The sequence below is a fragment of the Rattus rattus genome, chromosome 3 (genome assembly GCF_011064425.1).
Source record: "Rattus rattus isolate New Zealand chromosome 3, Rrattus_CSIRO_v1, whole genome shotgun sequence".
Taxonomy (NCBI): Eukaryota; Metazoa; Chordata; class Mammalia; order Rodentia; family Muridae; genus Rattus; species Rattus rattus.
In genome coordinates this window covers 222316564-222388652 of record NC_046156.1, presented here as the reverse complement: position 1 = coordinate 222388652, position 72089 = coordinate 222316564, and the positions used below count along the sequence as shown (strand labels likewise).

General features: G+C 36.5%; 1 pseudogene; it reads left to right on the top strand.

Moving 5' to 3' along the window:
- Nucleotides 1-35961: 35961 nt before the first annotated feature.
- On the top strand, nt 35962-37876 carry LOC116895720 (annotated as a pseudogene).
- The last annotated feature ends 34213 nt before the right edge of the window (nt 37877-72089 follow it).

Below are 72089 nucleotides of genomic sequence, written 5' to 3'. Positions count from 1 at the left end.
TGAGAAGGGCTTGACCTTTTCAAAGAACTTGTCCCCGGTAGACTGTTGCCTCAGTGTCTAAGGAGAAAATCTTGCAGTTTAATGATTCACCTTATGTCCTTGGGCACGTCCCAGTACTCCCCCTCCCTAAGCTTCAGTTCCTGCTTCAATTCCTGCTTCAGAGCTTTAAATGCTGTACATTCATCTCAATAAACAGACCTTGACATCAGAACCTTGCTTGGTCTCCTTCTTTTCTTCCCCCCTTGACCCTCAGGTAGCGCCTCTTCGGGACCCTGAATAACTGGACCTGCTGGATGGGTCAGTATAAAAGCCAGCATCTACACTTAATAACATAACTTTAGTTTTCTTATATTCACAATAAAAATAGTTTTCTCTTTATAAACAATACTCATTTGTATGACAAATATTAAAAAACAAACATGCATACAAATGGTTTCACAATTTAGGTAGCACATATCGCCTGATACTTCTCAGTTTACTCCCTGCCCCAGTGGTGCCAAGTTCAGAGATCAGAGGTCTGCAACAATTCCTACATCTACACCGTGGTTTCTGCTGACTCAAATGGTACACTGACTCAGGTTTCTGCAAAAGGATTATACTGATTTTTTTTTAAATACACTTTTCTTTTTTATAATTGAATCATATGAATAGATAGTTGTAGATTTCACTCTTTCGTGAAAGCAAATTCATTTAAAAAATATGTTATTCTGTGTCAAGTCCACAACATCAATTCTTACTAAAATAATGCAGCAAATAGTTCTTTCAAAATGCATGCTAATGACTCTAACATCCATTTCTTAGAGAAAAGATCTTCCTTTGGTCAGCCTGGGTCCACATAAGTTAAGATGAGTGTGAATTCAGGTATTGCTTTTCTATTCCCAAATCCCTCCTCATTTGGCTTCATAAGATAAAGTTTACTTAAATATCTTTCATATTGAAATCTCAACTATTTGTGTAGAACACTGTGTTGTCTACCTTCCTCCAGTGTCCCTTGTTTTCATTTCCTTCCTTCTGATGTTGTGTTTGGTGATAAGAATGATTATAAAGCCTTAAAACTCATTATCAATGAATATTTATTTATGCTAACATTGCTTCTGAATTATATGAACTCCTTTGAAAACAAGTGTAGTTCATAACATTCCTTCCTAGGTATGAAGGGTTTTATTATTGACTGTAAACCAATAGATGTAGATTGTTGTAAGATATTATAACTGTAATAAGAAATTATAATTAGAGAGATTTCAGGAGAATGATTTTTCTTCCTAGAAGAAACTCTCTCTCTCTCTCTCTCTCTCTCTCTCTCTCTCTCTCTCTCTCTCTCTCTCTGTGTGTGTGTGTGTGTGTGTGTGTGTGTGTGTGTGTGTGGTTGTTACTTCAAAATAGACATGGGTATTTTCCTAAAAAATCTCACATTCTTATCACTTTTGTTTTCTACAAAAAAATATTAAAAATTTGTTGAATTGATTTTTAGAGTAGAGTGTTCTAAAGACTTTTTTCTGAGTGTAAAACTGTCTAAAATATATGAATATAAAGTAAAACTATTCTTAAATCAGTCAATATATTTATATTTGCTTTATAGAGGTGGAAAATCAGACCCTTTTGCTTATGAGACACATTCCAAAAGCTTTAAATTGGTTGCTAAACTTATTAGTATTATGATTCATGCCTTATTTGCATACATTTTTTACTTCTGGAATCAGTCAAAAGTCTATATAGCAGGCTAATATTTTCAACATACAATTATGTTTTCTCACCTTGTAATGATAAACACATGTGTACATAAGATATTTGAGAAGCTATTTATTGTTTTAATCATTCACAATTAAATTATGAACATTTTAGAATGTGCCCGGATAAATAAAATATTTGAAATCTCAGAGTATATTTTCACAGTAGGGAAATAATCTCAGCTTCTTGGAACACTGCTTCCCTGCTACTGGGATGAATTTCTCACGAGGGAGTTTGACTTCTCATTGCCCACTGGGATTCTGTGATGCTTTAAACTTAATAACCATTAGTGTTTGTTCCAAGATGGTATGGTGTAGAGTTACACATCTTTAAATTGACACACTTCACAGTAGCACAGCATTCTGAGAATCAGTGTGCTACCAAATCCATATGCTTTAAATCACTATGTTTAAGTAATAGACATGTTCCTTTCGAACAGCCAAAGCTTGTCAGAAACTATGGGCACATGATAATTTACCTCCAGGAGACTGCTTAAGTAAACAATCAAGGCAGGCTAGAGAAAGGACACAGATCTTAATAGTCTGCAGAATACTGAGGACAAGGGCTCCCTCCCAGTTCTCTTTCTGGGCTGTACCACTGTTGATTGGTGAGTTTTCACAGAGGATGAAAGCTCTAAGGCTTTGAGATGAGCACTTCATTTGAATTTCAACTCTCAATCAGCTGGAGTAAAGCTGTGGAAGCATTCACAAAGATAAGTTCTGAAGTTCCAGAGAGATATGCAATTTGCAGATTTTATCGCAGGAAACAGTCAGCCAAACTGAGAAAAAAAAGTGTAATCTTCAATCATTTAAATATTTCACGAAGCAAAAAGATTAAATTAATCTGAGGAGTAACAGTTTGGAATGAGAGCACCACAATTTACGCTATCATTGAACATTAAAAAGTGTTCATTAGGAACAATTCTGTTTCTGGTTACTTAATGCATGGAGATGTATACATTTTGCTTCTTAATTGTGATTTTGGTTTTTAGGTCAGACATTATATTAGAGTGGAATGGCTAAATATCAGCGTTTCTACTCATTAACATATTTAACAGATCTGCGTGTTTCTAGTAGACTTTCGCATGCCAATTTAAGTATAGTGTGTAATTTATTGATTCAGCTTTTAATTTGAAACACGGAGTTTAATTTTGTTCACAAATGTATACTTTGTCTCACTGTATATTTACGTATATGTACTATATAGTAAATAAACCTCAGACCCAAGGATAAATATGACTGAAGTCTGAGTCTTACTTGTATCAAACCCTTTTTATGATGTGATAGATAATAAACAGGGAGTCAGACAGACAGATATAGACAGATAGATGACAAACTAATGATACCTGCATGATTACTAGATAGAGATATGGAGAAACAACAGTTATGCAGGTGAGACTCACTCTGCTTCATCCTCTACTGTCTACATCAAAACAAACAATAAAGGAAGAAAATGGAGGGGGGCAGTGGAAAGGAAGGAAAGAACTGGGGGAGGCAGTTGGAAGGTGAAGGCAGAGTTGGCTATGAACATACTTTGTTGTGTACACTAATAATTGTCAATGAATAACAATTGTTACTGTTTACAAAGGTGACTCACTGTTGCCATAAGAAGAAGTATCGCAACATCACAGTGATAAGCAGTATAAAATATACAGGAGAAAAGTTTTGGAAACGATAATCCTACAAACCAAATGTCATGTTTTAGTATAGTTTCCAGATAACATGCCCATGTTTGGGGTAAAGCTTATTAATATATATCATACAATGAGAGAAGTTACTTATGTTTTAACAATTGAGGTGCTGAATTCACTATGGATTAAAACATGACTTCCAAGTCTTTCTGTTGTTGTTTGGTTTGGTTTTTGGTTCCAAGGAAATATGCTACTTCATGTCACTATAAAACCTTACACATTAATGTCCTTGTGATGGTAGAAATAAGACAAGCAATGACCTGTATTCAGTGACAATTAAAAATATATAAGGCCATTATCATTCATTGCCTTTGTTTTATCAAATATATAACGATCTTATGTAATAACAAAATTGTTACTATTTAATTTCTGGGGGAATGAAAAAAAGAAGAGATTTGATAAATTACTTACCTAAGTCAAAACTCAACCGAGGAACTGATTAAAATAATGAAGACAGAAAAATTTATTTAAAGCTGAAGTAAACTTTACATTTGTGATAAAACTTACACGAAACAATATAAAATAATTTATTATTAATTAAAATGAAAATATTATGATAGAATGAAGCATGGAATAGTAAAAAATGCATATTAATGTCTGTATGGAGAAATGGAGAAAATAGAATAAAGACAGTATTTCAATCATTTTTATAGAAAAAAGTATATTTTCAATCAACTATGTAAGATAACTGATCAGTTTCTATGCAAATAAGAAGATGAGCATATAAAACGTAAATAGGTAGGCAAACAGATATTAGAGTAGAAATGCACTAGTCTTCTTCAAAAGAACTATGCTATATGACAATAAAATTAGAAGTAGCAGTGCTGGCCAGACGGCTCAGTGGTTAAGACTACAAACTGCTCGTGCAGTAGGCCTGAGTACAGTTTCCGGCATCCATGGTGACTTGCTCCCAGTTGTTAGTAATTATAGCTTTAAAAGATTCTGTAGCCCTAGAGGGCACCTAAACTCAGATGCACAAAGTCCCCAGAAGACATAACACACATAGATACAATTACCAAAGCAAATCATCAAATTGCTTGTACATTTAAAGAGAGAATATAGTAAAAAAAAAAAAAAATAGATGACCTTAAATCTATTTCAACACAAGATGCAGACTCCTAACAAATAATCTTAAAGATGGTCGACCTGGCCACCTAATTTTCTCAAACAGAGAAAAATATAGCCAATTAGAAAAGAGGAGAATATGACTTATCATTTGAACAATGATGTAAACTGACTGTAAAACAGGAGGCCAACAGATAAATAACAAATACATGAATAAATGACTAACCGTCCAAATTAATCGTAATTAAAGTAACACTAAATATCACTCATAAAATCAAAGTATCAAGGCTATGCATACTTAATATCTCAGAATTTGAAGGGCATAAAACAGTGGGTGAGAACTAGGTATAGTCCTACTGGGCAACACTATTTAAAATAATCGGGCACCTGTTCCTGCTTGCTAAGTTGCATTTGGTGCAACTGCAGTCCATAGAGTCTCTTTATAGTGCATGTAGAGATGCTCATAAATTGTGTACTTTAATAATAATGTTTTAATAAAATATACAGACATGTAAAGGGTCCAATTATCATTAAGTAAATAGTAAATTTGTCCAATATCTTGTTAAAGGTTACTACAGTGCTTTTGTGTTGTTGAAAACCAGACCCTACAAATTTGGAAATGAAAAACAAATACATGTAGGGAAATTTTTTATCCTGAAATAAATGACCTTCTTTTTTTTAATATATATTTATTTTATGTATATGAGTACACTGTAAATTCAGACACACCAGAAGAGGGCATAGATGCCATTGCAGATGGTTATGAGCCACCATGTAGTTGCTGGGGATTAAACTCAGGACCTCTGGAAGAGCAGTCAGTGCTCTTAACCACTAAGCCATCTCTCCAGCCCCATAAATGACCTTCTTAAGGTAAAGATGTTATCAGAATGCATACTGTAGGTCCCAATGTGTCCACCATTGTTATGTTTCAGTCTGCAATGTATGAAAAGATAATCCAGTCACAAGGTGAACAAACGATATCTCAGCAAGATTCTGGAGATTCATAAGTTGCTGGACTTAAACACTAAATCTGAAAAAAATATCACTATGGTTTCATTCCAACTTGTGGAGATTAGACAAAATAAAAATGAAAAGGTAACCCACCAACTAACTAATAACAAGCTAGTAGATGAAGGAATATGGATGGCCACGCAGTCCTGGTTTATCACTCTGAAGTCCGTGGCGCTCAGTACGCTCCAGACTGAAGAACTAGCTGATTGATAACCTTCTGCCCTTCATTTCATAATGTTAGAGTTGCATTCCATTTTCACAAGGAGAGAACAAGTGATTTTGTATTCACCAAAGATAAGCTAGCATCTGGGAAACAAACATTTTCCGTACTAGCAGAATCAGAGTATTTATCTCTTTTTCAGATAGACAGAGGTCTACAATGTTCAAGTTTCTCTTATTTCTGATATGCGCTTCCCAGAAATGACTTGGTTTGTAGGCTTTGAGATTGCCTAATCTTACTGCAGAGAACTAAATTCATGAGAGTACTAAAAGAAGTAATCATTTTAAAAATAAGTTATGTTTACTTCCTCTATAAAAGGCAAATATTTTGACAGGCTTATCCATTCTTAAGAGTGCTTTTTAGTAGTTGGTGTATCTTTAAGAAAAACAAACATCTGTGTACCTAAACATAGAATCATCTTTATGCCAGCAGCGTAAAGGTTAGAGATGCAGTGCTGCTAAGGAGAAGCAGAAATGGCCGCATAACGGGCCACAGACATATCAAGTCTAGAAGGGAAACTAAGTGCTAATTCACCTCATGGAAAAATGCTTGTTGTGTGGGCACAAGTAGTATGTGCTCTATTTTTTCAGTATTATATGAAACTCAAGAGTTAACAAGGGATATGCTTCATTTTGTTTCTCTTAATTATAGTATATCTCAGAATAAAAAAAATTGTTCTATCAAAAAGATACAATAAGCAAACTATTAAGACATTTTAACTAAAATAATTCAGTTATTGATAAACCTAAAAGTGCTCTCTTTTTCCACCTTTTTTCCCTCCCTCTCCCTCTCTCTTTGCCTCTGTCTCTCTCTCCAAATTCCTCTCTGTCTTTCTCTTTCTGCCTATCTCTGTCTATCCCTCTCTGTCTGTGTGTTTTCATATGTGTGTGTCTGTGTGTGTATGTGTGTGTATGTGTGTATGTGTGTGCATGTACGTGTGTGTGTGTGTATGTGCATGTGTGTGTGTGTGTGTGTGTGTGTGCGCGCCCATGAGAATATACTCAGAGGCTGAAGGCAACATTAGATATCTTCCTCAAGCCATATTTTTGAGGCAGGGACTCTCATTGGTATCTAGAGTTAGTTATGTCAGCTAGACTGGCTTGTCAGGTAGTTCCAAGTATCCAGCTCTTTACCTACCTCTTGTCCTGAGATTATAGATGTGTACAAACACGCATGGCTTTTACATTTGCATTAAAGATGCAGCTGATGTCTTCATACATGCGTGGTTTCATTGTTAGCATTAGGTGTCAAGTTTTCCCAAGCGTACACTGGCACAGCCTAAGAAAGAGGAAGTCTCAGATGTGGCACAGCCTTCATTAGATTTCCCTGGGATTGTGTCTGAAAAATATTTTTAAATTGAGAATAGTGTAGGGGGGTTCATCCCACTGTGCATACACCATGACTGGATTGAGGAGCTTAGGAAGCATTAAGCTGTAGGTAAGCAAGCCAGCTAAGCAACCCGGGAATTAGTGTTGAGTTCCTGGCCTACCTTCCTTCTGCGATGAGCTATATGTTGTAAGATAAAACATACTGACACCTAAATTTGTTTTAGTATCAACCGAACACAAACTGCGACATGCAGCAAGTGCTTTCCTCTGAGCTGTTTCCTCAGGTCATTCCTAAGACTAAAAGAAAGAAAAAAGATCTTAAAAAAATATTTTCAGTTTTCCTTGAAAATAGATATTATGCATCTCAAAAAGATTCACATATTCAATATATGCTTACATAAATAAAACTCATAGTTCTTATTGTATGAAACAAGAATTTACCCTCAAATATCAAAATGTGAAACACATATTGGCTAAAGCAGGAAGATGTAGTATATTCCAGCAGCAGAGACTGATATTACCTAGAAGTTTTTAACCAACTGAAATAGAGCCATTAATCAACTGCTGTATTCCTAATCATTCATTGTTCTTGTCATTTCTCTGCAGAAGTGATCATGACATCTGGTTTTATATGGTTAATGAGTGTGAAATGATATTGAATTTCTCATTCCCTAGGGCTCTATGTCCTTTTCCTACTCCCATTGTAGAAATAAGTGCATAAAATCAGAAGCTATTTGCGACTCATACACTAAAAGCAAATATTCACAGTACAGCTTTCTTACTGTTGCCTTTAATGGAATGTTCTCTAAGCTTAGAATAATAATGATGAACTTACTCAAGTTGCGACTACCCAAAAGATACCGACATAAATTCCATGACTATAAACCTATGAAATATCTGTGTTTGCCCATTTTCTGTGCTACTATGATGCTATAGGATATAATTTTACTACATCTTCACAAAATAATTTCTCATTACCCAGTTACAAAAAGAATGGAAATTTTAAAAACCAAACTTTTCTTTCCCTGTTTGGAATGCATCAAACAATAAACTGACCACCACCACTTTTAACAACAACAACAACAACAACAACAATAATAATAATAACAAATATCAGTTTATTAACAGACACTCAATGGTGAAGTCTGTTATTGGGCCATGCCTATACATATGCTTCAGAGGACCTTCCACCATTGCAAGACTGAAGACTACACAATTGTTTTTGTCTTCTATAGTAGTTCTTCCTGTTTACCATGTTCATGGCTACATTAACTAAGTATCACATTGCTCAAATTTAAAATTAGTTGTCAATGTCATATTCAGATACTTTTATAGTTATTCCCATTCCTTCGAAATGTGCTATTTGTACTTAAATACAGTGAGCCAATCCTTATTTTATTGTTCCCTACCCATGCCTGGCTTTTTACCAACCTTCTGACTTGTTAAGTGATATATCTACTACTCTTTTATGCCAATAAGTTCAATGGACACTACTACAATCAACATCAAAGTGGAAACAGAGGGAGGTCCTGATATCATATATCATTTACAATAATACTCTCATTGCATCAGGTTTTCATCTCCACTTTGCATTTCTGTGTTATTATTTTCAACATTCATCATTTTGAAATTTTTCTATAGTTACTTCTTGCCCATATCTTCTGAGTGCCTAGATGATGCCAATGGTTTGCAAAATCATTTTAGATGACTCTTTTCCCCTTATAACTCAATTCTTCCTACTTAGATGAGTCCTAAGAAAACACTGATTTCTAATATTCTGATATCTGTACATTAGTTTCACCATTAAACAGAGAATGGAATTCTTCCCTTTTAAGCATATTTTATTCTTTATTTTACCTCACTTAAGTGTCTCATTCTCTCTGTTGTAATGTCTTAATTATGTCATCTCTACCACAGATCACAACCTTTCTATGCCAGTAGGAAATCTTGCTATTTGATAGCAGCGTCCACCTCAGGCGCCTCTCCTGTCACTCTTGGGTATGTGCCCTCAGTACACCAATGCTGTGTCTGTGATTACTGTTTTAGAGACAGCTCTAGTAACCTTCTTGTTGTTTACACAGGATCACCACTGCTTCTCTCAGGGTAATCAATTCTTGTATTTATTATATACAAGTCTGTGTATAAGATTTCCATCAACTCCTTTTTCTTAATTAGAAACCCTTTTCTAATAGAATGCCAAAGTGCTATTTTGGACCACAAAATCTCAAATGGTCAAGACTACTTCACATTAACACATATTATTTTTCCCTCATGAATGCCTCATCCTCCAATGTTTTCCCACATGATATATATTACTGCACAAATATAACCATAAAGTCAGTGACCTTAAGTTACCATCTTAAAATATCAAAATCTAGGCTATACTCAGCTGTTCAGTTCTTTCCACATTGAAGGTAGTAGGTATGCTAGGAGGCAAATGATTAGTGTTCGAATGTGGTTCAGTCCAGAGGCCACATCTGTAGTTTGGGAAACAGCTGCCTCTGTTGGATCATGGTCCCTTTCTTCTAATAACCATTAGAAGATTTACCTCTAGTGCAATACCAGCATCAGCACCAAAGTACTCAGGGAGATCAGACATGGAAAGCTAGCTTTGAAAGTACTGGGACACTGAAGATTGTACTTCCACCATTTTTAATGGTCAAGACCATCAGAATGTCCCTGGATACAGGGTGTGAAAATGTAAACTTTACTTCTTGGTAGGAAAAAATGCCAATGAATTTGTCCATAGTTATGATCAGCCACTAGCTCTAGGGGATTCCCTTTCTGCCTTACATTTTTAGAAGGATCATCTGTTCTAGATTCCTAGAAGGCAATATTATCTTCACATGCCTGTGAATGTTGGTCTATTTAATATTGTTATTTAGTTTTAAAATGTATTTTCTGCAGTTTGGCATACAGTCACTTGAGAACAGCAAATAGGAAGAAAGTGAGTCTCTTTGTTTTATTAACCTGGTGAGGAACACAACTGATAATCTATAAGCAGACCTTCTGTAGACATACTTCAAAAAGGTATATTTTCTCGTAATTAATATAAATTAAGATTTATTAAAATGGTTTATATAATAATAGGCAGTGAGTGCATCTTTTAGAAAAACCCAGATAAGAAGTAGAAAATTCACTTATTAGAAGCCTGGTTCAAGTTACTTTGGATATGGGGAGGGGAGGTAAGTCACAAAAGGGAACAGGATGTTTTAATGGAAGGTGGATTACATAGAACAGGTCTGTGCCTTCACACAAGCTGGTCTCCTCACAGAGGAGGTGTTAGCTTGGCTCTGAGGGCTATATTTTGAGCAAGACAGAGAACAACATGAGACTATGACAGTGCACCATCTGAAGCACTTGAGGGAACTTGGAATGCTCAGCTTCTCAAAGCCTGGGGGACAGATATAATTGATATCTTCAAGAGCTGAGCAGCTGTCACAGTTAAGATTATGTCCTCTGTTTTCCTAAAGAAGTCTGATTAATCACATGTCAAAGATGAATTTCACAATTAAAATGACACTTAGATTACTCTAAGGAGCAAAAAGATTTAGAATCTTTCTGCTGGCATTTCCTACAGTGCAGAATGTTTCTCCTTCATCTTACGTCAGGGTGTATATTTGGAGATTTCTTGTAATTTTGGGGGCAGCAATTATGTTTACTCTTGGTAATAATAAGGGGGCCAATTAAACCCACCTCTTTGTGTCAAAGTAATCATTTATTCACCATGTTTTAGCTATGCTTGAAGCACCTGTACACTGTCAGTGCTCACACATAGAGTAATGAGGAAAGCCACAGTGTGTCCATTTGCATTGGTGTCTTGATACAGAAAGCACCACACCGTGAAACTGAGAATATAATTCAGCAAATTCATTAACAATGAGTAATGGAGCATTGTTGTTCTTACAGAGGATTCAGATTCAATTTCCAGTACCGAGCTGATGGTTCACAATCATAAGGTTCCCCACAGGTATGTACAATGATTCACATACAAGCTTGAAGGGAAAAAAAAATCTTATACATAAAACACAGTAAGAATCTTTAAAAAGTATCAAACCAGTGCAATATGTTACATAATTTGTCACCCTGATTTGAAACACATTCTTTTTTTATATTTTTTAAAGTGATATTTAGCACACGTGGTGGTTAATATTTTCAACTTGACAGTACCTACAATCTCCCAGAAGAGAAGCAGAGGGGCATGCATGCCTGTAATGGATTAGATATTTTTAACTTGAAAGGTGGCACTGTTTACCTCAACTGTTGCTGGCACCATTGTGTATGCATGCAGGGTGGGATGAATAATAAAGAGACAATAGACTGAGGACCAACATTTCTTTCTGTTTCATGACTACAGATATAATATGACTATTAGACTCATGCTACAGGTTTATGGCTTCTACGCGGACAGACTGCCGGTGTAGAATGTTAGGCTTAGATTTTTTTTTTTTAGAAACCAACTTTTATTAAGTGTTCACAATGCTTTGACCCCCTGCTAGCCCATTGCCCAAGGTAGGGAAAGAAAGACGGTAAACAAGTCAAGGGGATGTGGACCTGTTTAGAAGTAGTTCCCTGGGACAATTCCATCCTTGGCCCTTGAGTCTTATTTATACTTTCTCTAAACATCACATGTCCTCCCATAAGTCTTGCATCAGCAAAATGCCATTTAGGTCTGTCTTACTAAAACACCTGGTGAGTGTGCATCACATGACATCCAGAAACTTCTACTTCACTGTCTCCCCTGAAACAGTAAGCCTTGATAAACCTTCCCTTCCTTAAGTTTTTTTGTAATGTATCTTACATGATCAAATAATACAAACCTGCCAAATTTTAATTAATCCATTATTTGCAAGACGACATATATTTCCTGAATGCTCATATTCAAGTTTACAATGGAGTTATTTTTTTTTAACTTTTAAATTATGTTCTGCCAGCATTATAGTTTGTGTGATATTTCCTTACACTGAAAGAAACTTAAGAGTTTGTTAATTTGGCCACAGGGAAACTAATGTTGTGGGGATTGGAATTGGTTGTATGTGAGAAATGAACTTTGCTTCAAAGTGAACTTCTAAGAAAGTTCGACTTTATTTTTTAAAAAAATCTAACACTGTAAGGCTATTTGTGAATATCAAAATGAATCATGTGAATGATTTTCAGTCCCACATGATTAAAGTTTAGCAAACCTGATGACTGTATCTGTCCTGTGGTATGTAGTGCACCACAGCTGTTGACTGCAAGAATAGTTAAGACATTATGTCCCAGCTCACATGACAAAGTTGGGAGCATAGTCACCGTTAGGCATCTTTTTAGAGCACTACTGATTGTTCCTTTTAGAAGCTTTTTGAAGATCATAACATAATTTCTTGGAATGACAGAACACTTATTGGTAATAGAAATAAGTGTATTTGTAAAGCATGAAATAAAATGTTCTGTAGAGAGTAGACTTTAATAGGAAGTGGAAATCAAAATGATTGAACACGTTGTGGGTTTTATTTACCTTTCTAACAAAGAGATGCTACCAATACAATAATTAGCACAGCATTATCTCCTATGATGCAACCATGCTGTGTATTTTTTTGTGAGTTCTTTCTATTAGCATTTGAGAAAATCAACATGCTTAAATGTCATTTTTAATAACCAAACAAAGGAAAAATAACAATAGTATTTAAGATCTCTCCAGTTTGCAAGTGTCAGTTTGCTACACAAATGACTAAGTAATTTGCTCTTCTATTTCACAGTCCACGATCCGAAATGTTGCAATCATTTTAGTCATTATTTACTCCATTTGCATTCACGAAACAGCCTCAAATTTTGCTTACCTGGGTAAAGAAATAATTGTTGCTTAATTTAACTAACCCAATATTCTGCATGAATTAAGAAATATTCTTTAATATTTTTATTAACTATATTTCTTATTCTCTTTATTGCCATATAAGTTAATTAGAACAAATAAATTGTTCCATCTGAATTTAGTCTATTTGTGTTTTTTTTTATTGTTTATTTATTCTTAGGAGATGTGAGAGTTCTTTGAGGTCCATTGCTTCTTTCTCTGCTACAAGTTGTGCATCTGCCAAGTATTTCATGTTTTAATGTTCACTAGAGATTGTACCAATGCTATTTTATTGAAGGAGGCAAAGTGGCAAGATTGGTCGAACTCCTCTGTGTTTACACACCCATTGTTAATGTACCAAATTATATTTACCACTGATAAATTATTTATTTTATAAAATGGACACCAGAAGTCCCCTTTGTATTAGAATAAATGCTTTCTTAATTCCTTTGGTTCACTTTTCTTCCTTTGTCCTTAAACTAAAAAAAGATTAAATCACATTATCAAAATATTTTATTTTCTTAACTATGACTTTTATGTTCTATTTATGTAACTATTCCTAAGCTTTGAAAACAATAGCACTAATATTATTAATGTGACCATCTTCATTATCAACATTTTGCACTGGTACACATGGTTCAGTGCCTGGTCCCCAGATGGTGGCCTTCTTCTGGCAGACCGGGGAACCTTTTCAATGTAGGGTCTGTGTGGCAGAAACAGTCACTAGTGAAGGATTTGAAAAATTGCACCCAGCTATGTTTGTGGTATGGACTCAGCTCACTAATCCACTATATACTGTAAGTGCCTAATACTCATTCTATCGTGACAGATCTACACACTCTTCCATGTTATCAAAGATGAAATTCCCAGGAAACCATAAATAAAATGAAACTTTCATCCCATAACATGATTTATTTAATAAAATCACTGAATACTTTTGATATATCTTTTCATTCTTTTGAACCACATATGCCTAATCTGGTAAAGTTACTTGGTAAAACTAATATGTTCTATCATCACTAAAATCATCATGTGACTAAATGATAAAGATATTAGTTTGGTTCCATTTCAAGTTTCCCAGTTTAAGAAAATCATCACTGATTTTGCTCTAGAATTACTGAAAAAGTCACGCACCTAAATTCTAATATGGCTGCAAAGATATATAGTCAGAGCAGTGAGACTTTGTTTCATTTCCTATAATATATTTTTATACTCTGTGGATAAAAATTTCACTTTTTTACTAATATTTTCCTCATAAACCAAAAACACTATTATATATGCAATGCATATATAAATATATATATATATATTTGTATTTTACCCCCACTCTGTGTCTCAAGTGTAATACTATAGTTACATTAGTGTATGAGTTAAAATATTTTAAGATTAATCTGTGATCATGTACAAAAATGTTCCTTAATCATTTTAAAGATATATAGCAGTCCAGTTTGCCTGTCATGAACATTTAGTTTATTTTAGGTAAAGAAAAAAATACATTGTATATGTTATATGTTATAAATACATGTAGAGAGAAACATAATTATTTAACTTAAACATTTATATTATATGTTATATTATTATAAAGTATATATTATAAACAATATATATTTATGTTTCAATATATTTTCTAGAAAAATTTTAGGAAACTTTCAAGCCGAAATTGTTATGTAAAGGGACTTAGTCTGTAGTTTCTAAGTAATTCTTAGAAACAATATGACTAAGTGAATATGTGCCTTATAACCACATATAGACTATTTCTCATCTTTTAATATCCTATTGTTTTTTGAAAAGGGAACATTCACTTCATCATGCTTAGAGGTGACCAATAATTCTGTTGAAAATGTTGTACACAAGGCTACTATTCCTGTCACAATTTTAAATAACATTATTGACATTAGGTGCTCAATACTTATGTGACTTTGATGTTAATAATGATTTTTAACCAGAATTAATTATTTGGCCATTGTTTTCCTGGTAAACATTTCTCTATTGATAGTTCTTCATGAGATATGGATTAGCAATCTGCTTGTCTTCAGAGGGTCTGCAAATATAAGGAAACTTTAATGAACTGAGGCCTCTTGCATGATAGAGTTCTGTCACCTTGATGGTCATGTCAGTATATTTTGCTGAGGCCTGATATACAATGCCTTTGGCTTTTAATCACATGTGTAAGGATCAGAATCAAGGAGTGCCCTTCTTCACAACTGAGCGTTTTATAGAGCTTCCAGAATGGTCAGAACCCCTCTTGCAATGTTAATAACACAAGTGCTGTCATCACTGTAAGGTAACCACATTACACTTCGCCCGTCTGGGTCAGGACCTATTTCTTTGAGACCCATTTCAGAACACTAGAGTCACTGGAGGGTTAAAGACTGTGGATGACAGCAGTTAACTAACACGAAGCACCTGTCAGATGTCCAGCTGGCTCACGTGTAACTGAACATAAGGCTGACTGGCTCTCTGCCCAGAGATGCTAACGTGTCCTGAAGGGTGCCATATTGACAATTATGGATATGTAAAATTGTTCACACATATGAGGTGAAGAGCTGACTTATTTTGAGCACATGTCTTTATGCGATTTATTGGATGGCATATGGGGTCATGTTGAAGCCGAGACCCAGGGGGCAAGATTGCTGTAGCAACCAACTGGTTCTAAATCGTAGTTGCTGTTCAAATACATTGAAAATTATCCTTCTACGTTTTGATCATGGTTTAAGCTCTTACACTGAAAGGTTAGGAGAAATGTAAATTATTGTCTCTATAATAAATAATGAAAATATAGACCAGAGCTGGGAGAGAGATTATATATAATAAAACAATCACATGTGTTTGATAGTGATACACTGTAAAATAATATAAAAGTTATTGATATTCTTCTGGTAAATTCTACAAGGGTATTCCTAACAAAGTACTTAACTCTTCTCTAGATTTTATTTTGAAGATAAAATGTGCTGAGTTCATTTTAAATCTTTTATTCAGAATCAGGTTTTTGTTATGTGCGTCTGTGATAAAGATTCTTGTCTTATTAATTAGAATACCACATAATAGGTTTGATTATTGTTATTTTATTTTCTGAAATATCTTATAATCCCCACATTGTATCAGAAACTTTTCTTACTTAATTACTTCTTAGATTAGATTTTTGAGGTATGCAAGTTAATTCTAAATTAAGTAGTAAATATGTCTAGGGTACACTTTCTATGTAACTAAAGAAGTGTGCTTATTCTAGATCTAGACAAACCTATGCATTCAGTCATTGTTTAAAAGAAAACAATTTTTTGTGGTGTGGTTGAAATTATGCACAACACTTTCTTGTTTAAATTGGTAAAAATGAAAAAAAAATGACAACCACACTTTAGTATTATGTAAAAGGAAATCCATGTTGTAGACAGTTTGTTGGTTTTGTTGTTGTTGTTGTTGCTGTTTTTCAATTTTATTTAATCTTTTTTTTTTTTTTTTACACTTGGGATTTTATCCCCCTCCAAGTCCACCGTCTGACTGTTCCCCATCCAATACTTTTTTGCTGAGCCCTGTCTCAAAGAGGATGTCCCTACCCCCTCATTCCCTACCCCACCAGACATCTAAACTTCCTGGGGCCTCCAGTCTCTTAAGGGTTAGGTACGCCTTCTCTGACTGAACCCACACCTCGCAGTCTTCTGCTGTATATGTGTTGGACACCTCATATCCGCTGGTGTTTGCTGCCTGGTTGGTGGCCCAGTGTCTGAGAGATCTTGGGGGTTCAGGTTAATTGAGACTGATGATCTTCCTACAGTATTGCCCTCCTCCTCAGCTTCTTCCAGTTTTTCCTAATTCAACCACAGGCAGGGGTCAGCAGCTTCTGCCCATTTGGTTGGTTGCAAATTTCTTCATCTGACGCTTTCAGCTGCTTGATGGGTGTTTTGGAGGACAGTCATGATGGGCTCCTATTTGTGAGTGTTCCATTCTCAGTAATAATGTCAGGCCTTGGGGCCTCCTCTTGAGTTGGAGCCCACTTTGGGCCTGTTGCTGGACCTCCTTCTCCTCAGGCTCCTCTCCACTTCAATCCCTGCAGTTCTTTCAGACAGGAACAATTATGGGTCAGAGTATTGACTGTGGGATAGCAACCCTATCCCTCATTTAACACCCTAACTTTCTGCTGGAGGTGGTCTCTACAAGGCCTCTTTCCCCACTGTAGGGAATTTCATAAGGTCTCTCCCTTTGAGTCCTGAGAGTCTCTCACCTCTCAGGTTTCTGGTATATTCTGGAGGGTTCCCTAACTTTCTACCTCCCAAGGTTGACTGTTTCCATTTTCTGCTGGCCCTCAGGGCTTCAGTCCTTTTCAAACACCCAATACCAGATCATGTTCCCCTGTTCCCATCCCCTACCTGCTTTCCCACCCAGTTTCCCCACTACCCCCTTTCTGATTGCTTTCTTCTCCCTCCCAATTGGTATCCTAACTTGGGCCATTCAGCTTGTTGACCTTTCTGAGTTCTGTGGACTATATCTTGGGTACTCTGTACCTTGTTTGTTTGTTTGTTTGTTTTTGCTAATGTCCACTTATTAGTGAGTACCTACAATGTATGTCCTTTGGGTCTCAGTTAACTCATTCAGGATGATATTTTTCTAGTTCCATCCAATCCATTTGCCTGCAAAACTCAGGATGTCCTTGTTCTTAAGAACTGAGTAGTATTCCATCATACAATTGAATCCCAGTTTTTTGTTTCCATTCTTCTGGTGTGGGACAGCTGGGTTGTTTTCAGCTTCTAGCTTTCCAAATAAGGCTGCTATGAACATAGTGGAACATGTAACCCCTGTGGCTTGGTGGGGCACCTTTTGGGTATATGCCCAAGAGTGGGATTGCTATGTCTTCAGATAGATCTATTTCCTATTTTCTGAAAAACCTCCAAATTGATTTCCAGAGTGGTTGTACCAGTTTGCAATCCCAACAGCAATGGAGGAGTGTTCCTCTTTCTCCACATCCTTGCCAACATGTGCTGTCACCTGAGGTTTTGATCTTAGCAATTCTGATTGGTGTAAGGTGGACTTTCAGAGCTGTTTTGATTTGCATTTCTCTGATCATTAAGGACGTTGAACATTCCTTTAGGTGCTTCACTGCTATTTAAGATTTTTCTGTTGTGAATTCTCTGGTTAGTTCTATTTTATTTATTTATTTTTGATTGGGTTGTTTGGTTTTTTTGGTGGTTAACTTCTTGAGTTCTTTATGTATTTTGTATATCAGCATTCTACCAGATGTGGGGTTGTGAAAACTTTTTTCCTAATCTTTGGGTTGCTTAATTGTCTTATTGACTATGTCCTTTGCCTTACAGAAGTATTCCAGTTTCCTGAGGTTCCATTTATCAATTCTTGATCTTAGAGCATGAGCCATTGTAGACATTTTCAAATAATTTGTGATGATGTAGGTGATTTATTTGTTCTGTAGATTAACATGTATAGAAACATTATCTTTTTATTCCTCACTTGCCTGTTGAAACACAGTTACCTAAACTCGTTTTATGCTAGGTTGGACATATGCCTTAAATATGCTTTACATTTAATGATGGTCAATATTTGTAGGCTAATTTGTTAGTTCTTATATACATTCAATGTTTTTCTTTTAGCTACCTTTTTTTTATGCGTCCCTCCAGTATTATTTTGTTTACACTTTAGTTCTTGCAAACACTTATAAACACTAAGATTACTTTAGAAATTGGTGCTTTTTAACTGCTGAGTTTTCTCTTGAGCACAGATTTTCTTATTCAATTCAAAATTTATTAAAGATGCATTGTTTTTCTTTTAATAGTGCCTGCTAATACGTTCACCCAAGCAAATTATTTTAACTAACCTCATACCACTCACTCACCAAGAAGCCTTTCCCATAAGTATTGATGATGCACCTGATGGAGACAGGATCCTGAGTAGTGAAGTTCGGTATCAGTGACCTGATGGCTGTCCTGCAGTAACCAAAATTCGCTTCCCCTAACAAATGAGCTTTGATTTATTTTTTTGTTTTTATTTTATTTACTTGCTCTGTTTTACATTTTTTCTTTATTTTTAGATTTTGAACATGTTTCATTTGTGTTTATTGACCACTTCTTTAAAAGATTATACTGAATCTTCTAAAAATAAAATATGTAGAATTCTTTTTACTCTTTTATTCATTCTTTATTATTACTAGTGCACATGTCTGCTTTAGTTTTGTAATGCTACTGCCTTAGTTTTATCCATAATATAATTAAAGCATTGTTTAAATATCCTACTGACGGATTCTTAGCTACTGGTGAGTGAAGCATATATTGGCCTTGCTTTACCTTGTAGCCAAATAACACCTATATCTTCTCGTGTGTGCATATATACAGACCTTACATAGCTATAGATTTAAGAACTACTTAAGAATGTTTATGTTTCATTTTCTAGTCTATATCTTCCTTAAATAAACACAAACACATATACAATCACACATACATGCATGCACACATGCATACACATACATGCACAAGGAATTCATCATTTTTCTTCAACTCAGATATATAATCACATTTGTTTTTACATTTATTTTTATTATGTTATCATCATCATCATCATCATCATCATCATCATTTAATCTTTTTTAGAGTCTAGTTGTTATCACCTGCCCTCCAACTCTTCCTCATCCCATTTCTCCTCCCAACCCTTCATCTCCAAGCAGATGTCTCCACCTCTCCACCTCTCCAGCAGACCTCCCCACTCCCTGGGACCTCAAGTCTCTCAAGGGTTAGATGCGCTTTTCTCTCACTCAGGCCAGGCTTCATTTTCTATCTTTATTTATTTATTTTTTTGACCACATGCATGAATGCGTGATGACAGATAGGGCATGGCCTATTTTAGAGGTCAGAGGAGGATTTGAAAATCAGTTTTCTTCTATGACTATGTAGAGCCTAGGATCAGACCCTGTTCTTCAGACTTGGCAGACAGCACCTCCAACTGATTGAAGCTTTACTCAGAGTCCCTCTCCCCTCCTCGCTTCCTCCTTCTCTTTCTTTCTCTGTTTTTCTCCCTCTCCTCTCCCCACCCTCCCCCCATCTGTCTAAGGCATGACCTTTCTATATTCTTAAACTTTGATTTGTCATGAACTCATGGTGATCTTTCTGCTCCTTCCCTTCCATGCCATGATACTGGCATGGACAAAGCATACCCAGCTTACATCATTTCTTCTTTTGTCAGGTTTTACCAACAGACTTGAAAAGCTCTAGAAAGAATAAAGAAGGTTGCATTTTTGAGAATTTCATAAACTTAAAAAAAATCTCTGAAATTCCCCGTGATTTAGATATTCTTATGCAAAAATTGACAATAAAAGAAAAAACCTAGTTTTTAAAGGAAGGTGCATTGCATTACATAATTTAGCTGCTATTACATTGGATGAAATGGAGGGTTTTGATCCTCATCGTATTAGCCATGTCTTACTATCACATAATTATGTACTGATTAAATAACTAAATATTGGCATTCTTCTATTCATTCATTTATTTAATCATATTCGCTTCCATTTTTGTTCAAACTGCACAATTCAATTCTTTACTAAAATGTATTCATCCTGTCATCTAAATAAGACACAAGGATTAATAAATATCAGTCTTTGGCAAAGTATTTCAAGAATCCTGTCTACATTTTTTGTTAAATAATAAAATTAGTCAACATAAGTGATTAATAAGCAGACAGAAAGGTCATAAGACAAGCTCATAATGATCAATTTAAATGATAGAGGACCAAAAACTCATTTCTGAAGAATGCAGGATAATTAAAGATAAGGTTAATAAGTAGCATTTCTTTAAATTATCTATGTGAGTTCTGGTCAGTACAAAATGTGGCAGGTGTGAGGCAAGCATGCTCAACTTTAATCTACAAAGAAGATGTTTGAAGGTATAATTTATAAAGGAGCAACAAAAATAGGATTCTGAATAGCACGTATCAGAATTAGGACCTCTCACCTTAGCCAGTACGACTCGAGATCAAGCAACAGAGGATGGATACTCAGAAGCTTTGTGTCTACTGAAAGAACAGAAACCATACATGCACACACATGCACACACATGCACACACCAATGGCTAAGTACTTCTGCATTTACCAATCATACAAATTACTTCCCCTAACATAGGAAGAGTGAGAAAAAAGGTACAGAAAGTAATGACCGTTAAAGCACATTGGTACTGAAACAAAAATTTTATTTCCAAAGTTTCAAAGACTAATCAGGAACCCATGCATGAATGAGAGAATTTTAGAGGGAAAGAACTATTTTGATATTCCTAAACTTGCTTGCACATTAGCCTCAAATCGTCCTACTAGTTGAAAGACAGGGAAACCATCCTCAGTGCTGCTGCCAAGCAATTTCAGACAATTTGTCCAATTTTTTTTTGAAAGTAAGTTCTGAAAACAGAAGCAATTGAAAGCTATCTGACCTGAACTGATTCCACAAAATATTATTTCCATCTGAAAGTGTGCCTATGATTTATTCAGTGTCATTGCTGTATCTACACTAATGCACCATTATGTCCCTGGACGTTTCTTCACAGGGGTATCCATCCTTCTTTCTGAAGCCAGAACTTCGTGATTACGTCAGACATTGCCTGGCATAATCTACTTAGTGAGTCGACCTAGCTTCTTAACTTTCTGATGAATCTGGAATAATTACTTAACTATTTACCCTCCTCTGTTTAAAATTAGGTGGAGCAAAGAGATTATGTATGCAGAAGGTGTGCAGAGGCATAGAAGATAACAAATGATACACCCAGCACAGCCTAATGTAGCTTTACTGGAGTAGAAACTGTGGTAATAAATCACCTGCCAATGTTGATAATAAAATACTGTGCTGGCCTCCATCAGCCACAAGAGAAAGGTTAAGTGTTATTTCTCACAATAACCATGTGGTCTTCATAGATGACACCTCCAATATCAAACCCCATCACTATTTTCTGTAGAAAACATTTGATCTTTACTCCTAATGGAACATTTTTATAAAGAACTACTTTGTAAGTAGCTAATATCCTTGAAATGCCTTCATACACTTTTATGCTTATTTTAGCCTTAAAGCATTTTCCCACTTTCTGGAACACTATTTTTATGTAATGGGGAACTGTAGGAAAGTAAAATTCTTTCTTGTCATCTTTAAATGCTTCCTAAATCATTAGATTACTTAAAAAAAAGTTATTCTAGGTCATGTACTAATTTTAATATTATGCCCAGTGACTTATAATTTATTGATTAAATAAAAATATTTATTTCCCCATATTTTATTCCTTGTGATTCCTGTTTCAAATAGAAGTCTCATCCTTTGACCAACGTATACAAATAAACTAAGTGCGTATTCTCTCAACTGTGGCTATAGTCAAAATTATTTAAGTGCTCCCTTAACTTGTACTCATAGCATTATTCACCCTCTTACCTCTAAAGTACAAAATTTAATTTTTAAGAACTTTAAATTAATCATTCCTTTCATTTATATCCTACTTCCTGGCTACCCTCACACACCCAAGTCCACCTCCCCATTCCACCCCCTCCCTCTCTTCCCTCCCCTCTGCCTCTATTGGGGTGTTTACCCACCCATCCACCCTCTATCACCTCACTGCTCCAACATTCCCCTATGCTGGGGCAACAAACCTCCACAAGACCAAGGGCCTTCACTCCCTTTGTGTTGGACAGGGCCATCCTCTACTACCTGTGTATCTGGAGTCATGGATCCCTCCCTGTATATTCCTTGCTTGGTCGTCTAGTTCCTGGGAGCACTGAGTGGTCCGCCAGCTGATATTCTTCCTATGGGGCTGCAATCTTCCTCTGATCCTTCAGTCCTTCTGACAGCTCCCTGGTGAGGGTCCCTGAGCTCAGTCTGATGGTTGGCTCGAAGCATCCACATCTGCATTGGTCAGTTGCTGGCTGAACCTTCCAAAGCAGCAGCTACACCAGGTTCCTGTCAGGAAGCTCCTCTTGGCAATGGCAACAGTGTCAGGTTTGGTGTCTGCGACAGGATGGATCTCCAGGTGGGGCAGGCTTTGAATGGTCCGTCCTTCAGTCTCTGCTCCATTATTTGTCCCTGTTCTTTCTTTGGACGGTAACATTTCTAGTTTAAAACTTGGAAGATTGGTTATAGTCGTGTATTAGCGTTGTAACGATGCTGTCCAAATTAAATCCTTTCGTTTGGCTGGGAGACTGCTCAGTAGGTAGCACGCTTGCTGTAAAACATGAGGATGTAAATCCACAGTCCTAGAACCCACCTGAAAGGAATTTAACATTGGTATTACAGGCCTCTAACCCAGATGCTGGTATAACAGAGGTAGTTGGCTCCCCGGGTCTTGCTGCTCAGGCTATTGTAACAAATCAGGAAGCCCAGCTGCAATGAGAAATCCTGTCTCAGAATGTTAAGGAAAACATCCAATGTCGGCCTCCTCACACACATTCACAGAGGGGGAGGGGAGAGATGGGAGAGGAAGAAAGGGGTTCTCTTATCTAATATCATTACACACAAGTATTCTCAAACTTCAAAAGTATGATTTATCATTTTTTTTCAAAAATTTTATGTATCTCCATCAGCAAACCTTTATGGCATGGTGGTTTTCTTAGGCAATGTGCAATAGAGTCGATCGCTCAGTATTGAGATCTGTGAGTTGGGTACCAGTAGCACTGCAATGTGTGGCACAAAGCACAAACCCCATCAACACCAGTTGCGGTTTCCTAGGTAACTTGGCCCACAGTTTTATATAAGAGGTTCACTCTTCGGTACTCCCAATCAATATGAGTTTGTGGATTTATATGATGTAGACTATCATACTTGCTTTTAAATCTTCACTCACACCTTTCCGAACCCAGGACTACAGATTTCTACCAAAGCCTTAACTTGAGAATGCAGCCCACTTTTTAATACTGAAAGAACAATTACCCAAGAGCAAAGGCAGCTCTCTTTATTCCCACAGCTGTAACTCCACAATTCTTGTCTAGAGTAAGATGTGTCCTCAGGGCTGTTTCTTGTAACAGCCTTCACTTTTGTTTTCTTTTTCCTTTCGGCTAAAATGCAGAGAGATAAAAGCTCAAGTCAGTCCCTCATGCATCCTATGCCCTCTCCTAGAACTGAGTGCTTTTAAGGAATACATGAATAAATGAAGGGCCATTTGGGTATTTTCACCAAAATAGATCAATCTATATAAAGATAACTCAATATTCTACATCATATAAATCCACAAACAATGGATACTGTTAAGATTTTGGCATTTCAAATGTCTCCCATCACCATCAGGTCTTATGTGTTTTTAAGGTGAATGTATGTCTTTACATTATTGCTAATGGGAAGAGAATATCTTGTAACCCCGAACACATTTTTGAACAATGGTAAGGAGATGAATTTGTTTCACTTTGTTGCTATCACTTTTAGAATGAATCTATGGATGGATTAAAGATTAAGTTTTTATATTTATATTGTGTTACATTTCAGGCGTCTTACACTTAGAAGTTATTACTAGTTTAAACTCAGAAATATTTATATCCCTTAAAATATCGGTTTTTACATGTTCCTCTATAGAAAGTATATATCATGCTCATATATTTAATTTAGCATGGAAAGTAAACTATGCACTTTGGTCTAAAGTTGAAAATGCTGATCATATGCATTTAGATCCAAAGCATGAGAGAATAAGGTATTTTAAAGATTTTCTTAAGGTTATTCAGACCCTGATGATCTAGGAAATTTTAAAAATTAAAATGTTTCTCATATGTAAAAGACAACATTTTTCCTTACAAAATTCTTAAACCAGTATTTATCTAAATACATCATTCTAATTCATGATACTTATGCATATTAATTGATAAACTGTGATACTGTGGTACATGTGTGCAGTTTGCAATGTTCTCATCAAGGCAATAGCTACACAGAACTTTTACTAATTAGACATTTTTCAGCTGGCTATAATTAAAATACTTTCTTTTATTTTGAATTATACACTCAATATTTATCAGTAACCAACCACTATACTGCACAAGAGAGCGGCAGAGCCAGCTATCACTGTATAAAATGGCCACTCATTCCCTGGCTCTCCCATGCCCTTCCTCCAGGTCCATCTATCGCTTCATTCTTTCTCTCCCATATCTATGGAATACAGAAAGTCAGGATAATAGACAGAAAACCAACTTTCACACTTTGACTTTCTAACTTAGAAACAATGGTTTTCTTTCAAATAATTGTCTTAAATTTCAAACCTGTCTATAATCAGGTTTTTAACCCCAGACAAACATTACTCAAAACCATATATTGCTTTAGTTTCTAATTTGTATTTGTAATTTTTCTTACATATACTAGTTCTGTAAAGATTCACATGCCATCTACATTACAGCAATGCCTTTGACTTCATTATTACCAAAGATTTGGATTCCACATTACAGAGTATTTTCTATCATGAAATTGTGACATTAATCTTCTGTCAATTTCTTTAATCTCTTTAGGCCAAATAACACATCAATTTGATATATATTTCTCAAAATTCCTAGTGCTCTGTACTATGGCTTTTTAGAGGACCATAAAACCAAATGGCTGTTATACATAATGAGATTTCTGGAGTGCGAATAGAATGAATAGAGAAGCAGGGGAAAGCCTGTTTCTTAGAATTTAAGAGTTTCCAAGAGACGTCTAAAAATAAGAACTTTCAGATTGGAAGCAATCCACTACATATGGAACTGCTTGAAAAATCAGTGGCTACAATTTAGCCTTTATCCACATGCAATTTTATTAAGCATTTTTGAATACGTGTCAAGAAAATAATTTTGAAAAGTAACTGCTAAGATTAAAACAAATTTTAACCAGCAGAAACAAAATGTGGTATCAAAAATTAATAGTAAATAATAGGAAAGAACGTTAAAGCAAAATCTCTTCTTATTCTGAGGAACTTTAATATTACAGTTGGAGCTCATATTTAATTTGATGAAAAATTCATATGTATAAAATAAAGGCACATTTCATAGTTTAAGAGTTTCTCTCCCAAATACTTTATCATTATAGTAATGATAACAAGCAATGTGTTTATTACATGGGTTAAAATGGTGGATAAATATTTAATTTAATATTGTTCATTTGTATTGTTTTTTTTTTATTTTGATCTTGGAGATAAAACCTAGATGCTTGCCTATATAAGACAAGGTTTCTACGACCTAGCTATATCCCAAGCCATATTATCCAAAAGTTTAAATGTTCTCATCACAAAGAAATATTTCAAACAGTGAAATATCAGGGCCTTGGTGTCATCTGATCATAATGCTGTATACAGATGCACTAAGGCACATGTCCTTTTATATGAATGAATAATCATAAAATGTAAGGGTTTCCTTGCGATAAATCCAGAATTCTTGTGTTTTGCTTTGTTTTTGTTTGTTTTGTTTTGAGAGAGTATCTATATGGACATAAATTCCTTATTTTCCTATCTCAGCTTCCTGAGTTCTGGATCTCCCTATATATACTACCATTCTTGACATTACAAGCTGATATATAACTATGCTTTCTGTTTTGCTTTGATGACACTTCTTATGACAACAGAATTGTATTCTAAGTAAATAAAATATTTCATTAGGTAATACATTGTAGGAAACCATAAACTATAGGAAAAAGGATTTATTCAATACTTGTTTACACACTGACGACACTCATATAAAGGAAGCACATTCCTTTGCTTCTTATAGTAGTCTTTCATTTACAAAATCATTCACATGGATTTTCCTGGAAAACAGGTGAAATTAGGAAATGTCTTGTATGTAAATATTGAAAGGTTCTATTACTGTTAGATTGCCTTCATTACTGAACTAGTTGGCATAATAATTGCCCATTATCATTTGTTCAATGAGATTTTTATCTTATGGTCTGCAATTATGTAATAAATATGCATATGAAATCATATCCAATTAGGATTTAATAAAATATTCAAAATGTTTTGGCCTGGTATTCTATGGAAAATCAAGTTGCACAAAGTGAAGAAGAGTTTAATTTAAGAATAATTTAATTTAATCACGTAAACAAAGAATGCTTAGTATATCTTAAAAGTCTGTAAAATTTATTTTCTTTTCTGTATCTCTAGTAACAACTGTTTTATGCTTCAGAAAGAAATGTACAAAAGGCACCAAGTGATAATCTCACAGCTAACTCAGTGGTGAAACTGAGGCTTTTCTTCAAAGGATGTTGAAATGACAGCTGTGTTCCTGTACTTTGAGCTGCATTGTTCATTACTGAAAAGACACAGAATTGCCAAATATCAGAACATCATCATCGATTTTTGAATGCATGGAGATAAAACTACACATACACACACACACACACACACACACACACACACACACACACACAAAAAACACACACGCACATTAGAAGTAAATCACATTATTTGTTATATAATGGAAAACAATGTCTTAAGTGGTAAAGCCAGATATGTCAACGAATACTATGCAGTTCATGGAAGTCAATCTTGGAGACGTAAAGAGTAGGGAGGGTGTTAGCAGAGGCTGGGCTGGCAGAGTTAGGGCTAGTATACTGATTCTACAAAGTACCTGATGTATATGAAGGATTAAGGGAGAAACTGAACTGTGCCCTATATTTCTAATTGCTAAAACTATACCTTGAAAGGCCTTTCTCGCTAACAAAAACTAGAGAAGTGATGAATAAACTAAAAAATTTGAAATAATTATAGCATAATAAGTATTTCAAAACATCACACTGTCTCCATAAAATATGTATTTGTATTATTAATTATAACACAGATTTAGGTAAAACAGAAAAATAGGTTGAAGCAAAGCACAGTAACATTTTTCTTTTTTAATTAATTAATATAACTAATTAACTTAATTTTAATATTTTAATTAACTAATATACACCCCAAACCCCACCCCTGCCTCTTAGTTTCCACTTCACAGAATCCATTCCACCAAAGCCACTCCACTTCTCCTCTGAGCGAATGGGGCTTCCTCTGTAGATATGCCCACCCTGCACATCAAGTTTCTCCAGGACTAAGCACATCCTTTCCCACTGATGCCAGACAGAGCAGTCCTGTTGGTAGACAAGATTCCACAGTCAGGCTACAGCTTTAGGGACAGCCCCCACTCCAGCTGCTGGAGTTCCCACATGGAGACCAATTTGCCCTTCTTCCACCTATGTGGTTGGGGTCTCTGTTCTACCACTGCCTGCTCTTTGTTTGGTGGTTCAGTCTCTTAGAGCTCCTAAGGCAGAGTTTCTATCCCATTCAAGGCCTTCAATCCCTCTCCCAGCTCTTCCACATGAACCTGCAACCTCCGTCTAACGTTTGGCTGTGGGGATCTGCATTTGTTCAGTCAACTGCCAGGGTCTGTAGTGTATGTCATGAGCACGTTATCCTTCATGGATAATTTCCACTTAATCAGTGAGTTTATACCATGCATGTCCTTTTGGGTCTGGGTTACCTCACGTAGGATGATATTTTCTAGTTCCACCCATTTTCCTAAAAAGTTCATCATGTCCTTGTTTTAAGGAACTAAGTAGTATTCCACTGTGTAAATGAACCACATTTTTTGCATTCATTTTTTGTTTCAGGAGCATCTGGGTTGTTTCCATTTTCTGGTTGTTAAGAAAAAAGCTGCTAGGAACATAGTGGACCACGTGTTCTTGTGGTTCGGTGAAGCATCTTTTGTGGATCCATCTAAAAGCAGTCTAGCTGGGTGTTCAGATAGAACTACTTCCAATTTTCTGAGAAACCACCACTTTGATTTCCAGAGTGGTTCTATAAATTTTCAATCTTACCAGATTAGAGTGTACCCCTTTCTCCAAATCTTCACCAGCACATGCTATTGCTTGAGTTTTTGACCTTTGCCATTCTTATTTGCATAATGTGCAATCTCAGAGTCATTATATTGGCATTTCCTTGATGACTAAGGATGTTGAATATTTCTTTAAGTGTTTCTTAGCCATTCGAGATTCCTCTGTTGAGAATGCTTTGTTTAGCTCTGTACCTAACCTGTTGTCAGAAAGGGTTAGTGAAGATCTTTTCCAAATCTGTAGGCAGCGATTTTTCCTACTGACAGTGTCCTTTGCCTTTCAGAAGCTTTTCAGTTTCATTAGGTCTCATTTATCAATTATTAATCTTGGAGCCTAAGCCATTTGTGTTCTGTTCAGGAAATTATCTCGTATACCAATGTGTTGAACGCTATTCCTCACTTTCTCTTCTATTAGATTTAATGTACCTGGTTTCATATTGAGGTCCTTAAGTCATTTAGACTTGAGTTTTGTGCAGGGTAATAAATAGGGATCTATTTGCATTCATCTACACAAGTCACCCCAGTGAGACCAGTGCCATTTACTGAAGATTCTTTCTTTTTTCCATTGTATGATTTTTTACTTCATTGTCAAAAATCAAGTGTCTATATGTGTGTGGATTTATTTGTTTCCAATCCATGAGCATAGGAGATCTTTCCATCTTCTGATATCTTCAATTCTTTCTTCAGGGACTTGAAGTTCTTGTGAAACAGATCCTCCACTTATTTGGTTAAAGTTACACCAAGATATTCTATATCATTTGTGGCTATTGTAAAGTGTTGTTTCACTAATTACTTTCTCAGCATATTTATCATTTGTATAAAGGCAAATGACTGATTTCTTTGAGTTAATTTTATATTCCGCCACTTTGCTGAACTTCTTTATCAGTTGTAAATGTTCTCTGGTAGAATTTACTAGTTTGCTTATGCATGTTATCATATCATCCACAAATAGTGATACTTAAACATTTCCTTTCCAATTTGTTTCTCCTTGATCGCCTTTTGTTGTCTTACTGCTCTAGCTAGAATTTCAAATACTGTACTGAATAGATGTGGTAAGAGTGGGTAGCCTTGTCTTGTCTGTGATTTTAATGGGGTTGTTTTAAGTTTCTCTCTAAGTTGAAGTTGGCTATTGGCTTGCCGTATATTGCTTTTATTATGTCTAGATATGTGTCTAGGCGTAATTGTTATTTGTTAATTATAACAAAAATTTAAAAAGACAACAGTTCAAGTACAGCACAATAGCATCAAGAAATCAATATTTTTAAAAGTCAAAACAATTTCAGTCCCCTCTGTGCCCCTGTGTCTTAGCTACTATGCAGTTTACATTTCAAGTACGTCTGTGGCTTTGATGACTATTCACTGCAATGAAATACAAATGTAAATTTTAGTGAAAAGGTTTTTGTCTTTGTAAAAGGTGTTTATAGTAATCTTTGGACAGATTGCTTATTTTGGTGGGTAAAAATAATTTATGGCCTCCAAAAGAACACTAGCAAACATAATTCACATAAGTGAGTGTCCCAAGTGAAACTTACTATTGATTTTCTTTGCTATTATTTCTAAATGTCACATATTTCTTTATTAAAAGAGTATTATTCCCCTTAAAACATCTGGAGGAGGAAGCTCAGCATTGCAATATAATTTTATTTGTTTTTATGTTTCTAGTTATGACTTAATTTTACTTAACCTGAATGTATGAATAGTATATATTATATGCAAAAGAAATACTTTCTTTATCAAAGTATATTTTCTGAAATTCAAAACACACTTTAAAAGTTCCAAGTCACTGAAAATAGAAAAATCATTTTGACAATTTTATGCATTTAATCTCTTTAGAAGCATAAAACTATAGTATTCCTGTAGTTCTTTTCCTATTTTTGTATATATGTGTTTATGTATATACATATATATATATACATATGTGTGTGTGTGTGTGTGTGTGTGTACAAATTTAAGTGTTTGTACATAGATAGTTAATTTTCAGGTTTTCCTCCATTGCTATAATAGAATTAATTCTGTGCAATAATTTGCTGGATCTCAAGGTATTCTATGCCTTGAGTTGTTCTGTAAGCATTTATTCCTGCCCTCAAAGTCCTAAGAAAAGCCTCAGTGCTTCTTGGATTTAACCTTGTAGACCCACAGAATAGAATTCCACCATACACTCTGGATTATGACCTTGTGGTTGTCCTGCTTGCTTTCACACTCCACAGAGATTTATTCATGTTTTATCTCTATGCCAGGAAGAAATATCTTATGCATCACACATTGATTAGTGTCATATGTAGTCTCTGTGTACCAGAAAATGTGTACAACATACTTTATGAAGCCATACCCAGAAAGCCATCTCACAGTGAATGAGTTCCCAAGGTATTTCTGGAGGATGCACTGGGACTTATATGGAGTTCTTCAGTGGCATGGAGTAGGCCCAAATACTGATTTTCAATAGCAATGTCAGTGGCTCCAGAGAATAATAATAGTAGACATCATCCTCTGATGGGGAAAGGACTAAGAAATAATAAAAGAAAAAGAGCAAGAGACTACAAAAAGGTGGGGGAGATCAAGACAGTAGCTTACCTTAAATGACCTTCTGTCAATATTAATGACATGACTATCCAAGAGGATGTGTTCACCTGTTTCTCCAACCTGGAAGAGGTGCTTATGTTTTGCTACTTGGGCCCTTTTGAGACTCATTCTGTTTTCTATTTTTGTATATGGTTATTGTTTTATTTTCAACTCTGCAGTACTGACATTATGAAGAACTTAACAATTTCAAATGATTGATCTAAATATGCACTTTATTTTAACCAGCCTTGAAGGTTTTGTTATTTCCCACACTAACAGCCTCATAATTTTGATACCACACCTTGATAATTTTCAGGCCCCTCCCTAAAACCCATTATGAGCTACAAGCTAATGTTCAGATGCAGTAAGGAACATCTCTATTAAATTTTAGTTAAGATTTTCTTACAAAGAAACATGTACTGGTGGACAATGATTTCAGTCTCTTACTAGAAATAACCTTTAAAATATTGTATTAATCATTTGAGAATTTCTTTTTTCTTTTTTTTAGATCTGCAAATTAAACATTTGATAGTAAATCTTAAATATTTTCTAAATTTTTCCTTTATTTTTAATTGGATATTTTCTTTATCTACATTTCAAATGTTACCCTCTTCCCATTTTCCCCTCCAGAAACCCCTTATCCAATCGCCCCATCCATGCCTCCATGAGGGTGCTCCTTCCCCACCTGTTCCCTCCCACGTTCCCTTTCTGGCAGTCCCCTACACTGTGGCATTGATCCTTCACAGGACCAAGGGTCTCTCCTCCCACTGATACCCAACAAGTTCATCTTCTGCTACATATGTTGCTGGAGCCATGGGTTGCTCCATGTGCACTCTTTGGTTGGTGGTTTAGTCCCTGGGACGTATGGAGTATCTGGTTGGTTCTTCCGATGGTGTTGCAAACCCCCTCTCTACCTCACCCCTTTCTTTGACTCCTCTATTGGGGACCTTGTGCTCAGTCCAGTGGTCGGCTGCAAGCATCTGCCTCTGTATTTGCCAGGGTCTGGCACAGCCTCTCAGGTTAGAGCTATATTAGGCTCCTGCCAGCATACACCTTTTGGCATCCCCAATAGTGTCTGGGTTTGGATACTGCATGTGGGATGGGAGAATTTTATATAGGCATAAAATATATTTTGATCATATCCTTCTTCCTTACACTAATCCCTCCTCAACCTATACCTGACTCCTCTACATATTCCCAACTTTATGTATACGTTTTTCTAATCTGAGTTCCCTTGTTCTGCTCATATATTAATGGGTGTGAGATTAGCCAACCATCAGAGTTCTTCGCTTAAAGAAACTGCCTTTCTCTTCCAAAATCCACCAAGTCTTAATAGCTCTTCAGCTAGGGATAGGAACTGGCGAGCTTTAGGGTTAACCCCAGATATTAGATAGGTTCCAGCAGAGGATGTAAGGATCAGGTACAGCGCAGTAATGAATGAATGAGTCAGAGACCATAGCTGGGTGAGTCTTAACACCATTAATGACTAGCAACCAGGATGTTTCTTTCTTTATACAGATTCCATAAAAGAGGCAAGTTTATGATTTCATAAGAAATACAGACCATATCATTTTGTCCCTTGACGAGCTTTACAAGTATGGAGAGGTGTTATCATTCTCAAACATTTTAGTCTAGAGTGACAATTCATGACATATGTTATTCTATTCTTCAGTAAAGTAAAACATTAAACAGACAGAAAAATATCTGAATTGGTCTAGACAACTAGACAAGTCCCCAAGCCTTTAACAATACATAGTGTTTAAAATACTGCTTGTGAGTTAGCTTAGCTTTAAAGTTTGGAAGCTTTCCCAGGCTGCAGGCTGACTTGTTCTATTTATTTGTTCTCTCTCTCTCTCTCTCTCTCTCTCTCTCTCTCTCTCTCTCTCTCTCTCTCTCCTCACTGTAATTTAATATGAGCCACTTTCCTTATTATTGGAAAATTCTTATATTTCTTTCATATTAATTTCAAGACATCTGAATGTATTGTGAAAATTGTTTTAGGCAAACTAACTTTGTTATTTAATTTTTATTTTCATGGGGGCAATGTCTTATAAACTACATACAGGAAGGAGCCTGTAATCTAATCTTTTGCCAAATCTATTGTATTTGAGTTTCCTTAGGAGAAGGTTTGGAAAGAACTGTGAAGCTACCCAACTTTTTTGTGCTTTTCACAAGAAAGATTCCAGAGTGGAACCAGATAAGGTCACTTCTTTTAGAGCAGAAATAATTTTCTTGGAAAGGACCTGAGTGAATCATAATGTAAAAGTCTTCCTCAAATGCAACACATAGAGATCAGAAATCCAAGGTGAAGGACAGCCCAAAGGCAAAGACAGATTTCAGCTCAGCATTTCTGGATTGTGTCAAATGGCTGTACTGACCCCATGGCTACACCAGTGGCCCTGCTTCTCCTCTCCATGCTGGGATGTTAAGTAGCTTGTTGGAATGCTAGATATAAAGTTTAAATGATGTATTTATCCAAAAAATCTTCTAATTTTATGAGAAATAGTTTAATGTTTGATGCATAATTATACGTTAAAATAGTAAAGATTAAAGTATAATCTTTCGACAATAAATATTTTATTTTAACTGCTATTAGGCAGTTCTATAACCATATTTTGTCACGTCAATAAGAGATGACCTCAAATTGTTTCACCTTAAAAGTATAAAATGGCATAGATCAACGTTGTCAGTGCGTGTGCAAGTCAAAATAATATTTTGTATTTTAAATCTTTGATATACTGAACTTAATGCTTACCAGGAATGTAACTGAAATGAATGCAAGATTAAAAAACAGTATTACTGAGAGACATGGACTATCTGTTACTAACTTTTTAGAGAGAGTATTTTCAATATTCAACATCAAAGAAACGGAATGAAAGACATTGAGATTGAAAACGTTGAGTAGAAAAGCAAGCCACGTAATTCCAAATATATCATCATCTAGCTTTGTTTGAAAATTGAAACATATTGTAAAGGATGTTGAAATTGCATGAATACTGAAAAATAAGTTGACTTAAGGATTTTCATTTTCTATATTGCTCTATGATTTGAAAAATCAGTTTCTCTTTCCTAGGGTATAGCCCTGTGAATGAAAAGCCAAATAAACAGACAAAGAGAATAAAGAAATCATTTCCAAAGGGGAAAAAGATGTTTTCTTCCTTCACTAAAACTAACATAACAGTAGAAGAAACTAAGTGAATGTTATAGGCCAATGAGATGGGTCAGCAGGAAAGTGTGCCTGCCACACAAGCCTGATGATCTTAGGTTGATGTGTAGAAAATACAACAAAACAGTAAAATGACTCCCAAAAGATTTCCTTTGAGCTACATAGATAGGCTCATCCATAAGTGCACACTCACATGCATACTACTACTAATAAATATAGTAAATTAAGTGGTCTAATGTATTTCAAAAGTTTCCAAAATGCATCTCTTCCCAACTAATGGTTTTAGTAATTGAAATTTACATATTAAATATTTTAGAAATCCTATTTCCTAATATAGTTCTATTTTCAAACAGGTAACTATGTTGTTAAAGTATTGATATGTTAGTTTCGAAACTGTGTGACTATCACAATTATGAGTGTGTATGCCTAAAACATTGCTTGAGTTAGAGAGAAAATAAGAAATAGCAGTGCTTTTTGTCAGATAAATAATCAGCCTTACATTCATTTGTATAAAATCATTTAATGATTTACTCCAATTTCGCCCACCTCATTAATTCAGAATTTCATTTTATTTTAAAATATCTTTATCTGTTTAGATGTAGATGCTTGTGAATGTTTGCTAACAATGGTTCAGGGTGCAGTTGAGGCAGACATAGGATATAAGAGTTCCAATGGCAGCAGTTCACTCCAGGTAGAGGATGGCCTTGTTGGGCAACAATGGAAGAAGTCCTTGGTCCTGCCAAGACTGGATCCCCAGTGTATGGGAATTTCACGGGACATGAAGGGAAGGTGGTTGGGGAGAGGACCACCCTTACAGAAGAAGGGGAGGGGGAGGAATAGGGGGCTTTTGTCCGGGAAACTGGGAAAGGGAATAGCATTTAAAATGTAAATAAAAAAATCCAATAAAAAAAACATAAGAAGAAAACATCATAACCTAGGCAAAAAACAATAGTAAAAATAGGTAAGTACATTTTAAAAGATTCTAAATATGGCAAAATATTTGATACATAGTTTAACTTTTCTTTTTGGGTTCAAATGCTTAGTAATGTAATAGAATTTTAGTGCTGTATTATTTATGAGTTATAATAATAAATTGGATAAAATTTTAAATTATATGTTCTTTCTTTTCCTTTACCTATTTGTCTCTTAACATATATATGTATGTATATGTGTGTATATATGTATATATATATATATATTTATGTCTTAAAGTATTACATGAACTTTTTGATGTTGGAAAAGAAAACACATTTCTATAGTTCCTAACTTACTTCAGTGTATTTTCTAAATTTAAGAAATTATACATTAGATCTATGTCACCAGTTAAATACCATGCTTCCTCGACAGCATTAATTAAAATTCTAAGTTCATATATAAACAGAGTAGCTGAATGTTGCTCAGTGTAAAACAATAAATAGTAAGTTTCCATGCCTGCATCCATCTCCCTCTCTCCTCTCTCTCTCTCTCTCTCCTTCTCTCTGTATGTGTGTGTAAATATATGTAAGTATTGTATTAAGAAACTATAGGGTCTCATTGAACGCGGAGCCAGCTCTCGGATCTTTGTGTGGTCTCGTCGTCAGCACAGCCGGGCCTACACACAAGCAATCATGCCTAAGGGACCTGCAGTTGGTATTGATTTTGGCACCACCTACTTCTGTGTGGGTGTCTTCCAGCATGGAAAGGTGGAAATAATTGCCAAAGACCAAGGTAACCGCATCACACCGAGCTACGACCGCATCACACATGGACACGGAATGATTAATTGGAGATGCGGCCAAGAATCAAGTTGCAATGAACCCCACCAACACAGTTTTTGATGCCAAACGTCTGATGAGACGTAGGTTCAATGATGCTGTTGTTCAGTCTGACATGAAGCACTTGCCCTTCATGGTGGTGAATGATGCAGGCAGGCCCAAGGTCCAAGTCGAATACAAAGGGGGAGACGAAAAGTCTCTACCCAGAGGAAGTGTCCTCAATGGTTCTGACAAAGATGAAGGAAATTGAGAAGCTTACCTTGGAAAGACTGTTACCAATGACATGGTCACAGTGCCAGCTTACTTCAGTGACTCTCAGGGGCAGGCAACAAAAGATGCTGGAACTGTTGCTGGCCTCAATGTACTTCGAATTATCGATGAGCCAACTGCTGCTGCTATTGCCTATGGCTTAGATAAGAAGGTCGGAGCTGAAAGGAATGTGCTGGTTTTTGACTTGGGAGGCGGCACTTTTGATGTGTCAATCCTCACTATCGAGGATAGATTTTTGAAGTCAAATCAACAGCTGGAGACACCCACTTGGGTGGAGAAGAAGATTTTGACTACTGAATGGTCAACTATTTCATTGCTAAGTTTAAGCGAAAGCACAAGAAGGACATCAGTGAGAACAGGAGAGCTGTCCAGCGTCTCCACATTACCTGTGACCGGGCCAAATGCACCCTCTCCTCCAGCACCCAGGCCAGTATTGAGATTGATTCTCTCTATGAGGAAATTGACTTCTACACCTCTATTACCTGTGCTCGATTTGAGGAAATGAATGCTGACCTGTTCCATGGCACACTGGACCCTGTAGAGAAGGCCCAAACTAGACAAGTAATAGATCCATGATACTGTCCTGGTGCGTGGTTCTACCAGAATCCCCAAGATCCAGAATCTTCTGCAAGATTTCTTCAATGGGAAAGAACTGAATAAGAGCATTAACCCGGATGAAGCTGTTGCTTATGGTGCAGCTGTCCAGGCAGCCATTCTATCTGGAGACAAGTCTGAGACAGTTCAGGATTTGCTGCTCTTGGATGTCACTCCTCCTTCCCTTGGGATTGAAACTGCTGGTGGAGTCATGACTGTCTTCATAGAGTGCAATACCACCATTCCCAGCAGGCAGACCCAGACTTTCACCATCTACTCTGACAACCAGTCAGGTGTACTCATCCAGGTGTATGAAGGTGAAAGGGTCATGACCAAGGACAACAACCTGCTTGGGAAGTTTGAGCTCAAAGGCACACCTCCAGCACCCCGTGGGGCTCCTCAGATTGAGGTTACTTTTGACATTGATGCCAGTGGCATCCTCAATGATCCGCTGTAGGTAATAGCACAGGAAAGGAGAACAGGATCACCATCCCCAATGACAAGGGCCTTGAGTAAGGAGGATAGTGAGCGCATGGTCCAAGAACCTGAGAAGTACAAAGCTGAGGATGAGAAGCAGGAAGATAAGGTTTCCTCCAAGAATTCACTGGCGTCCTATGCCTTCAACATGAAAGCAACCGTTGAAGATGAGAAACTTCAAGGCCAGATCAATGATGAAGACAAACAGAAGATTCTTGACAAGTGCAATGAAATCATCAGCTGGCTGGATAAGAACCAGACTGCAGAGAAGGAAGAATTTGAGAATCAGCAGAAAGAACTGGAGAAGGTCTTCAACCCTATCATTACCAAGCTGTACCAGAGTGCTGGTGGCACGCCTGGAGGAATGCCTGGTAGCTTCCCTGGTGGAGGAGCTTCTTCAGGCCCCACCATTGAAGAGGTGGATTAAGTCAGTCTAAGTAGAGGGTATAGCATTATTCCACAGGGACCCAAAACAAGTAACATGGAATAATAAAACTATTTTAATTTGTACCAAAAACAAGGGAACTATATTCTTCCTAAATATATAAAGACAGACCTGGATTTGCAAGATGGTTTAGCCATTACATGTTTGCATGTAAAACATGAGTTCTATTCCAGAAACTCATATAAAAGTTGAAGGAAAATTGTCCTCTAGCCTATACTGGGGCACTGAGACACAGGTTAGACATGTGACCCACACATAACACACACACACACACACACACACACACACACACAGCACATTGTACCCACATACATACATATACATATTACACACATACTTATATCACACACATATTGACACATTTACTTACTCTCTAAAACAAACAAACAAATAAATAAAACCTTTAAAACACTTTAGATCTTCTGATCTAAAAGAAATAATTAAGAAATGAACAATGTTAAACCAATATCATATTGATCATGAAATATTTCTTTAGTTAAAATGCAACGTCTATAGTTTAAGTTTGGTTATACTGCATTTAACAGCTGTGAAAGTCAGATGCCTACAAGCTTTGCTTATAATAAAGCTATATGTGAGGACACTTTATTTTTATACAACTCACATGATGAACAAATTTTCTTTCCTTTCTAAAGGAAACAGAATCACTTGATCTTTTTAGTTTTGCTGAGATTTCTTTCATACATAAAAGAGCTTGCAGCATCAGACATGCAATGTGTCTGCATATTATTTAAAAAGTTCAAATGTTCTGTATGCTGTCATCATTGATTGCTTGTTTATAACTATAGGCCAGAGACACATAAAGCCTAACCTGGGTTTTAATATGCCACACCTCTCTACAAAAAGATACAACTTCATTTTATCAGCAATCTGTTACAGGTTGTTGAACATAGATGTTAAAAAGCCACAATGGCCTAGTTAAAAAGACAGATTTGGAATCAGCTAGAACACACAGACTATCAAGTGGATCTTTTCATGAAGTATATAACATGATTTGGCCATAAAACTCGTGTTTTTATTTTTCTTTTCACAAATACTATAGGGTGTTATTATATAGAGTGAGCTCCACAGCAGGGGACAGGAAAGCCTAGGGTAACAAGAACAAGAACAACAAGAACAAGAACAACAACAACAATGAACTTTGTGTTCTCATTAAATGAAGAACATAGACATAGAATTGGTTTTTGTCTAGAATTAAAATCCCATTTTACACCATCTTCCTCAATCTATTCTTCCGGTAATCTATCTGCTCTAAAATGTCATTAGAGGTTCCAAGTAGTTAACAGTAATGATATGGTCATAGTCTGGGTTTTACATTAGAGAGGGGAACGAAAATAAAGATTGTATGTCCATACATGCTCAGTTGCGTTGTTTAAACAGTCTTGGGACACTGCAGCATTAGAGGAAAGAGCAGGCACAGAAAGTCACTGTGTTTAGCTCTGTTGAGGTCCAGTGTTTCTCGTGAGACCCAGTGTCTTAATCTCATGGAGAGACAGTAGGGAAAACTGTGTTTGTTTTGCCTCATTTCTGCTTTAGCCTAAATTTTGTGATCCCTCGAGAAGACGAAACATGCTGGCAAGGCATAAATGATAAGCAACAATTCCAGCTATGAATATGAAAAAGAGCAGAACAATTTGTGAGAATTATTTTCCTTTTCTGTGTCAAATCTTGCAGCATATTTTCTTGGGGGAAATGACAGTCCCAGTGGCATATGTGAGGCTGACATGCTGTGTGCACTGCTGTACAGGACAGCGTGGCAGGAAGCTCTGATCAGAACGTTCTTGGAGCTGTGCTCCCTGTGTGTTTGCTGACAGGAATTCAGAGGCACTTGCTTCACAGATGGGAAGACAAATGTCTTCAGAATGGAGAGTGGCTTTACAGTCATGCCGAGGGAATGAATGTCAGTTGCTTCTTTAAAGAAATTAAAAAGGAAGAGCCCCTTCTCACAAGAAACCAAATGGGTATTTAAAACTGGAGCCTCAATGCTAAAGGCTTGGCAAGCAGTGGGCTCCCTTTTGGACATTCCCTATTTAATATTTTAATATAAAACCAATGTCTTAGCATAGCTCCCAGCATTAAACCAGTAACTTCAAATTCAAATTCTCCTCACCCATATGGGATGGGCAGTGATGATTGGAATGTGACCTGTTTACATGGATATTCTACTCTTATCCTCCTCAACCACTTGCAGTGGTTGCCTCTGGGAATCAGGATATTCTTCATCAATTCACTCCTGTATATAATAGGCTATTTTACTCTCCTGGCTAGCACGATAAAATGCAACATGATGTATAGTCAAAAAGATGTATTCAGGGTTGAATAAGGCTATTTAATGGATATTGCTGACCATTACTTCATTGCATTTAAAATGCCCAAAGCACATGAAACCTTGAAAAATTAATATCTCAATTTTATATTATATTTTACTTCTCAACTTTACGAAGTCCATAGTCCCTAATTAATTATTGCCAAGACCTTCCAGAAAGATGTCTAACTTTGTGCTATTGGTACATTAATTGTACTTAAGAATTCTGACAGTGCCTAAGCTACCTGATATTAATATTTAATGTTGATAAGGTAACTTCAGTTTAATATTAAATTTTGTCATTTTCAAATACTGATGTAATTATTTTAAATGTAGCTGAATATCTATCTTCTTTTCTAATATGTACAATTATCTCATGCTAATTTGTTATGCCTTATTCTTTAAGAGGATGATACGGTGGTCCACAAGAAGAAAAGACACAAATTATGGAAAGAGATCTACCAAGGTACAGAAATACAGTCTGAGCTGTAATCTCTACATCTCAGTAATCTCTACTTGTACTCCACGACGATCACTGTTTATGCTCTGTGCATGGCCAACTGCTTTATTATAGCCTAGGATGGTTTCTTTAATGAGGTACAATATAAGATATTTTTGAATACAAAGTTAAATTTTTAATATTTGAAGCAAACATTGCAAATAGAGGTAGCCTGTAGCAGAGCTTTAAATACGAATATGTTATGAAAAGCCTTTGTTTATAACTGCAGAACCAAAACAGGAATTTAGAAGTTTGATGATACAGGGAATAATGTAGAGCTATGTCAACTCACAGAACACACATGGCATAAATATGCATGGAAAATAACTATGTATAAGCAGGTGTCAAAATCCAAAAATTCAAATTTGAAAAGCTACTAATTCTCTCATGTTCTTAACAGAAATCCGGTGGAAACTCAATTCTTGTCTATCGTCTAGAACTCACGAACTCACTACACAATTTTAATGGTGTTATCCTTTCCCTCAAACATGAACCACAAATGGAAAACATGAAGAACCAGACAACCCAGAAGATGTTGAAGGGCCATTTTTATAAACTAATAAAGACAATGCCTTAAAGTAGGCATAATAAGAGAGCAATTTGGGCTATTAGAAAGCACTCCTCAAGTTCAAGTTATTGGAAAAACGGTGTACTTGCTACTTACTGGTGTTAGACAATATTTTGACACATAAGTGATTATGTTATAACCCCAAGTAAGTTAGGTATTTTAACATAGAGCCTTTCGTAAATGCCAATAATAACATTATCTAGTTTACATATGGTATGCAAGTCTCATTCTGAACAAAATTATATCTTTTTGACAAACAGGAATCTATTTGTTCAGTGGACTATTAATATATGTGAAGAACATAAATATATACTAAGTTAACATGTGTATATAAAATACTTTATAATTTTTATTTAGTTTTGAATTCCTATAATGATTATGCAATGTGTTAACTATATAAATATGTCTTCATATTACTATGAAATTAAAATATCATTATTGTCATTAATATTTGCATATTCAATGTCACAAATAGTTTACATTTTATTTATTCTATACCTCATTTTGAAGACAGAAATATAATGAGGCCTTACCAATTTTGACCTCATCTTCTTCCTGCCTCAGCATTTCAAATTCTGGAACAACATGTGTGTGCCCCCATGTACAAGTGACTTTTTTTATAAATGTAAGTTTAAATATTATCCTAGGATAATTTTTGGTTTTAGCTCTCTGAAAGAAAATGTTATGCAGACTTCTTTTATCAGTCCTTTAACTTCTTTATCAGGTGTGCCTTTTGGTATTAGACATGTTTGCTACAGTTTAATATAAGAAATTGTCATTAACAAAAAGGAGCTATTATTTCAAAATGTTCTATATAAAAACATTATTGTTTTATGAAGTCATAGAGAAAACAACAATTGTTCCAAATTGAACAGTTGGTTAACTATCAACAATCTCTTATATCCCCAAGATATATAAACATACTTATTAAATCTCAAAGACTTTAGAAGACAAGAACACTTTACCAGGGAGGATAATGTCAGAAAAGTACACAAAATACTACAACAATAACTTTTCAAGGCCGATTCAAGGCCATGCTATGTAGTGCCTTGGAGGCATTTGTCAAGGCCTAATAAAGAAGAAAATTAGAAAGTATGAATCCCAACTCCAATTCAGATTGATTTCTTTTATTTCCTTATTTACCATTGACTTAGATTAGATGGTGAGATATAGATATAGATAGGCAAGCAGGTAGGGAATTAGATGATGATGATGATGATGATATATATATATATATATGCAGATAGATAGGTAGTCACATAGATACATAGAGAGATACATAGATATGTAGGTAGATACATTCTATACACAGTATAGTTGAGTACTTGAACTATGACAAATTTATCTCTATTTTTCTTTCATGGATCCAATTTTTGAAATAATTTTTTCTCAAATATTTGGCAATTTCAATTGATTTTTTCTATATAATAATTTAAAAATTTTATTAAATTTTTAATAGAATTTAAACTCTGTTATGTATTATTTTTATTTTTCCTATTTTGAAAGCAATTCTGATATTACCAACTCTAGTGTTTTGAAATCTCATTCTTCTAAAAAATGTATTATTGTCCTTTTTATAAAACACTGCATTAGGTGGCCAATTTCTTTGAATAAGAAAGATTTGACTTTTTGATATATAGTACAAAAATTCTTTTATAAATTTGAGCCAATTTATGAGTTAGACATTACTTAAAATATATTGTGTTTGAATATGTGAAGCAAAGCTAAATGGTATCTTTTTTTCAATTCTTTACTTCTGTGATAGTCATTTTAAGGATGATATTAGTTTTCAGCATACTTTATTTTCAGTATATTGGATTTTATTTGAATGCCCACAGTGTTAAAATAGGAAGAGAATTTAGAACTATAAAGTACCACAGAAAAATCCAAATTTTATCTGTATGAAACCGAGTTTAGAGTCAATTATGCTATACAAATTAATAGTATATTAAGTATCAATATTATACTAATATACTATACTATATTAACGATATTGTTTAAGTTAATAAAAATTTTTGGAAGCTTGGCATTTGCTTTGGCATTTCAAACTGTCTGGACTTATAAGCGAAATCTTTCCATATTCTTATTGTTAGAGGAAATGAAATCTAATTTATTCTGATGATTATATACATTCAATGAATAAAAGATTAAGAATGTATTATGGGCTTTGGTAATCTCCTGCTATGTTATTATTAAAGTACAAGTTTAGTACTGGAGAGATGGCTCAGTTATTAAAATACAAGTTTACTATAAACTCTTGAAGCAACCTTAGAAGCCTAGTAAATCAGGAGTCCTGTTTAAGGACTTCCTGCCTTTATTCCTGCCTCTCCCCACTTTGTGGTTTTGGCCTTGCTGGATGCCCACAGTACTGAGTTCTTAAGTCCAGAATGGCTTGCAGTGGAAGTATTACTAGAATTCCATAAACTTTTTATTGTAATACTGTTGTTGTATGATCATTTTGTAAATTGTGTGTGTGTGTGTGTGTGTGTGCTTCTCTATGAAGCCACTGTCTGTAGCATGTATTCACATGTTTTCTTGATTCATTAAGATTGAATGCACTAATGGTAGTAATATGGTCAAATGGCTGAGCACCTTTCTTTTTTTATTAAAAATAACTTCAAAGCATATTTGTTCAGAATTTCCAACCATTAGAAACATTATTTTTCTTTAACTGTTTAGTAGATACACTGTATTTGTTTCTGTGAATTAAAAGTCACTCAAAATGAATGAATGGTTGATATATTCAGTAATATGGATACATTTCAAACGTGCTTTTCTCAGTAAAATAGGGTAGTCTTAAAACGTTACATATCTGTGATTCCATTTACTCAATGGTCTCAAAAAATAAAAATTAGAAACAGAAAAAGATTAGTGGGGGCAAATGAGCTTGTAAAAGGTCGCAGGTGGCAGAAGGGGATTCTTGGGGTGATGGAATGGTTCGCTCTGTTCATTCAAGTTATATAACAGAGGCAAGTGTGAAAGTTCAAGGAACTCTCTACCAGGAAGTCAGCAATTATATTAATTTACAGAATATAGTTCCTAAAAAATTCAAATACAGAATACAGTACACCAAAAATTCAAAGAAAGATAAACTATTAACTCGATATCATTAAGGACTCAAGTTGTGACAGTGAGGATATTTCTGAGTAACTAGGATAAACTGGCTTTTCATCTTACACAATAGAACCCACTACCTACAATTCATCTCTGTCTGGAGAGAGGGTGTTCCCACTCTCCAACCAACTCCATTCCCACCTCCCTGCAATGACATTCGCCTACACTGGACGCCCAGCCTTGGCAGGACCAAGGGTTTCTCCTCCCTGTGGTGCCCAACAAGGCCATCCTCTTCTACATATGCAGCTGGAGCCCTGGGTCTGACCAAGTGTGGTCTTTGGATGGAGGTTTAGTTCCTGGGAGGTCTGGTTGGTTGGTATTGTTGTTCTTAAGGGGTTGCAAACCCCTTCAGTTCTGTCAGTCCTTTCTCTAATTCCTCAACTGGGGACCCCGTTCTCAGTTCAATGGTTTTCTGCTAGCATTCACCTCTGCATTTGTCACACTCTGACTGATCCTCTCAGGAGACAGCTATATCAGGTTCCTGTCAGCATGCACTTCTTGGCTTCATCAATATTGTCTAGGTTTGGTGAGAGTATATAGATATATGTGCTGGATCCTCAGGTGGAGCAGGCTCTAAATGGCCTTCAGTCTCTGGTCCAAACTCCATCTCCATATCTCCTCCAATGAATATTTTGTTTGCCCTTTTAAGAAGGATTGAAGCATCTGCACTTTGGTCATCCTTCTTGAGCTTCATGTGGTCTGTGAATTGTATCTTGGTTGATTCGAGCTTTTGGGCTAATATCTACTTCTCAGTGACTGCATACCATGTGTGTTTTTCTGTGATTGGGTTACTTCACACAAGATTTCTAGTTCAATCCATTTACAATGAATTTCATAAAGTCATTGTTTTTGATAGCTGAGTAGTATTCCAATGCATAGATGTACCACATTTTCTGTATCCACTCCTTTGTTGAAGGGAAAATGGGATCTTTCCAGCTTCTGGCTATTATAAATAAAGCTGCTATGAACATAGTGGAATACGTGTCTTTGTTATATGTTGGGGCATCTTTTGGGTATATGCCCAAGAGAGGTATAGCTGGGTCCTCAGGTAGTGCTATGTCCAATTTTCTGAGGAACGACCAGACTGATTTCCAGAATGGTTATACCAGTTTGCAATCCCACCAACAATGGAGGAGTGTTCCTCTTTCTCCACATCCTCGCCAGCATCTGCTGTCACCTGAGGTTTTTATCTTAGCCATTCTGACTGGTGTGAGGTAGAATCTCAGGGTTGTTTTGATTTGCATTTCTTTGATGACAAAGAATGTTGAGCAATTCTTTAGGTGCTTCTCAGCCATTCAAATATTCCTTACCTGAGAATTCTTTTTTTTTTCCCTTTTATTTTTTTTTATTTTTATTTATTTATTTTATTTATTTATTTATTTTTTATTAACTTGAATATTTCTTATATACATTTCTGAGTGTTATTCCCTTTCCGGCTTCCGCAAACATCCCCTTCCCTCCCCCTTTTTATGGGTGTTCCCTCCCCACCTCCCCCATTGCTGCCCTCCCCCCCTGACAGTCTAGTTCACTGGGGTTCATTCTTAGCAGGACCCAGGGCTTCCCCTTCCACTGGTGCTCTTACCAGGATATTCATTGCTACCTATGAGGTCAGAGTCCAGGGTCAGTCCATGTATAGTCTTTAGGTAGTGGCTTAGTCCCTGGAAGCTCTGGTGGCTTGGCATTGTTGTACATATAGGGTCTCGAGCCCCTTCAAGCTCTTCCAGTTCTTTCTCTGATTCCTTCAACGGGGGTCCTATTCTCAGTTCAGAGGTTTGCTGCTGACATTCGCCTCTGTATTTGCTGTATTCTGGCTGTGTCTCTCAGGAGCGATCTACACTTCTGCACTTCTTTGCTTCATCCATCTTGTCTAATTGGGTGGCTGTATATATATGGGCCACATGTGGGGCAGGCTCTGAATGGATGTTCCTTCAGTCTCTGTTTTAATCTTTGCCTCTCTCTTCCCTGCCAAGGGTATTCTTGTTCCCCTTTTAAAGAAGGAGTGAAGCATTCACATTTTGATCATCCGTCTTGAGTTTCATTTGTTCTAGGCATCTAGGGTAATTCAGGCATTTGGGCTAATAGCCACTTATCAATGAGTGCATACCATGTATGTCTTTCTGTGATTGGGTTAGTCACTCAGGATGATATTTTCCCAGTTCCAACCATTTGCCTACAAATTTCATAAACTCGTTGTTTTTGATAGCTGAGTAATATTCCATTGTGTAGATATACCACATTTTCTGTATCCATTTATCCCTCTCTTGGGCATATACCAAAAGATGCCCCAACATATAAAAAGACACGTGCTCCACTATGTTCATCGCAGCCTTATTTATAATAGCCAGAAGCTTTGAAAGAACCCAGATGCCTTCAACTGAGAATTTTAGTTTAGCTCTGCCCATTTTTAATAGGATTATTTGCTCTTTGGAGTCTAATTTCTTTTAGTTCTTTATATATATTGAATATTAGCCCACAATCAGATGTAGGATTGGTAAACATCTTTTCCCAATCTGTTGGTTGTTGTTTTGTATCCTTGTCTTACAGAAGCTTTTCAGTTTTATGAGGTCCCGTTTGTTGATTCTTGATCTTACAGCATAAGCCATTGGTGTTTTGTTCAGGAAATTTTCCCCAGTGCCCCTCTGTTCGAAGCTCTCCCCCACTTTTTCTTCTATTAGTTTGAGGGTATCTGGTTGGATATAGAGGTCCTTGATCCACTTGAACTTAAGCTTTGAACAGGGCGAAAAGAATGGGTCGATTTGCATTCTTCTACATTCTGAACTCCAGGTGAATCACCACCATTTGTTAAAAATTCTATCTTTTTCCACTGGATAGTTTTAGCTTCTTTGTTAATGATCAAGTGACTACAGGTGTGTGGGTTCATTTCTGGGTCTTCAGATTAATTCTATTGATTGATCTGCCTGTGTTTGTACCAATCCCATACAATTTTTTATCACTATTTCTCTGAAACACTGTTTGAGGTCAGAAATGGTGATTCTCCCAGAATTTCTTTTATTGTTGAGGATAGTTTTCGCTATCCTGGGTTTTTTGTTATTCCAAATGAATCTGCAAATTGCTCTCTCTAACTCTTTGAAGAATTGGATTGGTATTTTGATGGGGATTGCATTGAATCTGTAGATCGCTTTTGGTAAAATGGCCATTTTTACTATGTTAATCCTGCCAATCCATGAGCATGGGAGATCTTTCCATCTTCTGAGATCTTCCTCAATTTCTTTCTTCAGAGACTTGAAGTTCTTCTCATATAGATCTTTCACTTGCTTGCTTAGAGTCACACCGAGGTATTTTATGTTATTTGAGACTATTGTGAAGGGTGTCATTTCCCTAATTTCTTTCTCAGCCTGTTTATTCTTTGAGTAGAGGAAGGCTACTAATTTTTTTTTTAGTTAATTTTATATCCAGTCACTTTGCTGAAGTTGTTTATTAGGCTTAAAAGTTCTCTGGTGGAACTTTTGGGGTCACCTAAGTATACTATCATATCATCTGCAAATAGTGATATTTTGACTTCTTCCTTTCCAATCTGCATCCCTTTGGCCTCCTTTTGTTGTTTGATTGCTCCGGCTAGGACTTTGAGTACTGTATTGCATAAGTAGGGAGTGAGTGGGCTAAGCAGTTTTCAAGCAATAGGATTTTGCGAATAAAGCAGTATAAGCCTTTCCCCATGTAGCAGTGTTTTTCTAAGGGAAACAGCAGAATGATGTGGCAACATTTTCAACATAAGCTCAGGAATGAAAAGCATAAAACCATGAAACCTACAGTGCAAAATAAAGTATCACAAGAAGATTGGCTTACAGTTTGATACCTGAAACAAAAAAGTCCAACATCTCCTTCTGTCCTCAGCTATTAATACACAACTGAACACCTCTTGTTTCACCTGACTTTCTGCATGCTTGGGAGTATAACATGCATGTTGATTTGGTGATTTCAACATGTATGTAAGGCCCTGGCTAGCATCCCTGAATAACAATCATTGTCCATGTTTTGAACAATCTATATAAAACTAAAATTATAATAATCTGCATTCTAAATTATTATAATAGTATATTTAACAAGTCTCTGTTTCTCCTCTTGCTTCATTCTATTTTACTACCTATTCGAAGGCTGTTACTTAGAGCTATGGGAGGATGGCAAAGGCTGTAGCTCTTCCAAACAGTGAACGCCAACTCTGCATAGCTTTGTCTCCCATTTATTTAATAAATAGGTAAGTAAATCTCCTCTCTTGGGAAAGAGAACATGCAGACTTTAGTACTGTTTATTACCATGGCTGTGTACCTTGTGTGAAGATAATTTCAGATATGCTGAAAATCTGTGGAAATATGTAACACTGATAAAATATAATACATTGTTAATGTTGTATTTTAACTAGAGTGATAACTGAATATCTCACATTGGGATATACTAATGTCTAACTCGTGTGCATTCAGGAATCAGTAAGGAAGGATTAGTCTATTGCTGTGACTGTGTCTCATAATGTCTATGTATTTTCACTATGATTAACTCCAAGTTGACTGTTTAAGAATGAAGGTGAAATTAACTTATAGAAAGTGACACGAGCAAACTCGGGGAATGAGCTAAATGAAATGCAAGGGGCAGAGAGAAAATTGTAGAAGCAATAAATTAACTGATAACATATAACACTAAGTCAATTAAAATCAGAGAGTAGCCTACTCCACTCCACATAAAAGGTAACAGGCAGCTTGACAACCAATTTTCTCATTTAGGTGTAAACGCTAATACGATAGGATAGAAATTAAATTCACCCTGCTTAAACTTTTTTCTTCATATGCCCTCCTGCCATTGTCTGTCCTTTCTCTCCCTCCTTCTGGCCTCATTCCTCTTTTCTTCCCTCCCCTTCCTTCCACTCCCTTTTCTCTAGATTCCTTTGTCTTTTCTTTCTTCCTCTGTTTCTTTTATTTTGTTTGCTAGCATTACTTCTTTTCTTTCCCTTATTATTGCTGATTTAATATATAATGATTTAGATATATGCTGCATATAAAGATGTGTTATTCTAGCATATATCTATATCTATATCTAAAATATATTGTTTTAACCTGATCAAGCAGCTTGTCTTTTTATTGCCCAATATTAATTCACTACTTGATGTTGATAATGTCTTTTGTAACTGTCAGTTTTCAACACTGATTTTAAAACAGAACAGAGATGAGGTTTGGCCCATAGTACTTGTTGTTTAATGGTAATCACATGTTTTGTTTGTAATAGGTCATTCCTTTTTTCCTTCCTTCCTTCTTTCCTGCCTGCCTGCCTTCCTTTCTTCCTTCTTTCTTTCCTTTACATTCCTTTCCCCCTTTTCTTTCTTTTGGCTAATATATAGTCCTGAATATACTGGAAATTACTGTTTATTCCAACCTGTCCTCAGAGTCACTGCAGTACACTTTCCTCAGCCTTCTAATTTCTGAGATTATATTCTTGAGTCATTATGTCTTGCTAATCACAAGATATATCTTTGTAATCACAACTAGATAATAAACAGAAATCTTTATGGATATTTGCTTGCTACCATGTTGTTATTTTTCAAACCAATATAATAAATTTATGGATTAAATGATTTGTGCTAATTTGTTGAGTCATGTTAATTATCATTAACTACTTATATTAATTTAGATATATGATATTTCAGTGTATTGCTAAAATGAATGGAGTGAGCAGAAGTAATAGTAACTGTTTCCCTGCACCATTGCATATAATAATGTGTTGTGCATTTGTAACATTACTATTAAGTACTGTAAAAGGAACCTTTTTAATCAGATTATGAAAACCTGCTTGAGGACATACTAGTTTTTACCAACTTTTAAAAACTAATTTCCTGTGTTTTCTTGTTTTAAACTTATATTTAGTATTAAATACACTCTCCAAAGTTGCCCACAACCTACTTACTACAGTGTTATTTGTATGAATCTAAAAATTAAATTTAGTTACCATATAGTTGATTTTCCAAAATTTGTATTTGTACAATAGAGAGAAAAAAATGATAAAGAGTAATGATTAAGAGTGACTCATGGAGTGGAAAAATGGCTCAGCAGTTAAGAGAACTTGTTGCTATTGTAGAGGACCTACACTGTATTCACAGTCAAGTATGACTTCTCACAATTGTCTGCAACATCAGTTCCAAAGGATTTAACACCTCTTTCTGACCTCCTTGGGTATTCCATGTACATGGTACACAGTTATGCATATAGACAAAACACATACATATAATGAAGACAAATACATTTTGAAAGTCACTTCTTACTTAGGTTTTATTTATAGTATTGTGACCATCAACTAGGATAATAATAACTTCTGGTAACGTCTCTATTCTTTCCTTTCAGTTCTGGCCCTCCTGTGCTGAATGCCACTGTTCTTTATTTTGTCAAAAATATCTGCCTTCTCACTATGAGTATTTGTTCCCCAACTGGTGGTGCAATTCTATAGACTTTGCTTATGTCAATAAGTGATAGAATAAGTAAATCATGAATAGTGTATTTTGAAGAATATTGCCAGGACCCGAGAAAGAAATTAGGGAAACGACACCCTTCATAATAGACCCAAATAATATAAAGTACCTCGGTGTGACTTTAACCAAGCAAGTAAAAGATTTGTACGACAAGAACTTCAAGACTCTGAAGAAAGAAATTGAAGAAGACCTCAGAAGATGGAAAGATCTCCCATGCTCATGGATTGGCAGGATTAATATAGTAAAAATGGCCATCTTACCAAAAAGCTTATCTACAGATTCAATGCAATCCCCATCAAAATACTCAATCCAATTCTTCAAAGAGTTAGACAGAACAATTTGCAAATTCATCTGGAATAACAAAAACCCAGGATAGCTAAAACTATCCCTCAACAATAAAAGGATTTAGGGGAATCACTATCCCTGAACTCAAGCTAGGTTACAGAGCAGTAGTGATAAAAACTGCATGGTATTGTTACAGAGACAGAGAGATAGACCAATGGAACAGAATTGAAGACCCAGAAATGAACCCACACACCTATGGGCACTTGATTTTTGACAAAGGAGCCAAAACCATCCAATGGAAAAAAGATAGCATTTTCAGCAAATGGTGCTGGTTCAACTGGAGGTCAACATGTAGAAGAATGCAGATCGATCCATGCTTATCACCCTGTACAAAGCTTAAGTCCAAGTGGATAAAGGACCTCCACATCAAACCAGATACACTCAAACTAATAGAAGAAAAACTAGGGAAGCATTTCGAACACATGGGCACTGGAAAAAATTTCCTGAACAAAACACCAATGGCTTATGCTCTAAGATCAAGAATCGACAAATGTGATCTCATAAAACTGCAAAGCTTCTGTAAGGCAAAGGACACTGTGGTTAGGACAAAACATCAACCAACAGATTGGGAAAAGATCTTTACCAATCCTACAACAGATAGAGGCCTTATATCCAAAATATACAAAGAACTCAAGAGGACCGAGGGACAAATAACCCTATTAAAAAAAATGGGGTTCAGAGGCTAAACAAAGAATTCACAGCTGAGGAATGCGGAATGGCTGAGAAACACCTAAAGAAATGTTCAACATCTTTAGTCATAAGGGAAAATGTAATCAAAACAACCCTGAGATTTCACCTCCACCAGTGAGAATGGCTAAGACCAAAACTCAGGTGACAGCAAATGCTAAGGAGGATGCAGAAAAGAGGAACACTCCTCCATTGTTGGTGGGTTACAGACTGGTACAACCATTCTGGAAATCAGTCTGGAGGTTCCTCAGAAAATTGGACATTGAACTGCCTGAGAATCCAGCTATACCTCTCTTGGGCATACACCCAAAAGATGCCCCAACATATAAAAAGACACGTGCTCCACTATGTTCATCGCAGCCTTATTTATAATGGCCAGAAGCTGGAAAGAACCCAGATGCCCTTCAACAGAGGAATGGATACAGAAAATGTGTACATCTACATAATGGAATATTACTCAGCTATCAAAAACAATGACTTTATGAAATTCGTAGGCAAATGGTTAGAACTGGAAAATATCATCCTGGTGAGGTAACCCAATCACAGAAAAACACACATGGTATGCACTCATTGATAAGTGGCTATTAGCCCAAATGCTTGAATTACCCTAGATGCCTAGAACAAATGAAACTCAAGGCAGGATGATCAAAAATGTAATGCTTCACTCCTTCTTTAAAGAACAAGAATACCCTTGGCAGGAATAGAGAGGCAAAAGATTAAAACAGACACAGAAGGAACACCCATTCAGAGCCTGCCCCACATGTGGCCCATGCATATCCAGCCATCCAATTAGACAAGATGGATGAAGCAAGAAGTGCAGGGCCAACAGGGCGGATGTAGATCTCTCCTCAGAGACACAGCCAGAATACAGCAAACACAGAGGCGTATGCCAGCAGCAAACCACTGAATTGAAATAGGACCCCCGTTGGAAGAATCAGAGAAAAGAACAGGAAGAGCAGAAGGCCTGAGACCCCATATGAACAACAATGCCAAGCAACCAGAGCTTCCAGGGACTAAGCCACTACCTAAAAGACTATACATGGACTGACCCTGGACTCTGACCTCATAGGTAGCAATGAATATCTAGTAAGACACCAGTGGAAGGAAGCCCTGGGTCCTGCTAAGACTGAACCCCCCAGTGAACTAGATTGTTGGGGGAGGGCGGCAAGGGGCGTGGATGGGGAGGGGAACACCCATAAGGAAGGGGGAGGGGGAGGGATGATTGCCCGAAACCAGGAAAGGAATAACACTCGAAATGTATATAAGAAATACTCAAGTTAATAAAAAAAAAAAAAAAAAACATCAAAGGAAATGCAAATTTGAAAGGATGAAGTCAAAGTGTCATTATTTGCAGATGATACACTAGTATACATAAGAGACCCTGAAAACTCTACTAAGGAACTCCACAGCTTATAACCACCTTCAGTGAAGTGGCTGGATAAAAGATTAACTCAAAAATTACTAGTCTTCCTACAAACAAATGATAAATAGACTGAGAAAGAAAGCAGAGAAAAAAATACCCTATACTACAGCCATAGATAAGATAAAGTACCTTGGTGCAATTCTAATCAAGCAAGTGAAAGACCTGTATGGCAAGATCTTCAAGTCTTTGAAGAAAAAAATTGGAGAGAATATCAGAAAAATGAAAAGCTCTCCCATGCTTATTTATCAGTAGGATTAACATAGTAATAGTGACCACCTTATCCAAAGCAATCTACAGATTCAATACAATCCCCATTACAATTTTAACACAATTCTTTACAAATCTTGAAAGAACATGAAATCATCTTCATGTTCTGTAAAAGAACCCATGATAGCTAAAACAATCTTGTACAACATAAAAACGTTTAAAGATATTACCATGCCTGATTGCAAGCTCTCCTACGGAATTATAGTTATAAAAACGAAATGACATGGGCTTGAAGACAGATTGAACAATGAGATGGAATTGAGGACTTAGATATGAATCCACACACCTTTGTTCATCTAATTTTTTACAATGAAGCCAAAGTTGTACAATGGAAGAAAAGAATCTTCAACAAATGGTACTGGTCTAACAGGGCAATGACAAATAGAAGAATGCAAGTAGTTTTATATTTATTGCCTTGCACAAAACTCAAGCCCAAGTGAATCAAAGACATCAGCATAAAACCAAATTCACTGAACATTAGAGAAGAAAAAATTGAGGAATATTCTTGAGCATGTTGGCTCTGAAAACGATATCCTGAACAGTACACCAAGAGCTCAGGCACTCAAAATAATAATTAATAAATGGAACCTCATGAAACTGAAAAGCTTCTGTGAGGCAAAGGACCCAGCAAATGGAGTAAAATGGCAAAATATGTAATGGGGAACCATATTCACCACCTTTACTATCTGACAGTGGACTAGGTCCAAAATATATTAGGAATTAAAGAAACTATACATCAGCAAATCAAATACCCTAATTTAATAATTCTGTGACCTCGGGAGGAAGGAAGTTGGGAGGACCCTCTAGAATGTACCAGAAACCTGGGAAGTGAGAGACTCTCAGGACTCAAAGGGAGGAGTCTAGATGAAGTGCTCTACAGTGGAGAGAGGGAACTTATTTAACCTACCTCTAGCAGAAAGAGAGAGCATCTAGTGAGGGTTGGGGTTGCTATCCCACAGTCAAACCTTTCTGTCCGAAAAAAATGCAGTGATGAAAATGGAGAAGAGCCTGAGGAAAGGAAAGTCCAGCAACAGGCCCAAAGTGGGATCCAGCCCAAGGGGAGGCTGCAAGACATGACACCATTACTGAGCCTATGGGGTATGCACAAAAAGGGACCTATCATAACTGCCCTCCAGAAGACCCAACAGGCAGCTTAAAGAGTCAGACACAGATATATGCACCCAGTCAATGAACAGAAGCTGGTGATCACTCTGGTTGAATTAGGGGAAAGCTGGAGAGAGCTGAGAAGGAGGGCAATCCTGTAGGAGGACCAGCAGGCTCAGTTAACCTGGACCCCATAGATCTCTCAGACACTGGATCACCAACCAGGCAGCATACATCAGCTGAGGCCAACACATATACTGCAGAGGACTCCTGGTTTTGGGTTCAGTCAGAGAAGATGCACCTAAACCATCAAGAGTCTGGAGACTTCAGGAAGTTTAGAGGTCTGGTGGGGATGGTTGGGGTTTTGGAGACATGGGGGGAAGTATGGGGGAGGAGGTATGGGATGTGGAACTGCTGGGGGGTGGGCTGAGAGAGGAATAAATTCTGGAGTGTAAAAATAAATAAAATATTTTAAAAAATTGTCCAAATATATATAATATTTGATTTTGTGTCTTTTATATTTTATTCAATGCCCAAAGCATGCTTCAACTATTACAAAAATTTGAGTTTCATGTATAAATATGAGGGATATTTACAAGTTTATTAAAATTGAAATATTTATCCAACAATTTTATTAAAATTCTTTTTTAAATGCAGTTAAAAACCATGTGATAGGGTCAACAACATGGCTCGATAGGTAAAAATACTTGTCACCAGGCCTGAAAACCTGAGTGTTTTTCCTGTAATTGACAGGGAAATAAAATTTCATAGTTTATTTCTGCCCCCATACATTTGTGATGGTACTTGGACATAAGAGAAGCACAAAATTAAAAAAAAAAACAGTGTAACAACAACAAAGATGGTCCCAGAGTCTAATTTTTCTAATCCCTTTATTCTGTACTTTATTGTTTTATGTGTGATCTTTATTAACTTTCTTTGATTTACAGTAAATATCTAAAATATCATATAATCACAATATTTTATATACTCACCATTTTCTCATACTCTTATTAAAAAAGAAAAAAATGGGTACATATATAAAAAGAGAATTTTCAACAGAGGAATCTGAACTGTCCAAAAAGCACTTAAAGAAATGTTTGACATTCTTAGCCATTAGAGAAATATAAATAGAACCCTTAAGTTCAGTTCACATTGGAGAGATATGGTGCCAGGGGAACACGTGTCCATTACTGGTGATATTGTAGGCTCAATATTACTGTGCATTGTGTAGAGATTACCCTTCTATTATTATTCAAATTCTGATTTGTATAATTGCTTCAAATTCCATCAAATCCAGTTGTTAACATTGCTTCCCAGTTATTTCGATTGGTCAATAGAGAAGTTGTTCAGCCAGTGACTGATCAAGGGGGAGAATAGGGCTGGATTTCCTCCCAGCCAGGGCAAGAGGGAAGGAGAGAGACAGGAAATGGAGATCAGAGAAACAGATGATTCCTAATTGCAACTGTTACTGGGACTTTGACTGCTGAGGTAGCTAGATTATCTTACAGGTTTAAAATAGAGCAATACTGTTCAGCTGTTATGTTCTTGAAGCTTGTTAAATAGATAAAATAGTCCTGTCTCAATCATCTGGGTACTACCTGGGTTAAAAGGAAAACTGCAACAAATACCTATATAGAAGGCACTAACAAGGGATTGCAAATTGTACAGCCACTTTGAAAATCAATATAACAGTTTTTTAGAAAATTGGGAATAGATCTACTCAAGACCTAGCTACAGCACTCCTGGATAGATACACAAAAGATGCTACACCATACTACAAGGACACTTGCTCAGCTATGTTCGTATCAGCTTTATTTGTAATAGCCAGATATTAGAAACAACCATGATGCCACTCAACAAAAGGATAGATAGAGAAAATGTACAATCACATAATGGAACATTACTAATATGTTAAAATCAATAACATCACAAAATTTGCAGGCAAATGGAGGCAACTAGAAAAAAAATATCCTGAGTAAGGTAACCCAGACACAAAAGATAAACATGTGATGTCCTCACTTGTCAGTGAATATTAGCTGTAGAATAAAGGATAACCATACTACACTTCACAAACCCAAAGACCAAGTAACAAAGAGGGCTCGAGGGGGACACATGAATCTCCCTAGAAAGGGAAAATAGAATAGACATCACCGGTCATTGAGGGGAGAGGGTGAAACAGGCACAGGAGTAGTCGGGTGGCAGACAGAATCGAGTGAGAGAGTTCCAGATAAGACAACTGGAACTGTGGGACATCTCTGGACAAGCTAGTTACCTATTGCAATGGAAACTCCTAGGGATCTATTAGGGAGACCCTAGTTAAGCCTCCTTACAATGGCGACATAGAACCTGAACTGACTATACCTATAAACAGGGAAGACTTTCAGTAGAGGGACTGGGACTCCAGCCCTGTCACAAAACCATCAGCTTACAATTTTTCCTGCCCAGGAGATGTGCTGAGGTAAATGGAGCACAGTGAAATGATTCCCTAACTATATTCTGTTATACTCATAGATTTGTGCCTAGCCCAATTATCTTCATAGAGGCTTCATCAAGCATCTGGTGGAAACAGCTACAGAAACCCAAAGCCAAACATTAACAGGAATCTTGATTAAGTAGGAAGGAAGGATTATAGGAGCCAGAGGGCTTAAGGACACCATAAGAAAACCCACAGAATCAACTAACCTAAGCTCATAGGGGTTCACAGACACTGAATTGACAGCCAGAGAGCATGATGGGACAGCAGTAAGCCGTCTGCATACAGGTTACAGTTGTTTAGCTTTGTGTTCAGTGGGAACAGGAGCTGACTCTTTTGCCTGCTATTGGGATCCTTTTCTCCCTTCTGGTTTGACTATTCCAGCCTTAATATTAGGGATGATGCAAGTCTAACTGTGATGTCCATGGGAGACCTGCCCTTTTGTAAAAGAAAATGAAGGAGGAGTGGACTGGGAGGTGGTCCAAGGGAAGGAGGTGAGGAATAGGAAGAGAGAAAGGATGGGAAACTGTGGTCTCGATGATGATGATGATGATGATGATGATGATGATGATGATGATGATGATGATGTACCAGATAATTAATTTCTGCCGAGTCCAGCATGACTGTGTAAGGGTAAGTGTGACGCTGTTGATACTATGTGCTGATGGCTGCTCTTGCCCCAAACCTGATCTGTTGCCTTTACCACACTACATTCAATTCTTTCTATGAATATATTTCCTTCATTACTCAGAACTAATCAAGCCCTAGTAAATGAAGTAGATGCAGTTCTCAGGAATGAGGGATGGAGGTGGTCATGAGGCTGTAGAAGATGAGGAACAGGCCTTTCATTCGGCCTTAAGGGTCACGGGAAAGGATCTAGACAATTTAGCCATAAGGGCCATGAACAGCCTACATGGCCCTTTTTGGAAATGGTTCATTTCCAGTTGCCAGACTTGGTCTTGAATTTGGAATCATCGGGAAACACACATACCCTCTGGTACAATGACTACTATACTAATTAGCCATGGTGAACTTGGGGACATCATGGATAGAGAGCTAAAGTGGTCTTAGGAAGAAAAGGTGCAGATTGAAAAGGTAGAATATTATATATGGTTTAGGAGTAAATAGTATTAGAAGGTGAGTGCATGAGGCTATGGCATTGTTAGAATAAGGAAATGAAGATAAGAAAATTAAAAGATGATGTAGAAGCACATAAAAAGTTTTTTCTAGCTGATTGAAGAATTGGAGATAACAATGTCTGGAGAGATATTAGAAAGAGTTAACCATGTTACTTATATATGGTAAGGAACCATTTTAATTTTAGTAGTCTGTTATCTTTCCTTCTATATGAGAATAGTTACTAAAGGCATCTGTGTGCCGTACCGAGGAACTGGAAAAGCTGTGCCCACTCCCTGAAGAGAGTAGACAGTGTAGATACATGAGGGAATATGCATTTACTTTGTGAAAACAGGGCCTAGGACTAATGATCCAGAACTCAGAGGGTTTATGTAAATTTAAGAAGTTTTGATAATTATTAACAATGATCAAAACCTTGATGGCATAGCTCTAGTAAATAGAAGACAGGGTTCAGGCTCTCTCTGGTCATTAAACTGAAGAATTAAGTAGCAGTTGAAGAATAAAGAATACCAAGAATCGGCAGGGAACAGAGAGAGTATTTGAACTAGCAGCTAGCATCTATTACTGACTCCTACTCATTAGTGAATGAGCACTGTTCCCATTCCCGACTTTCTTGTGACTCTCTTCGTGCTGAGGATAGACCTCAGCAAATCTCTACTGAATCACACTGGCACCTGGCAGCATGCATTCCCAGTGTTCTGATTTTCCAAATGAAAGACACACATACACACACACACACAGACACACACACACACACACACACACACACACACACACAGACACGTACACATACGCACACACATGCAGACATGGACACACATATGCACAACCTCATATTTTGTTGTGCCTTAAACAGCTCAATGGATGGCTAGGCCACTTCCTAGCTTCCAGGTGGCTGTCTGTTAATTCCAACTCATCACTTACTAAAACCTATATTCCATCTTGCTACCCCAACCCAGGCCTGCAACTCTCCAGGGCCATAATTCCCAGCTCTTAGATGTTGGCTGTCTCTCTGTCCTGTATTTCTTAGGCTTGGCATCTACTCTCCAGGCAAGATAACTATCTCCTTACTCCTCCCTCTGTCCCTTGCCTGGGAATCCTAAAAGTCCCACCTCTGTCTCTTGGTACAGCCATTGGTCCCTGGCAACTTCATTTACCAATGAAAAGCAACTTCGGGAAGGGACCCTTTCATGCAGATTCTCATGCCATTCGGGGACCCAATTAACATAATACAACCATTAAACCAAATTAAATAATAATAATAATAATAATAATATAGAGCAGCTACATAGTATAATATCAGTTTGATAATCCAGAATCTTACAAAAGGGCAGGAATTTATAAATTCCATGTGAATTAGTTATTGAAACACAACATGTGGTAGAGTGCATATCTCAAACTGTCATGCAACAGGACCTGCCTGCAAACATATGCAGATTTGACAAGGAAACACCAACCATGAGTAATATTCTTAGTCTCCAACTGTAAATAGTTTATAACACTTACCATTTGGAGGGGTTCTCAGCATGCTATTGTGAGGAGAACAAAATATCCATCTGTTATATTTATGTTTTTTATATTCTGGCAGCTTAATTACTCTTCTGGAGCAAGGTAAAGTATTAATAAATTAATTAAAGCCTGCTTCATATGGGGTTGGACAGCTGGCACGTTCCATAAAGTAGTTTCTTAAAAGAATGAGAATCACAAGTGACCACTTGCAAGGCTAGGTGTGGTGACAAGACCCTGTAAACTGGGGATGACAAGGTCAGGGGATCCTGAGACTTGCAGGTAAAGTATCCTTTGTCCTCCAGGTGCAGTAAGAGAAGTGTTTCATATAGCAATGATGGGAATGTAAAAGACACCGACTGCAGACCTTTAACCTCTGTATTTGGTATATGCCGTCACACACGTGTTCACAGACAGGAATAGGTACCCATGGCGACTGACAACCATTTCTACTGCAGCTACAGAGTGCCTGATGTCATCTTTTGGCTTCTGAGGGTCTCTGCATGGATGTAGTGCACAAAAACACAGAAACACTCATATGAACAAAAAGGAAGTTGTAGGTTGATGTCATTATGTAGGTGAAGGCAGGTACAGGATAGAATGAGGCCTGTCATTGGACAAGAAGGAAGAATGGGTGGGAGAAAAGTTTTAGAGAGAAGGAGACTAGAGCGAGAGGAGAGGGAGCAGTCGAGAGAACATGGAGGCGGGTGTTAAGATTTCTCTCTGTACATCTACAGGTTCTTATGACTATTCTTAAGGGATGGATGTGTACAGGATTTTAGATGTTTAGATGGGCAGTTATATCTTATCAATTGGACCAGAGGTTATTGTGTGGTGTGTTCTTTCAAATGGCTACTTAATTGAGCTCAGGAGGTGTGTAGTTGTGGGATCCACTGGGCCCACCACAGAATTGGGATGTGGATGCCTGGCATGTGGAGAACCTACCTTGGGGACTAAGTAGGTAGAAGATTGCTGCTGGGGTCAGGGAGTATCCACTGGCAGTGTGATGTGGGATGGAGCTTAGTGGGTGAGAGGCTTTGTTGACTGAGATGAAAATATCCCACGAATGCCATGTAGCCCTATGGTGCCAGCACTAGTGCGGGATAAAAATCCTCTTTTTACTTATACAACAACAGAGAGTAAATAGGACATTCTTTAAAAAACAGTTTAAACAGAAGACAGCTCAGAGCTGTGAATTTCCTTTTTGTAAATGAGTTAATACTCACAGTTTCACATTTAAAAATAATAACGCTATGTACAGTAAAAGCTTACTCTTCAGAATCAAAATTTGTAAAGTAGATGTTCATGACACAGAGAATCTTTCCCCCCCCCCTTTTTTTCAGGAAATATACACACTGAAAGAATCTAAATTTAAATGCTGCGTAATTGAAAACTTTAGTTATGTTCATTTTAATGAGTTCCATAAGGAAACCATTGGAAAAATCTTTTATTCTTTTTTACATGGAACACTATGTGGTTTCATATTTCAAGTTTTTAGCTACCATGCAGATTATTAAACTAGGAGGGAGAGAGTCACTATCTTAACTAATAGTTAAAGTTCATCTCATCACCTGGCTCTTATGGAATGTGTGCTGTAAACTCTAAGAATAACCAGTTTGTGTCTATTGTCTTTGTAAAGTTGCTAAAACATCTTGCCCTGTGTGCTCTGAAAGGGTCACAAAATGTGTGTTAATATAGGACTCACTTTGAATTGCCAGTGTGATTGAATATTGGTACCTAATAACTCCTGGGTTGCAGGTCTATGAAGGACCAGAGATGGGGAATCTTGCATGCTGTCATCAGCGATTTCTAGAGAAGGGTTAGTCTGCAGTTTATGAAGCAACTAGAAGGTCTCCAATGGCTGGAATGACTATTATTGTCAAAAGTGTGGATTGCTCCTTCAAAACTCACAGTGATTTCTAATTAAAATGAACACTCTTGAAGCTATGGAAACTTGGGAAAGAATTAAGACTTTGAGGCCCTCATACTACAAGAGATTAGTGTTTGTCTTTAGAGATGAGTTGGGTCTCTTAGGAGTGCACTGGTTATCATGACAGCATGTTAAGTGAGCCTGGATCCTCTTCTCCCAGACCCATTCAGTACTCCTGCTGGTGCTGCTGCTTTGGGAGTATATTTCCATGCTGCATGTTGTGATATGGTGATAAAAGCCCTCACTAATGACCTACTAGATTGTGCTTTTTAGTACTGCACATGCAGCTTGCAAATTAAATTAATTTATTTGTTTTATATAAAATCCAGATTAATTATCTCAAAACTAAACATTTAACGAAGCCAGATAATGCATTGTATCTGTGCATCTAGCTAATGCTAACTGTTAACATGGAACCACTGGAGGATGTGAGGATTGTAGCAACAAGTGTCAAGGCCAGCTGTTCCCACCTCAAGGGCTCTTGGGGCTCTCTTGTATTCTCTTGTTAGATTCTCTTACTGCTAAACCCTGAGCCTCAGTCACTTACAACAGCCACTGCTACTGTCCTACAATGAGAAGCTCAATCATCACTTCTTCCACTGCATCCCATCATAGCTGGGAGAAGGGGCTCCTTGCAGGTTCTTGCATGGAGAACTGCCAGGCTATTGTGGTCAGGCAATGAGGCAGTCACTCCCCTGCTAAAAGCTTCAAGTAGAGGACTTTGACATCTCAAGGGAATACCTGAGCTTTCTCTCCATGACCTAATTATCATCTCTTCATCCTGCCACCAACTATTTCTTTAAGAATCCCTGTTATATTGATTGCATTACTTAAAGAAGTGCAGTGGTTTCTTTTTTCCAAAAAGGTAAAGAGTCATATTTTCACCATAGTTTCTTTACCATAGTACTACAAGACAATGAGGATCCCAAACCTGTTACTTTAATAATAATAAAAAACTCACCTTGACAAACTTTTAAGGGTTATAGTTTTCATTAATAAGTTTTACTAACTTAGAATGGGATATACATGTTTAAGAAAAGTCAGATACATATTTCAGATGCATTTAACTTACTTCTATTAGTATTTGTTTGTTATATCCGTATACCTGTGTGTGAAAGAGAGACGAGGCAGGGCATGAAATTTCTTATAAAGAGAACAATACATGTATTCACATGTAAGTTATTTGAAAAATTTCAACTGTGGAAGTAAAACACAAATACAAAACATTACTGTCCCATATGTTATCTTTTCAATTATTCCACACTTGAAATATATAGACCTCTTAGTGATAATGACTAAACATACAATAACATCTCTAAAATGTACATAAAGAGATCTTACACTTTAGTTTTCATGAGATAGTCTGAGCATGTGTGTGAAAATTTTCCTATAACTTTCTACTAACCTTACGTCATAACAAAAAAATGCCTACATTTCAGGATAGGTTTTGGTCACTTATTAAATCAAATAGAGATTTTCTTTCTCTGTTAACTGTGATAAATCAGCAGGCCAAAGCACCTGCCTCCAAACATGAACATTTAATGCATTCCTTCATCAAATTATGAGGACATAAAAAACCCAAGATTTAAAGTCATCAGACTGTGGGTTGTATGAGAACAAATAAAAGGATGTAAGTAAAGGGAAAGGAAAGATTTGAAAGTGGGGGAATGTGTGCTGGGGAGATAGAATTCTGAAAGGTGAAAGGTTGCAGACAGATATCAACTGCACACTGTCCATCTGCAGGACGTTTTCAAAGGAAAAAAATAAAGGAATCGTGGGCCGGAATAGAGTCTACCCAGCTCTAAAAAGCATACTGCAGGAAAGCAAAACCAAACGACACAAAACAAAAGATTTTGTTTGACATGTTTACACATGCTACAATCCTGTCTGAAAAATTTGAATGCATTTAGCATTACTTTAGAAAGTAGCATACAAGTAGGTAAATTAATAAAGTCTGCCTCACTATGGTGGTATTCCTTACAATATTTTCATATGTTGTTAGTGCCGTTCGTCTGTTATGAGTTTGTATGCTATATGTAGCTTTGTAGGAGTCACTAGTTGCCTTGATGTTATCGAGACACTTAGAGAAAAAGAATGTGAGTCTGTACTTAACCAGTCACTGTGCTGCACTTATGTCCAACCTGTGCTGCATTTGTGTGGTCGCACACAGTTGGGATATTATTTGAAATTACCATGGTTTGCTTCTAGTGATTCTCTGTGATGCTATTGCTGTCAAACATCTTCCGTCTCTATCTCACAAGGCAAAGAATACAATCATTCACACATTGTGTTATATAATTTCACTTTGAATAAGGAAGGGAAGAAATATCCAATTTTACTCTCTTTTTTGTATGCCTAATTTAACTCATGGTCATTTGTTGTTAGGATTTGAATTATTCTGCTTTATTCTTGCTATCAACCCAAATATTCACTTATATTACTATTTGAAATGTTATGGTTTTTTTTGAAAATTTCAAAATAAGTATTTTATTTATATCATTTCTATCCCTCCCACTCTCCTCTCCACTACTTCCACATTTCACTCATTTCCTTTGTAGTTCATGATCTAGTCATTCATCTATATGTATGTCACACTATGTAGCCCTGGCTGAAAGGCTACTCATTATTAGACGATGCTGACCTTGAACTAACAAATATCCATCTGCCTCAAGCTCCCTAGTGCTAGGATACAAGGTGGGCATCGCCACTCCTGGAACTTAAGAAAAAGAATGGTTAATATCAGGTTTTGGGTAATAGTTTTTTGTTTATTATGAATATCGCCATCTTAAGCCGTGTGTATAACAGTTCACAACACTCATAAAAGGAGAAGTAACTTAGTCTTCTTGAAGTTAAGCAGGTAACATAGGCGCATCAGCTCGTCTAGCAAATAAGGTAAACAGACCGGCAAGGGAAGGTGAACTCTCTGTCCTCCAGGTGTTTGCTTGCAAGGAGGAAATAATGATAGAAGACAACAGAGAACATAAAATATTTATGTGGTGTCACTCGTTCTGGCCAATTGGGAAATCAGTCTTTTAACAATAGTATTTTACAATACCCAGGAGCATGAGTCCACATTGCTGAGAACAGCAGACTCTGTACAGGTGGGGGGCTGAAAACACCTAGTCTATAAACCTGTAAAAAGCAATTTCTCTCTCCAAAGAGAAAAATCAGAGCAGGATACAGAAACCAATAAAGAGCTTGCTTTTGCCTCAGATTCATTAAAGCACTGCTTTCCAAGTTCTTATATTTTTCTCATAATACTTAATATCCTTCCCATTACACTCTTTAAATAAAATTATGTTGTTATTCATGTGCTTCTAGAAAAAATCCATAGGTGTTAAGATAAATATCCTTGAGTAATAGTAAATCTTCAGCTGTAAACACAAAATACCCCATAGAGCCCTCCAAAATTGTGAAGAATAGAAGTGCTACTGTAGGTATGAGTCTTCTTCATTCCTCTTACAGGACACAGGCACCATAATATAAGCATGTATATGTGCTGACACAAAACAGACATAATGATCAATGACATGGAATTAACAACCTACATATATGTCCACATGCAGACATCTACTGTTTTATTTTGACAAATGCACCAAGAATTTATATTAAGGAAAAGACAGCTTTTTCAAAAATGTTGATGTGAAATTTGGATGTATGCATAAGAATTGGATGCAGAATGAGTAGATGACTCAGAGGCTCAAGACACTTGTCCCTAAGGTTGAGAATCTGAGTTCCATCTCATTTACTCAAGAGCACGCCTTAAAATGGTCCTCTGACTTCTACAAACACTCACTGACATTTTTACACACACACACACACACACACACACACACACACACACACGGGTATACACACAAATGAAGAAAATAAAAGAATTTAATAACAGAATGTAATTTGATTTTTCTCTCACTTTCCATAAAAATCAATTCAAACTGGACCAGCAACTTCCTTAATGTTAAACTTGAAGTTGTGAAACTCTAGAGAAAAGAACACAGGACACACTTAAGGGTAGAGGCTGAGCATGGGCTTTCTGCATAGGACCCTGGTTCCACAGAAATCGAGGCCGATTATTAATGGGTAGGATCTCATCAAATTTAAAACGTTTTGTACTTCAAAGTTACTTTTATGTGAGTCAAGAGGCAACCAGGAGATTGGGAGAAAATCTCTGACAGCTAGAGGATTAGCATTTAGAATAATATATAAGGAAAAAGTACAGCAAAACAAAAATAAAACTCACCAGGCAAAAGAAAGAGTCACTCAATTAGAAAACAGATTCTGGGACTACAGAGAGTTCTCAAGTAATGAAACACAAATGACTAAGAAACAGTTTTTAATGTTCAACATGTTAATATTTTTTATTTCAGTGTTAAACAAACTGCTCTGAGATTTCATTTTTCCTAGTGAGATAGTTCATATCAAGAAAGAGAAAACAACAACAAAAAATGCTGGTTAGGGTATTAGAAAACTTTAATCTGTATTCCTGGGAAGGTAAACTGCTCTATCTACTATGCAAAACAATGTGGATCTTCCACATAAAACTAGATGTATATCTACCGTAGGATCCAATTTTATCATTTCTGGGCATATATCCAAATGTTTCTCTCTTTATCTAATACAGAGATACTTGATGATCCATGTTTATTGCTGTTCTATTTGCCATAGCTAGAGATGAAATCAGTCTAGATATCCTTCAACTTATGAATAGATAAAGAAAATGTTCTCTATGAATACAGTTAAATTTTATCCAGCTGTAGAGGGAAACAATAATATAAAATTTTCATGTAAATGAATGGAACTTGAGGGAAAAAAATCTCAGTGAGAAACCCAGACCCTGAAATACAAATAGCATTTGTTTGCTCCCATATGTGGGTGCTAACTTTGAGCCATTAGATTTGTATATGGAATATTGGATCCATAAACAATCCATAAAAGCCAGGCAAATGGGGGGAGGGGAAAAGCTAGTAGAACATAAGTCCCATGAAGGTGGCAAGTGGCAACAAGGAGGAGGTGGATACTTTGAGAGCTGTAGGAGTGGCATATTTCTGTCTGCCTCTCTCTCTCTCTCTCTCTCTCTCTCTCTCTCTCTTCTCTTCTCTTAAGGAATGCATTTGTACACATACTTGTGCTTTATTCCTTGGTTTATCATGTAACAAAACATCAATTAAAAGAATATCAGTGCTTATCATATTTATGTTTTGAGAAACCAAAAGAATGTCCCTCAAGAGATTTTTGCCAATCATTCTAAGGTTTATTCTAAGGTTTATAATGTGTTGTGGTTGTGTAATGGGTAGTTATTTCATGTTTGTAATAATTATGAACTTGTTTAATATATAATGAATTTATAATTGTAAATAGGACAGCATAAATATTGTACATATCATGTTAGTCCTGGTTATTGTCTTCTTTGGACATTGAGCATGACAGGGGATATGAGTGCTTATCAAGATGAGAAGAGGTAGATTTCTGATGGCTCTTCTTTGCTTGTTCAACTTGACTTCTTGAAGCTTAGCTAAAATACAAGTGTCTTAGTTCACCTGTGAGGGAATTTTTTCTTATTTAATTTTGAAGTGAGAAAACCCACTTTTAATCCAGGTTTTTAAGGGGAGAAGATACATTAATAATCTGACACACACCTTGTGTGACAACCTATATAAAAGCACAGAAGGAAAATGATCTCTAGCTCTTTGCCTGCTTCCTCCCTCTTTTGCTGGCAAGTCTATTCCTTCTGTGGGAAGAATATGCTTCTTCAGGATTCTGACTCTATTGAACACTGTATGAGATATGCAGTCTTGTGGATCAGCAAACTGATGGATTTTTGGAACTTCCATTGGTAGACAAATATTATTGGAGTAGCTGAACCACAGCCTGTAAGACATTTTGATCTCATATATAATCTATGTTCCTTTATGGAATTGTAACTAATAAGAAGGTAACTAATGGTTCATTAGAAAACGTTAGAATTGAATTACAATATATATTCACAATGGACTGCTTGTGAATTTCTCTATAACATCATACGCAATTACAAATTATCTACGACTCATTGTGGTATTTGAAAAACTGAGAATTCATGTCATTTACTTGTACTTAAATAACTGGTAATAGCATCAAAATGACTGACAGATGTTATATACTTGTCCATAAAGTATCAAAGTATACTTTAAATCTAGCCAATCTAAGAAAAAGATTTTATAAACCTGTGAGTCTGTAGTAATACTAGTAAATGAATATGTAAAGAAATGTTTGCATACATATATTACCTATAATCAGAAAGGAAATGCAATTTTCTTAACTTTAAGTTAAGAAATTAACTTTAAGTGAACCAGTCACTTCTGAATTACTACTGCCTGCAATAAATAAAACAGACATTTTATAGTGAAGAAACATGGCCATCACACTTTCATCTAGATAAGGGCTTATGGCAATAATACCAAGTGATAGTGAAATGCTGCACCTGCAGAATGATGTAAGGAGAAGGGCAAGTTATGGATTGTCCTTAGGTCATACCATAATCCCTTCTAGGAGGTAAGAAAACAGACACATAATCAGGCAAAACCAAATAGTAGGAAATTCTATGAAATAAACACCTTACCAGTATTGTTTAAACTTCTAAAGTTGTCAAAAGTCATATCATAGTCTAGAAGTTGATAAAGCTATTAACATAGTACTGTATCTTAACTAGGATTCTGAAACAAAAATAAATGGAAACTAAGTAAAAATTGACGAAATGTATAGGAAATGTGAGCTTTCATTATTAATGATGTGCTGTTACTGTCCATAACTCATAAACAGTATTCATGCCAATCTAATACTAATTATAAAGATATTAGGCTGGAAAATATGTTGAAATTTTCTACTTACTTTGTAAATATATTTTATTAAGAACAACACAATATGCAGATGCTTCAATCCTTCTTCGAAGAGGGAACAAAAGTATTCATAGGAGGGGATAACGCAAAGTTTGGAGCAGAGACTGGAAGAAAGGCCATTCAGAGACTGCCCCACCTGAGGATCCAGCCCATATACATACAGCCACCAAACACAGGCAACATTGATGATGCCAAAAAGCAAGTGCTGACAGGAGCCTGATATAACTGTCTCCTGAGAGGTTCTGCCATAGCATGACAAATACAGAGGCAAATGCTCACGGCCAATCATTGAATTGATAACAGAGTCCCCATTGGAGGAGTTAGAGAAAGGATTGAAGGAGCTGAAAGAGTTTGCAACCCAATAAGAACACTGTATCAACCAACCAGAGCTCCCAGAGGCTAAACCTCCATCCAAAGAGAACACATGGACAGACCCATGGCTCCAGCTGCATATGTAGCAGAGGATGGCCTTGTTGGGCACCAATGGGAGGAGAAGCCCTTGGTCCTGCTAAAGCTGGACCCCCAGTTTATGGGAATGTCAGGGTAGGAGGCGGGAAGAGGTGGGTGGTTGGTTGGGGGAAAGGGGATAATGTTTGAAATGTAAATAAAAAATATCAAATAAAAAAGAAAAACAAAAGGATACATGGATAATATTAAAACCCATTCTTGTTTCAGGACAGATTAAAATAATCTGATGTGAAATTAATTAGTATTATTATTAGTTATAAGTGTATACATTTTCTTGAAAATAATTTTCAAGACTGGGATGATGGCACAATGGGGACTAGTGCTTCTTCCTGAAGATGCAAGTTAGGATTCTGCCATCCAAGACAGAGGCTCACAGATGTCCAGAATACCAGCCCATGGGTCTCTGATTCCTGGCTTTGGCAATATTGGTAATAAAGTTATAAGCATGCTTGGTTTGGTCATCTCAGTTTAATTTCATTTTCAATAGTTCTGTAGCAAGATTCATAAAATAAAGGGGAATTAATAATGAGAATTTTCGGATTTGCTAAAGATATATTTTACCCCAAACCTTATCTAAATTATGCCTTTTAATTTTCTAACAGGATACATTGTATTCAATTCACACATCTTTGTTTATTTACTTATTTGTTATTGTGGCTTAGTTGTTTGACATTTAATGCTTATTTCCCTTGGCATTGTTCATCTTTTCTTTTACAGTACATGGGCTTTACAGATAAGAAATTTACAACAGACATTTGACAATATGAGATATACCAAAGTAAAAGTGATACAGAATTCTGAGACATAATTTTATTCTATACGAATAATTTGGATGTATTCCAATTTATTTTCAGTGGATCACAAAGGAAAAATAAAGGATGGAGGGGCTAGAGAGAGAGCTCAGAAGTTAAGGATGGTCACTGCTTTTCTAGAGGAAGCACTTATATGAGCTCATTTTAGTTCCACAGAATTCTATTCCCTTCTTCTGGCGTCCTTAACATTGCAATCATATGCAGAAATCTACACTCGAACACACTCATACATAAAATGATAAAAAGTAATAATAAAGGCAATAGAGTCAAGCACTGCCAAGGCACTAGTGCTGTCCATCACAGGCCGTGAAAGCAGAGTGGGTTGTTGTAGTACAGCTTTTTCCTCCAGGTCTAACAAGATCGTCCCATATCCATCCAGAGGTAGAGTAAACATTGACAGGTAGCTATGACCTACAACAACACAATCAGGAGAACCAGGCAGAGGTAGATATTGGTAATGGGATAATTAGCATTCCATTGTAATATTACAAACAGGTTCTGGCCTCTCACCTGATCTTCTGCCATTTATCCTTCACAGATGTCTTTCAAACTTCAAGAAAGCTTGGAGATGTGAGGACACAGAAAAATGGTACAACAAAATGTGACACCATCATATAAATACCAGTGTTTGTCATCCATTACAAAAAGGGACTTTAGGGTGACAATTCTGAAAAACTATATTATAAATATTGTAAAGACAAAGATTCAATTTTTTTCATGATATGTTCCAAAGACATTTGTATTTCTCATTTGTCTACTCTCATATAGGCAAATACACCAATATATATACATATGGAAAACTTTAGAAATTTACTATTTATAATAACCTAATAAATACATATGTGATTTATTTAATTTTTTGTAATTTTTAAAGATACGCTCAGACCATTGACATATTGTATATTCTGACCTTACTCGTTGTCAAGACTTTATTTACCTTGAATTTTTTTGGGGGAAGGGGATTTTTTTAAATTTACATTTCAAATGTTATCCCCTTTCCCAGTTTCCCATCCATAAGCCCTCACATTGAATCTCCCTCCCCTTCTTTGATGGGGATGTTCCTCCACCCATCCAAATAATCCTTCCCACCTCCCTACCCTGACATTCCCCTACACTGGGCGTCCAACCTTGGCAGGATCAAAGGCTTCTCCTCCCATTAGTGCCCAACAAGGCCATCCTCTGTTACATATGCGGCTGGAGCCATGAGTCTGCCCATGTGTACTCTTTGGATGGTGGTTTAGTCCCTGGGAGCTTGGTTGGTTGGTATGGCTGTTCTTATGGGGTTGCAAGCCACTTCAGCTCCTTCATACCTTTCTCTAATTCCTCCAACGGGGGTCCTCTTCTCAGTTCAGTGGTTTGCTGTTAGCATTTGCCTCTGTCTTTGACATACTCTCTCTGTGTCTCTCAGGAGACATCTATATCCAGTTCCTGTCAGCATACACTTCTTGGCATCAGCAATACTGTCTGGGTTTGGTGGCTGTTTGTATATGGGCTGGATCCCCAGGTGGGACAGGCTCTAAGTGATCATTCCTTCAGCCTCTGCTCCAAACTTTGTCTCCATATCTCCTCATGAATATTTTTGTTCCCTCTTCTAAGAAGGACTGAAGTATCTGCACTTTAGTTGTCCTTCTTCTTGAGCTTAATGTGGTCTGTGGATTGTATCTTTGATAATCCAAGCTTTTGGGCTAATATCCACTTAACAGTGCATACGTACCATGTGTGATGTTTTGTTTTGTTTTGTTTTGTGTGATTGGGTTACCTCACTCAGGATGATATTTTCTAGTTCCATTCATTTGCCTATGAATATCATGGAGTCATTGTTTTTAGTAGCTGAGTAGTACTCCATTCTGTATCCATTCCTCAGTTGAAGGACATCTGGGTTATTTCCAGCTTCTGGTTATTATAAGTTAGGCACCTATGAACATAGTGGATCATGTGTCCTTGTTATGTTGGAGCATCATTTGGGTATATTCCCAGAAGTGGTATAGCTGGGTGCACAGGTAGTACTATGTCCAATATTCTGAGGAACCTCCAGACTGATTTCCAGAGTGGTTGTACCAGCTTGCAATCCCACCAACAGTGGAGGAGTGTTCCTCTTTCTCCACATCCTTGCCAGCATCTGTTGTCACCTTGTCTATCTTTATTCACATAGGAATAAAACCTACACAATAGCACCTATATAACTGTCTTAGTCAATG